The sequence below is a fragment of the Cricetulus griseus genome (assembly GCF_003668045.3).
Source record: "Cricetulus griseus strain 17A/GY chromosome 1 unlocalized genomic scaffold, alternate assembly CriGri-PICRH-1.0 chr1_0, whole genome shotgun sequence".
Taxonomy (NCBI): Eukaryota; Metazoa; Chordata; class Mammalia; order Rodentia; family Cricetidae; genus Cricetulus; species Cricetulus griseus.
The window spans coordinates 28199333-28271421 of NW_023276806.1; the positions used below are offsets into that span (position 1 = coordinate 28199333).

The window sequence follows — 72089 nt, forward strand, 5'->3', positions numbered from 1 at the left end:
AAAGGGTAGTGGCAGCTGGCTCTGTTGCCAGCAGATGGTATTGCTGAGGATTCACCTCAAGGGTCGGTCTCACTTCTCTCCCCCCCCCCCCTTAAATTGGTGTTTCTCCGGCTTTCCTGGTTAGTATTTTTGTGTAGACACCAAACAAAACAGACTCCTTGGTGAGTGAGCCCTAGTCAGGATTTCAGCCAACTCCATACTTGAGACAACCAGAATGAAAGTGTTGCCTGTTAGTCATCGCTAAATGTTTATAGTTTTCTTAAATGTGGAACTCTTTAGAGTGCACAAATGTGTATGTAAGTGCGTAAGAATCATTGTGTGGTCAGGCGTTGGTGGTGCACGCCTTTAAACCCAGCACTAGGGAGGCAGAGGCAGGCAGATCTCTGTGAGTTCGAGGCCAGCCTGGTCTACAAGAGCTAGTTCCAGGGCAACCTCCAAAGCCACAGAGAAACCCGTCTCAAAAAAAGAAAAAGAATAGTTGTGTGGTGATGAAGTTTGATTTACAGTGAAAAGTGATTTCTCTTGAATTTTAGGCACTCAGAATGGTCCAGCGTTTGACATACCGACGTAGGCTTTCCTACAATACAGCCTCCAACAAAACTAGGCTGTAAGTATTTTTTCCTTTTTTTAATTTAAAATACCCATTTTCACCTTCTCTGTGGTACTGAGCTGCTCACACCCTCCCTTCCTAGGTCTCGAACCCCTGGCAACAGGATTGTTTACCTTTATACCAAGAAGGTTGGGAAAGCACCTAAATCCGCATGCGGTGTGTGCCCAGGCAGACTTCGAGGGGTGAGTAACTTTTGGGAGTATCAGTGCCTCGGTGGGGAAGTGACTGAAGGCTGCTGATTGCTGGGGTGACTGGGAATTGTTACATGTCCAGGGTCCACATCTTCCAAGGGTGTAGGTCATTTTCTGAAGTGACAAAATGCTTCTCACACGAGGGAGGCAGTACCCTATCCCGTCTGTAACATGGTTTCCCCTTTGCAATTGCTACTAGGAAGTGTCTGCTTTTACTTAAGCATCTCTGGGTAACTGCTGCCTTTTCCTTGCACAGGTTCGTGCTGTCAGACCGAAAGTTCTTATGAGACTGTCTAAGACAAAGAAGCATGTCAGCAGGGCCTACGGTGGCTCCATGTGTGCCAAGTGTGTCCGTGACAGGTGAGTGTGGTGCCTGAGACACTCGTGTTTCTCTGGGGCTGCCTGCCAGCTGATGGATGGGCGTTGTACAAAACTCTGATGCTCATGTCGAATTTGGGGGGGCATCTTTAAAATAGCTTTGGTTTTGAGAGAAAAGACAGGAAGTGGTGAGTTAGTGTTTGCTAGTGTCGGCACCTGGGGAGGAGATGTAGGGACAGGTGAATTTTAAAGCAAAGCTGAGAATCATTTAGTAAACTACAGACAGACGACGGAACAGCAGAGTAAAGGAAGCCATTCCTGTAACAAGATGAGGGTTTACATGGAAAGAGGAGATATGCTTTCCTTGCTATGTGGTGTGAGCTTGCCAGGGAGGGGGGCTAAATCTTTGGGATATTGGAATCGTGAGTGAGGGTGATGGGAGAGAGTGGTAATGCTGAGCAAGGGCTGTCAGTGCCGTGCACTGGGTGAAAGTTCAGATGCCCAGAAAGGGGCAGTGCCCAAAGTGTCCACAGAAAGAATGAATGAGAGGGTCCAGGGACGGGTGGAGTTTGGACTGGTTTGTTTGGGTAGTAGTTACAGAATGCTCTAGCCAAGTGTTCAGATCAGATTTTTGACAACAATCTGCCTGACCTGTTTTTGGAAGTAGTTCATTAGGGAGTGAGGCCTGTATATTAATATAAATGGCAGGGCAAATATTCTGTGAAACAGGTGAATTGAACTTTGTAATATAAAATTTAAAAGAGAAATTTCATGTAGTTGAAAAAACTGGGTGGAATTTGAGGCCAAACCTGAATGATAGAAACAGAAAGGGTTTTCCAAACTCTGGTACGGTAAGGACGAGAAGTGAAGTGGGGGGTGAGGTACTAAGGTCATGAACTTTGAGATACAGGAATTTGATGTTGGGCATATTTGCTTTATTTCCTACACAGTCTAGATTTGGGCCCATCTGTTAAGATGGTGCCCTTGGCTCCATTCTTTACCCCTGAGTTCTAGTTTCCAGCAGCTGGCTGGTTTTTAGGGGAAACATGTCCTGGATTCTGCTGCAGGAAATGTATTAGCCAGAAGCTCTCATAACTGATAGTCCAGTTGTCTTTGGGTATTGTCTTTTTTAGGTTTCCATTGCTGTGACAACACCATGACCAAAGGCAACTTGGGGAGGGAAGGGTTTATTTCATTTTGCACTGTAGGTAGCCGCAGTCCCATCATAGAGGAAAGTCAGGACAGGGACTGAAGCAGAGGCCATGGAGGAGTGCTGCTTACTGGCTGTGTCCGGCTTCTCAGCCTGCCACCTTATATTATAGCACCTAGGACCACAGACCCAGTTGGCACTGCCTCATTCATTTTCTTGATTGAGGTTCCCTCTTCCTGTAGGAGTAGCTTGTGTATGAGTTGACAAAACTAGCCAGCACAGCCCACTTTATTTTATAGTTACAAAGCAGGCAAGACTACTAGGAATTAGAATTGCCATCTGTAAAAATTCATCAGTGTAATCTCACAAGCTGTGGATATTTGTGCAATTTTCATGACTCTTGCTCTGCTCCATCTTGTAGTGTTTATTTCCTGTGTTAATGATAATTGATATTTGTTTTTCTTCCTAGGATCAAGCGGGCTTTCCTTATTGAGGAGCAGAAAATTGTTGTGAAAGTGTTGAAGGCACAAGCACAGAGCCAGAAAGCAAAATAAATCTGCAGCTTTTTAAATAAAGGTCAAAGCTTGGTGTGTGGTTCTGTTATCTGTGATTTGTTTAGTGGTTAAGAACTAATTTATAGGGGCTGGAGAGATGGCTCAGAGGTTAAGAGCACTGGCTGCTCTTCCAGAGGTCCTGAGTTCAATTCCCAGCAACCACATGGTGGCTCACAACCATCCATAATGAGATCTGGTGCCCTCTTCTGGCATGCATACGTAGAGGCAGAATGTTGTATACATAATAAATAAAATCTTAAAAAAAAAAGAACTAATTTATAATTGGTTGCTTTCTCTGAAGAACAATAACTGACCATCACAGTTTCTGGACTCTTGGGTAGTTCCTCTGATTAGGAGTGGCTTGAGAATGGTCCCACTAGACCATTTCAAAGTATTTCCTTTACACCACCAAACCAGAAACCTCTAGCTTCAGCCTTTGTGGAATGAAATTTTTTAAAACAGTATTTAAATTTTCTCTCTCTTTTTTGGGGGGGGTTCTGATATGGGGACTTTGAACACCTTCTTGTATAAAAAACCCTGGGTGATTCTCAGATTCCTGTTAGATTGATATTTCGGGTTGGGACATTAAAATACAACTTTATTTTTAGGTTGATGGTGGTTTGAACAAGTTTATGAGGTTCTTTAGTGCTGAGAGAACTAGCACAGGTCCAAGAACTATACAAATCCCATTTTTTTATATTTTTTTGGTTTTTCGAGACAGGGTTTCTCTGTGTAGCTTTAGAGCCTATCCTGGAACTCGCTCTGTAGACCAGGCTGGCCTCAAACTCACAGAGATCCACCTGCCTCTGCTTCCCAAGTGCTGGGATTAAAGGCGTGCGCCACCAATGCCTGGCTACAAATCCCCATTTTTATTTCCTAATATATTTCTTTTATGTTGCCTCTTGCCGGTCCCTCATTAGCTGGTCATGTGGCATGTCTACAGAGGAGGTTTTTCATGGTAACTTCGGTAAAAGGCAGAAGTCTGCCGCTGGAGAGATAGCTCATCACTTATGACCAATTGCTGTTCTTGAAGAGTTACTTAGTTCCTAGTACCCCTTTGGGAAGTCATAACTGCATTTGGGGTTCCGTGGCATTGCTTGCATGTGCTGCAGCTAGTGCTAGTTGGTGGCAAACGCCTTTAATCCCAGCACCTGTGAGACAGAGGCAGGCGAATCTATGAGTTCGAGACCAGCCTGATCTACAAAATCTAGTTACAGAACAGCCTCCAAAGTCACAGAGACCCTGTTTCAAAAAGCTAAATAAAATAGAAATACGAATCTTCCCTCAAATTGATAACTTCTAAGTGATACTTTCCGTTAAAGGCAGGGCTGGAGAGATGATAGCTCAGCAGTTATGAGCACTTGCTCTTGCAGAGGACCTAGGCTCTATTCTGGTTACTTACATTTGCAGGTAAACATTCCTCCACAAAAATTTATAGCTCAGACTGAGTTGAACTTGAGGCTCTTGCTTGAACAGAACCCCTTCATAATGTCCCAGGTACTAAGATTCTAGGTATGAGCCCCTTTGCTTGACTAGGTAAAGTTAATTGGCAGTTTGCTGAAAGGTAATGGGCTCCGAGTAAGTGACTAACCTGACATCTGAACATTGAGTTTAAGTTGAAAACACCTGTCTGTGTCTCCCTGACAGGTACCACTGTTGGCCCTGAAGCCTTCATTCTCACCATCTCAGATGGGAACATAGATAACTGTTGCTGGAGTATTTGAAGACTGTGTCTTATTTAAAATGTAGTGGGCTGGGCATTCATTCTCTTTGTCCCAGCACTCAGGAGGGAGTTTGAGGACAGCCTCCATTACATAGCAACTGTCTCAAACTGAGGATTGGGGAAGGCTGGATCTGGGTGCCTTGATTGATAGCAAAGGGTTCATTACTATCAATGTTGCTGACAACTGAGATTCATCAGATGCCCCATGACCACTTATGGGAGTTGAGTTGCTAGGACAGCACAGTTACTTTGTGTCAATATTAGAGCATTTTCATGGTTTGAGAAGTGGCTCGGAAAATACACTGCAGGTATGGCCTGAGTTACAAGCTTCAGCACCTATAAAAGCCAGACAAGATGGTGTTTGTTCTGTAGTCCCAGTTGTGGATATGGGAGGGAGGGCAGGTGTAACAAGTGAAGATGCCAGAGGCTTGTGGCTGGCCATTGTAGCCAATAGGCTCCACGTTTAGTGAGTGACCCTGTCTCCTATGGTGGGCAACAGCAGGGTGATACTCAGTACTGGAAGTGCACGCGAGATCATTTAAATGGGAATCTAATTGATAGACTTGCCTTGTCCTATGGTATTGGCATTAGAATCTTACCACAGCACTTTGTAATGTGTTAAATGCTAGTTGTTTTTTAAAAACTGAGGCCCAAAGTTCATAAACACAAACACAGGTTTGTAAAGTTTAGTGGGAGCAGGGGTATGTACACGGTGTTTAGGTGCCGTCCGAGGCCAGGAGCATTACAGTTACCCGATGGTGCTGGCAAACAGCAGTATCAGCTCAGCCTCATGGATCCTGTCAAGTTCTAGCCAAGTAAATGTGTTAACAGCTTTGGGAAAGCTACTGTATTAAAACACTTTACAAGCCATTCACTTAACCTTTCCTAAGTTACAAGGACATATACTTGTCTTCAAAATGTCTTTGTAGACAATTTGCAGTGTGGAAAACCACTTTTGAAATGTATGTTAGTGTCTTGGTATGGCCATAATTTAAATAGTCCTTTTTTGAAAATTGATGCTACTTGCAGTTTTCTTTTAAAGCCTGAAAATTCATACGTATTTAGCTTTCCCACTTGAAATACCATACTTAGAATACTGTGGTGTAAATGTAGTACCAACTATCTAAGTCACCCAAGTGGATTCTGTAACTGTTCTCTGAGCTGGGTGGGGGTGGGGAGGTGGGGTGGGAAATGAAGTTTTTATTGAATCCAGTTCTGTGTGACAAAGTAGTCTTGACAGGTCCCTAAAAGGACATGTGAATGTAGTCAGTGGTTTTCTTTTTAAAGTCTAGTATTTCTCCTTACATGGAATTGCTTATAAATTCCATCAGAAGGTTGAGGGGGTCTTTTACCCTTAAAAGCAAAAAAAAAAAAAAAAAATCTCCATATGGTTAAGCAAATCAAGTTTGTTTTCAGCAGCTAAATATTAATAACATACCATTTTTAGCCTAATGAAAATGGCTACCTGCAAGTGTAACTTCGCTCTCCAACTGAGTCCCAGTCTGTGGGTTAAGAGGGTACTTTGTTCCAAATGTTAGCTTTTCTCTAGGGTACATTTCTTAGTCATTACTTTGTAATTATTGGCATCACCGCTAGCTCTTCTTGGCCTGTGAGAACAGTCATGTGCAGCACTAAAATGGCAGTGTGAGCATGCAGACCTAGACAACGGCACACTCCACAGCCCTTTGCCCTGGAGAGCTGGGCGGTGAGCATGGCACACCTCACCATCCTGGGGTCTGCTACTACTGTTTGCACAGGATTAAAGGTGTGCACGACCAGCCCTGGCTAATTTTGAAAAATCCCAAATAAACCATTTGTTGAGTCCAATTCTGTGTGTGTAGATGGAGACAATAAACGTCTCAGAGTTCCCTTCAAACAATGAAAATTCAGTGTGGTGTTTGTGTTGTAGGGAGTAGAAAAGTTCACGTCGTCTTCCTGAGGTTTTTTTTCTTACTTGGTTTGGGCCGCTGGAACAAGTTACCACATACTGGGAAATCTAAACAACAAACATTGTATTTCTCAAAGTTGATGCTAAGAAGTCCAGGGTGGTAGCAGATTCAGCATCTAGCAACGCTTCCTTCCTGGTTGGATAGTGGCCATCTTTTTGCCTTGGCTGCTTCTAAAGTCACAGTCTCATCTCATCGCAAGGACAAGATCTTTATGACCCAGTTTCTCTCCAAATCCCCAGATGCTGTGACCATCCCCTTGGAAGTCTATTAACATACACATACTGAAGACACATATACTGCAGCTTATAAAGCTTCCTGAGTTAAGATTTACAATACTGAATCAAAAAAATGCTCTGGTCTTCCCAAATCCCAGCTGCCAATCAATCATAGCAGGTTTTCATGTGTTATTCTGGTGAAGATGAAGGATTGTACAAATAGTCCCTGCTTTGTTACTGGCCTTAGTGCTCTTCATCCATCCATCCATCCATCCATCCATCCATCCATCCGACACTTAAAAACTGCTAAGAAGTACTATCGGGTAAATACTAGACCATGTTAAATGTAGCATGTTTCTCTCTCTCTCTCTCTCTCTCTCTCTCTCTCTCTCTCTCACACACACACACACACACACACACACACAGACACACACACAGAGGAATGAAGGAATGAAGGAAAAGTCATAATATGTAACTAAGAAAGGAGTTTAACAGATGGTTAAACTAGGCTCTTCTAAGGGAATGATACGTAGGTTCAAGGTAAGGATAGGTGGCAACTAGCTGACTAGTGAGCAGAACATCCCAGACAAAGGAACTGACCTAGGCAGATACCCGGAGTCAAGAAACAGCTTGCGTAAGGATAGTTAATTCAGTGCAATGCTATTCTCTCTGTGTTTACAGCCCCCAGGCCTGAAACGTGTGAGCATTTCCAGTTACTAAGAAGGAACATGCCTGCCACTATACAGATTTTAATAAAGGGTCACATCTGTAATGCTTTCTCCATCTCGAAGGAGATCAATGAAAGAAAAGCTTTCTATACTGCTTATTTGAGTGAGGAGAAAAACTCTCCTTTGTGTTAGGGAATATTTAAATTACAAAAAGCCCCAGGTAATTTACACAGTGCTATTAAGGAGGGAGAGGATCCAATGTATTGACTGAATTCCCCGGATACTCATCCCACTTCTGTATCCCTTGGCTTATGCAAACAGCCTGAGGGCTCTGCTCTCTTTACTCTCTTTAGGCTTGGAAATAAGCTTACAGCATGACAAGCCCAAAGAACAAATGGTCTTGAAAATTCAGATATTTACCGCACTTGAGTCTTAGTCATGCAAAGACTGTAGGGCATACGGTGTCTGTCATACCTTTCACTGTAGAGTGAAAGTAGCTATAGACAATGAATGGGCATAGCTGTATTCCAATAAATCTTTATTAGCAAAAAATGCACCAGATTTGGCCCACAAGTCATAGTTTGTGGACCCCATACTCTCTATGATCCTACTTCTAGCTATAGCTACTATCTGACTGTAATTGCATGATTGATTTCAGCATATTGTAGCCTTGTTAGATCTCATCAGTCTGTGGACGGTAAGGAAAAGGAAAGGACTTCTTGCTTTCAGCCTACTTAACATTTGGTAGTCTGTTAGAGTATCACGTCACTAAAACAGGTGTACAGTGCAATGACCAGGACTTCCTTTGCTTGCATATTCCTCACATTTAAAAAAAATATTTAGACCCTGAAAGATGTTATATTGTCATCTAAAACTTCTCATTAAGATTTTAAACTGTGAGCTAGAGAGATGGCTCAGTGGTTATAAGCAAGGGCTACTCTTCCAGAGGACTCAGGTTCAATTGCCTGAACCTACATGGCAGCTCACAACTGTAGGTAATTCCAGTTACAGGGGATCCAATGTCCTCACACAGATATGTATGCAGGCAATGCACATTGTGGTGGTTTGAAAGAAAAAGGCCCTCTAAGGGAGTGGCACTATTAGGAGGAATGGCCTTGTTGGAGGAAGTGTGTCGCTGTGGGGGTGGACTCTGAGATCTCTTTTGCTTAAGCTTCCCTCACTGTCAGTCGACTTCCTCTTGCCTACAAGATGTAGTGCCCTTAACTCCAGCACCACGTCTGCCTGCATGAAACCATGTTTTCCATCATGATGATAATGGACTCAACCTCTGTGGTGACGTATTATTTATGATTTATTAGAGCTTGCCTGAGGATTCAGAAAGCAAAGTCAGCCACAAACTATAGAGGTCAGGTGGTGGCGGCACACACTTTTAATCCCATGACTCAGGATTAAGAGGTAGACAGATCTCTGTTAGTTCAAGGCCACCATGGCCTACACAAGAGTGAAGAGTAACAGATGCCTTTCATCCCAGCAGCCAGAAGCTAGGAGGTGGTGGTACACACCTTTAGTTCTGGTCCAAGGCCTCCCAGATCTACACAAGATTGATCCAGTCCTAAAGAGAAACAGCTCACACAAAGATGATCTCAGCACTTGGGATCACATGTCTTTAATCCCAGCACTAGAGGGTATAAAAGATAGGAGCAGGGTCTTCAGTATCCAATATTAGGCATTTATTCTCCAGCCACACTGAGGATAGGAAGACTTTGAAGTCTCAGGATTCTCCAGCCACACTGAGGAGAGGCAGCAGTCTGAGGTTTGGTGGAGCCGAGATTACCTTTCAGTCTGAGATAGATAAGGAGCTGGTGGCCTGCTGTTTTTCTGATCTACAGTTTGAAGCTTCAATCCTAATATCAGTCTCTGTGTCTTTTATTTTTTGTGCAACAGACCTGTGAAACTGCAAGTGAGCCACGTAAGTGTTTTCTTTATGAGTTGCCATGGCCGTCATGTCTCTTCACAGCAATGAAAATCCTAAGACACACATAAAAATAAAAATCTTTTTAAAAAAGAATTTTGAATCATTGTGCAGAGTGCCATTTCCATCAGAGTGAATGTTTAAATAATTTTAAAGTAAACTGTTCCACTGACCTTTTAATGGATTGAATAAAGCTACATAGTGTCTATTGTCTTTTATTCGTTTCTGGACAGGGTTTCACTGTGTAGTCCTGGCTGTTCTAGAACTCACTCTATCAGGCTGGCCTCAAACTCACAGATATCTGCCTGCCTCTGTCTCCTGAGTCCTGGGATTAAAGGTGTGCACCACCACTGGCTGTCCATAGTGGCTATTTTTAAAAAATAGAAATGGACAGTTGTATATTCCCTTTTTCCAGACTACCACCATGGCATCCCCCACACAGGATGTTAGCTGTCATGACTGCATGTTGCAATGCCCTTCCTTGTCAGTAGTTTTCCCAGATGTGAGAGGAAGAGCCAGAGTCTTGCCGGCCTGGTCCATGCACAGAGGAGGGAATCAACACCTCTTGAACTGGGTTCTCTTTGCTTCAGTCTCAAGGAACTTCCCAGAATGACCCATTTTCTTTGCAGTTTGAGATGGTAACAATGGTGGGGATATTAGGTGAAAATGATGGTAATCTCTCTACCCCATTCTACAGCTCCTGAGAGTTCAGAGGATCTGCAGTGTGGGCCAGGATAGCCTGCTGTGGTGCCTAGTGCTTCTCTTCTGTGTCGGACAGGGAAAGACCAGCTCCACCAGTGGCCTTTTCTTTCTTCACCATCATTCCAGACATTGTAAATGGTGTGGGTGTGAAGGCTCTAGGATTAACCGCATAGACAAAAATCTCCTTAGCAGATATTTCATTCCATTGAGGATTGACAAGGAACGAAAAAAGTGGAGTAAATAAAATACATAATACAGCCAGCAAATGCTATGAAGGAAAATGAAGCAGCTGAAGGACCTAGAACAAAAGGTTCAAGTTAAGAGATGCAGCCCCAGCGGGCCTATCTGGGAAGGACTTGTCCAACCTGCTGGGGGTGAGGAAGGAGCCATAGCGCTAGTAGAGAACTGTTGGGAACAGGATGGTGCACATGGCTGACGTAGAGGGAGAAAACGGCAAAAATGAGGTTACAGGCTTTGTAGGGTGTGGATTGTATCGGTCCTTAGGGTTCCCTATTAGGACTTATATGGCCAACTGCCGTGGGCAAGGGAGCCTCTCCTCTGGTTTCCATGTTTTCTTCCGGAAATACTTCATTCTAGAGTCAAAGTCCAGGCTACCCCAGGTTGCTGTGCATTCACTGTCTATAGATGACCCCAAGAACTCCTGCCCTGGGCTCCCCAAACCCATCCACGGTGTATCCCTGGAGTGTCACTCAACAGAGACTTGGGTTGTTGATATGCTCACCTAAAGCAGGCCTGTGGGAGGCAGGAAGGAGTGTGAATGTGTGCTAAACTATCCACACGTCTGCAAATGAGGTCCTTCAAGGTAGAACAGTCGGGAGTCTGGGAAAATTAGGTAAGGGGTAGACATGGAACAAGCTATATCTGTAATGCCATGTTTGCACAGTGAAATCTAGAGTTCTAGGAGTCTAATCCGACCCACCTTTAACACCCATGTCCAAATGGTAGGCTAGAACATATCTTTCTGAACCACTCATTGGCATGATCTACACACTTTATACATAAAGGGTAGTCCTGTATTTCCTTGCTCCGAGTTCTTCTGATGTCAAGGCAGTTTTGGCTTTCTGGCTCTGGAGTGGATAGGAAACCTCAGAGTTTCATTGCCTGAAAGCAGCTGTGCTGATCCTAGATGCAAAATTATTCATGTGCTGCCCTCAAACTGTGTGTCTCCAGTCAATTCACCACGGAACATCAGATGGGGTTGTGGTTTCCTTTCTTCTGTAAAATGGAAGAAAAGTGGAACAGTTGTAAAAGATGGGATGGGAAGAAGAATTAACATGCCATCTTCTTGAGGGAAATCAGTTTTCAGAAACACTTTGTGGAATTTGAAAATCTAGAAATCGCTTTCTTTAAAACTGATAATCCTCCGAGGCCCCTTAGGCTCTCTTTAGGTAACCTGCTACAAGACTCCTCATCCGAAGAGCTCAGCTAGAACGGAGACTGTGCTGACTCGAAGCTCAAAGGCCTGGAACACAGTGTTGGTTCAGCCACTATTTCTGTGTCCTTGGGTAAGCGCTTGAACAGGGAGTTTGGAGTAGTGATTTCTGCAGTCTCTCATTTGTGCATCCATTGATAAATTGTACTGACTTGGTGGTGAATTGGGCACCTGCTGTGTGTTCCAAGCACTGCAAGGGGCTCAAGCATTGACATGACAGCACCAGCGCCCCCCCCAGTTCAGATCTGTCTCTTGGCAGATGAGCTTAGCTAATGGTTCCAGCAAGTATAGCACCTGTGACACACTAGGGAAATTTGCTGGACACTTATAGAATGGACGGGCCAGTCCTGCTAACTAAATTGTCCCAAGTCCATGACTTTCCAACATCCAACTAGCTTTTTATGTATGTTGTTTATTATCCAGGCCCTGGTAAACTCCATGTAAATAAAGACACACAAAGCATTTTCAGAATGGTTTTAATAAATACCTAAATTTCTAAGAATGTGACCACTATGTAAAACTAGGGGAGATTACATTTTTCTTCTAAACATTAATCTGGAGAAATCTAACATGTGGGTAAAAGGTAATAGTCCATAAAACTTTGATCTCTTGCCAGGTAATCTGAGATTCCCAGAAGTAAAAAAATAAAAAAATAAATAAAAATGTAAGCGTGTGGGTTTAACTTGCTGATTTACATTTTAAAAAATTCTTTGGTGCTAGATATTGTTTTGCACAAAATCTGATTAATGATAAATTCATCTGTAGCATAATACAAAAGTCTATCATGTTTTGCCAAGAGCATCATGACTCCTGAGTTCTTTGCTTTTTTACAAGTTTGTGAACCTCCACTGTTGGCAATTGGAAAACATCAAAGGATTTTAAGCCCATTAAGATTTAGAAAGCTCCTTTGATGACTTGAAGTACTCACGTTCATTCATTCAGCAAACATTAACTGTGTACTGTGCATGCTAGGCACTGTGTTGACTCTGCTTCCGAGGAGAGTTCAGAAGCACCGAAGGCTCCGTCTCTCGTAGGCTCCTAGGACCCCATGGATCTCGGCTTCCACGTACTCTGGTATGGGGCATGGTGCAGTGCCGTGGATAGAGCGCAGGCTCCCTTTGCTTGCCCATGTGGCCTTGAGAAGTCACTTCAAGTATATGTTTTATGAAAATCCTAAATGAAAATAAATTTTGCAAGGTTGTCATAAGAATAGACATACCTGCCACTTGGAAATTAATATATGTTACCTCTGGTTCCCTTTACATCTCTCTTTAAAAACCTAAAATCAGAACACACCTGCCACCAAACCTGTGTGAGTGTGAGCCAAGGTGCCTCCTTAAGGACTATTTATATTTCTAGTTGTATAATTCGTACTGGTGGGGTAGAGCCCGAGTGTCTGCTACAGAGAAGCAGGGCAGATGAGGCTGGTAAAGCAATCTGTTCAAAGCCAGGCGCCGCCTATTCATAGAGACATGGACAACGGGAAGGATGAGCAGGCATGTAAGAACATGCCTGTTTCAGTATAAACATCCGGGGGCTGGAGAGATGGCCCAGCGGTTACAAGCCTCACACAGTGGTTAACAAGGGTCTGTAACCGCCGTTTCAGAGGACCCAATGCCTGTTTCCGACCTCCATGGTATATGTATACACAGAGGCACAACACTCACACAAAAACAAATAAAATCTTTAAAAGTAGACTTCAGGGCTCCAAGTTCAGGAGGACAACCACCTGAACTTCCCTTTTCCATTTCATAATTCTGAGCCTGACCATGTAGTCCAGTTTCACACTTGGGAGACTGACTTTAGGAAATTTCTGGGGAGACTGTTCCTTAAGGGATGGTTGAACACTCAGCCCCAAACAAGATATCATCCAATCTAAGGCTCAGGGAAAAGGAGATGGAGGGGGTGTAGTGAGGGAGGGAGGGAGGGGGAGGGAGGGAGGGAGGAAGGAAGAAAGAAGAAATCAGAAGAATAGACTCAGAAGATAGGGCAGGCCTGTGAAAAGCTGTCTGTGTGGCATAATACAGCCATTGCAATTATGATCCCATAGCAGGTGAGTAGCCTTCCCTAGGCCTGCACAAGCCAGGGTGGCCACTAATCCTGGGAGGATTATGAGCCCTACCCCTCCCTGCTGAACTATTGGCTATTGGTGGATTCTGCAGGAGGGACCATCATAGCCTTCAGCTATGTATTCATAGGTGAGCCCACCAGGCACCTGTGGACAGTTCTAAACCCATGGTCCATAGAAGGCCCTGGTTAAACTCCATAGTCACAACACAAAACAAATGACAAGAATGTGAAGAGGGGACTTGCAGGGGACAGGGCTGACTGGTGGGAGGGAGACTGGGAAGCTTGAAGGTGAGAGTATCCAGAATTATAACCTACACATATGAAATTGTCAAAGAACAAATTTAATAACCATCATAATAAAAAGTAATCAGACTCCAAGCTGGGTGTGGTGATTCACCCCTTTAATCCCAGCACTCAGGAGGTAGAGATAGGCAGCTCTCCAAGATAGAGGCCAGCCTGGTCTACAGAGCGAGTTCTAGGACAGCCAGGGCAACACAGAGAAACTCTGTCTTGAAAAACCAAAAAACCCAAGTTAAAAAAAAATAATCAGACTCCTGAGTTCAAGTAAAGACCCTCTCAATCAGAATCTTAAAAATTGGGTCCAAACCTACATTTAAACACATTCTCACCAACCTGGACCTTGGACTGCCCTTTGACAAAGATGGAGTGTGTGGAATTGCTTGATGGAGAAGACTTTCATCACCTTTACATGATTCTGAATAAATTCCATAGCTCCTCTCTATCTCGGTCATCTGACCTCTATATGGAGAAGATAATGAGGATTTTGGTGAAATGGCTTCCGCTGTCTATGCCTGAGTTTGTGTGCTCAGGAGTTATCTCTGAATGATTAAAGCAAAGTGACCATGTTGGAAATCAGCAAAAAGTCAACTGATAGCATCCAAAATGTTTTATGAGGAATTGTGGAAACACACACACACACACACACACACACACACACACACACACACACACACAGAGGTTGAATTGCCAAGCTGTATTTGATTAGTTCTGGGCAGAAGCGCATTACAGCATCTGAAAGCCACAACTGGAGACATCTACTCTGATGGGCCTAATGTTCTGCGTATTTCCTTTCAACTGAACTTGAGGGAAAGTACTTTGATATAATGTACATATGGAAATATTTTACGGCATTCTTAAAAAGTTAGATATTTCATTTAATATATATAAAACATACTTTTCTTTTCAATGTGCATAAATACAGCCAAATCAATGCCTTAAAGGGTCCTTCATTATTTCAGCCAGAATATTTTTGTTTTGTTTCTCTCTGTGTTGTTAAGTAGATTTCAGTGTGTTGGGAAGGGCTGGTTGACAGCCCTGGAGACAGGGTCTTAGCTTGAGGCCTCTGGCCATTGGCAGCATCAGCAGCTGCTCTGATATACCCCAAATCCTTACCTCTGGGAAGGTCATTTCTGGAGGTGAGAAGGCACTTTGGTCTCTGAAAGATGTTGATGAGACTGGAAGGGGCATGGGCGCCCATTTACAAGAACATTTTAGTTCTGCGGCCATTGCTATCTTTCACAAGTGCAGTGAAATTGCAATCTGGGTTTTAGTTCACATTCTTTGAAAAGATTAAAGTCTGTTCATTGAGATGCTATTCCTAACCTTGGGGTAAAGTATGCCTTGGAAAGATAGTGTTCAATTCAAAAGAATCCATTACTGGTGGTTGTGTTGAAAAAGAAGGATAGGGAGAGGGAACAGATGCTAGAAGAGGGCCTTCACCATTCAGGTTTAAAAAAAAATACGCTCATTATTGTGTTTCTGTGCACGTCTGTGTGTGTGTACATGTCTGTGAGCTTATGCATGCCGCAGGACACACATGGGTGTCAGAAGACAACTTGTGGGTTCCTTCATATTAATTAAAAGATTAGTACAATTAGTCTTTGTCAAAATATTCAGTTGGCCAAAATTTGCCAAACCCACTTTTAAAATTTCATGAGAATATATGATTTTCATGGCAACTAGATATATGAAGAAACCCCAGTTTGATATTTTATTCATCTGAAAATCATGCTTTAAGGAGATTTTTCTTTCATCTTTCCAGGAGTAAACCATTTGCATTTTAAAGATAGGCTTGAATGCCCCAGGAAGCAGCCTTTTCTATTTATGTTATATTTAATTGCACTTATTTGATCATAGCATCGAGGCTAGTTTTAAAAAAAATAAGTTTGCCTTTTTACTATGCTTGTGAATGTAGTTGACAAATCTCAAGGTATCAAAAATACATTTTGGCCAGAGTTGAACTGCGCATGACCGAGTCCTAGGAAAGAGAAAGCCTGCCCCGCGGTGGCCACAGAGAGGAATTAGAAGTGGGAAGTTCAACTGCTTACTTGAATTGCTTTGCAGGAAAGATTTTAGTTCAAATGATTGATTTTTCTACCAAAAAAATGTCTACATGTTTGTGTTTATGCATGCATGTATTTAAATCTAGACTCTGAATGCTGTATAGCAATATAGTCTTCTCTTGACAGTCCCCTCCTCACTCCCTCCCTCCCTTCAGCCTAGTACCACTTGGAAACGTGGAAACTCAGCCATGTACTTTGGTGGTTCTCTTTCTCTTCCGGGCACCTCAGAACTCAAATGTCCATGAGGCACAAGGGAAGGCATCAGACGATTTCGGCCGTGTCAGCAGCAGCATTTTGAATGTCTTCATAGGTTAGAAACTGTGCATCTGAAGAATAAAGTTACCATCTACTCCAGAAAATGATTGGACGCCTTAGATGAGGCGACATGGCACAGTTCCCGTGCACAGTGGAGGTAAATACCGGTTGCCGACTACCTCTGATTTTCCTGCTCTTTCTTTTCCTAAACTGGGTGTGTGTGGTGGTACACGTCTGGAATCTCAGCTACTTGGGAGAAGAAGGCAGACAGATCAAAAGTTCAAGGCCAGTCCTGGCAACTGACACTATCTTGGGAGAGATGGCTCAGTGGGTAAGAGCCCTGCTCTTCCAGAGGACCTGGGCTCAATTCTTAGCACTCCCATGGCGGCTCACAGCTGTCTCCAACTCCCATTCCAGGGGACACACAATAAAGACAGGCAAAAGACACATACACATAAAACAATACTAAAAAGATGTAAAGATGGCCCAGTGGGTAAAGGCACATGGCATACACGCACATGCTTGCTCACACACATAAATGTAAAATTAAAGATAATAGTGATAAGAATTTCTAAAGGGCCGGGGTGTAATCTCAGAGATAGAGCCTTCTCCAGCATGTGCATGACCATCCCTGGCCGTGTTCAATTCTCAGTGCTGAAACAGAAAAAGAAAAAAAAAACCTTCTTCCAAGATAAATTTCCTCTATTGGGCTGTGCCCCACACTTTAGTCATTGCCCTGGCAATGCTCAGTCATTTATTTATTTATTTAAATTATTTATTTATGTATTTATTTATTTATTATGTATACAGTGTTCTGTCTGCATGCATCCCTGCGTGCCAGAAGAGGGCACCAGATCTCATTACAGGTGGTTGTGAGCCACCATGTTGTTGCTGGGAATTGAACTCAGGACCTCTGAAAGAACAGCTAGTGTTCTTAGCCACTGAGCTCCCCTTCCATCCCTCTGGCATCTTTAGTCTTTTATTTTTTTTCTGTGATCTTCTTCCTTCATTTTATAGAAACATGTCCAGATGTCCCATCTTTAACCATTTCTCTCTGCTACCACTTCACCTCTTTTTATTCATATAAACACACACACACACACACACACACACACACACACCTCCAAATGTGATGAGTGAAAAAAAATCCGTTACCCATTTCCAAATCCATTCACTTCATTTTTCCGTATCTGTCTTTGAGGCAGGGTCTCATTTGTAGCTCAGGCTGGCTTTGAACTTCTGATGGCCCTGTCTTAACCTTGCAAGTGCTGGGATTACAGATATGTTGCCATCCACATCTATCTCACTATCACCCCCCCCCCCCCCGTGCCCCCCCTCCCCCGCTTTTGTTGAGACAGTTTCTCTGTGTAGATCAGGCTGTCCCAGAACTCTGTAGACCAGACTGACGTTGAACTCAGGCGTCTGCCCATCTCTGCCTCTTGAATGCCAAGATTAAAGGTGTGCGCCACCACACCCGGCTTGCTATCGTTATTCTTAAAGTTCCTGCCCACCTTTTCCCATTTTGCAATTGGCTTCTGTCAGTCATTGTGCTACTGAAATTAATAAACTAATTTACTGAGTATTTGTGAGCACAGGGTGTATATAAAGGATCCACACCTGTTTTCTAACCATTATCATACCGTGTACTTGACATGTTCAATGGCTAATGGTCACCAAGGGCCATTTGTCAAATGCAGTGGCTTCTTTCTGTTTTACCTTATCTGACATGTGGAAATGTCCCTCCGCCACTTCTACACCTTTGATCTTGTGTATTTTCTTTGTAGTATCCACCTCCTCATCACGTGGGTGAGTCCCTCGGCATCCATCTGCAGCTCCCTTCCTTCTCTTTTAACTTTCTCTGTGAACTTCCTGTAATTACACTCTACGTTAGGTGGGTATGCGTGGCATTTTTTTCTGGGAAAAGAGTTTATAGATTTTTGTCTTTCTTTTTATACCACTTTCACAAGGAGGTCTAAGGCCCTTCAAAAAACCAAAACAAATACAGCAAATGACCAGCCAATGTGGTGGCACACACCTTTAATCCTGGCACTCAAGAGGCAGAGACAGGTAGATCCCTGAGTTCAAGGCCAGTCTGGTCTGCAGAGTTCGAGGACAACCAGGGCTAGAGAAACTCTGCCTCAGGGCTGGAGAGATGGCTCAGAAGGGCTGGAGAGATGGCTCAGAGGTTAAGAGCACTGAATGCTCTTCCAGAGGTCCTGAGTTCAATTCCCAGCAACCACATGGTGGCTCACAACCATCTGTTATGAGATCTGGTGCAGATATACATAGAAGCAGAATGTATTTATTATTTACATAATAAATAAATAAAATCTTAAAAAAGAAACTCTGCCTCAAAAATGCCAAGCAATCAAGCAACCAAACAAAGAAGAGACTATAAAATAATTTTCAAAACACAATAAACAAAAACAAAAACCCTATCCCTACTAACTCCATACCACACTCAGACACATCAACTATGTGTGCAATTTTTCCTGTGTTAGTACAACAGCTACTATGGCTGGCCACAAACTCACGCTTCTCCTACTTCAGCCCCTGAGTGCCAAGGCTATAGGTTATACACTGCACCTGGCTGCAGAACAGTTAGCTGAGGGCGATTATCAATGTGCTGGTTATCTTGAAGCCACCATCACACAGGGAGAGAGCTTCTCTCCATTCCTTACCACACAAATGTGTGGGGAATGCATGGAAGAATAAATGGTGAACAGCATACCCCTGAGCCCCCAATAACCCCAGCTCTGTAGGGCTGGGGAGGGAAGTGTGTGAGATCAGGCCAGTGTCTTCGGAGCATGCTCACAATGTCCACAAAGCAAGTACCAAAATAAGAAAAGAAGATGTAAGATAGAAAATTGTCCCGTGCGATCGTCTTGCCGGCAAGAACGACACAGGACACTCGGATCCTTCTGCAGTAAAGCTTTTATGCGTCTTGAGAGAGAGAGAGCATAAGCTTACAAAAGCGGAGACCCCGAGCCAAGAATCCCGTCCCCTAATAAAGGCTCATAAACTCTGAGCGATGCGTGTACAGCTGGGATAGGTGGATGATTCGTCACCCTATATGACGCCATGGAATAGGCGGGGCTGGGCAGTGGAAAAACACTGAGCACATGCATACCAACGTTGTTTACTTGATCCGGCAGCGGATGTCAGCGCCATCTTGTAATGGCGAATGTGAGTGCGGCTCCTCACAGAAAATAAAGAAAGAGCAATGTCTTCAAAGCAGTCAATGTTGCTGTCTAGTTACTTACGTCCCTGTGGCTAGAAGCAAAGATAGTATCTCGATGGACATTATGAAATTTGTTCCGTTTCCTTAGAAACAGAAATCTGGGGTGATCCAGAGGCAGGAGATGATGTCTCTGGACTAGGTAGGGCTGGCAGAGATGCAGAGCAAGGAACAAGCCAAAGGCACATCAAGGAAACACAGTCATTAGATGACACATTGAAGGGTCTGAAGCTATAGAAGAGGCTCATTGACTTGTTCATTCAACACAGACCTACTGTGTGCCAGCCTGTGAAAAGTCCTGAGAATTCAGGAATAAAGCAGACATTATCCTTGAACTTAAGACACTGAGTTTTTTTTTTTTTGTTGTTGTTGTTCGATTGTTTGTTTTGGCTTTGGTTTTTCGAGACAGAGTTTCTCTGTAGCTTTGGAGCCTGTTCTGGAACTTGATCTTGATCTGTTGACCAGGCTGGCCTCAAACTCACAGAGATCTGCCTGCCTCTGACTCCTGAGTGCTGGAACTAAAGTTGTGTGCCACCACCACCTGGCCAGGGACTGAGATTTTGATCATAATAAATAACCACCCTCACTTGGATATAAGCAAACCTACACTGTACTATACTACAACCCACCTAGTCCTCATAGAACACATCTCTGGTAGATGTGTTAGTGTTAAGACTGGAAAGAAACTGCTGTGAAGCTATTTAAATTTTTCCCCCCGAGACAGGGTTTCTCTGTGTAGCTTTGGAGCCTATCCTGGCACTTGCTCTGTAGACCAGGCTGGCCTTGAACTCACAGAGATCCGCCTGCCTCTGCCTCCCAAGTGCTGGGGTTAAAGGCATGCGCCACCAACGCCCGGCTTTGAAATTTTTTAATCATAAAATTAACACATATGAATTACATACCATCTAGGCAATACTTGTAATTTTGGAAAAAGCATAATCTATAATTTCATCATACACACATTTATTTTTATGTTCCTTTGGACCAGTGGTTCTCAACCTTCCTAATTCTGTGACCCTTTAATGTAATTCTTCATGTTGTGGTGACCACAACCATAAAATTATTTTTACTACTTTATAACTGTAATTTGGCTACTGTTATGAATCCTAATGTATAGATTTGATATGCAGGGTATCTGATATGTGACCCTGGGAGAGGGCTGAGACCCGGAGGTTGGTTGAGAACCATTGCTTTATTCTTTTTGTTTTAAATCAGTGCACAGCACAGTGCCTGGAAATTTCACACAACTAATGAGTCAATTCTCTATATTCCCTCTCCCACTTTCATTTCACACCCATTGTGAATGTCCATCCACTCCAGGGAAAATGACCTTCGCTGGCAGCCCATGTAGAGGTCCTGTGGCATTTCACTGTCTTCATGCTTCACAATAGGTTCAATCTATCCATTTTCTTTCTTTCTTTTTTTTTAAAATTGCACCGCTAGGCTTTTCCTCTTAAAAATATGCTTTTAGATTTATTTCATTTTGTGTGTTTGTGTGCTTTACCTGCATTTATGTCTGTGCACTACATGCAAGCCTGGTGCCCAAGGAAGCCTCCATGTGGGTGCTGGGATTGAACCTGGGTTCTTTGCGAGAACAATGTGTGCTCTTAGACCACTCTTAGCCTACTCTCCAGCCAATTTTCTCCTTCTCCTTCTTCTCCTTCTCCTTCTTCTCCTCCTCCTCCATTTTGTCTTTTGAGACAGGGCTTCTCTGTGTGTATTCCTGGCTGTCCTGGAACTCACTCTGTAGACCAGACTGGCCTCAAAGTCTCAGAGATCCACCTGCCTCTGCCTCCCGAGTGCTGGGATTAAAGGCCTGTGCCACTACCACCTGGCCAATCCTTTCATTTTCAATCAAGTATTGTTAAAGTCTTAGAAGTAAAGACCAAGTGGAAGTTTATTTCCTAGTTTAGAAATAATGTTTTTTAAAACTAATGATGTGTTACGATAAATCTTTCCGCCAAAAGACGCCAAGCTCCACCACCACCTGTACTCTTTACGCAAGCCGCCCGCCTGAGTTAGGGCCCAAATGAATACACAGAAAGACTTGTATTAGGTTCAAAGCTGCTTGGCCAATGACTAGGATTCCTCATCTGTTCGCTCAGTCTTAATTATCATAAATCTATATATTTTATAAGACTTATCTTATTGGATGCCTTATTGGCGTCCCTCCTTGCTGGTGGCTCATATCCTGCTGCTGGAGGAGGCAAAGGGGAAAAGGGACCCTTCCTGTTTCTCCTTCACTTAAATATGAGTCTCCTTGCTATGTCACTTCCTGCCTGGATCACCACTTCTCTACATTTCCCAGAATCCTCTTTGACTCCTAGTCCCGTCTAACTTGCTGTCTCATTGGTCAAACAGTATTTTATTTAACAATCAATAAGATAAACATACACTGAAGTACTTCCCCCATCAATGATGCTTCTTGTGGCCCAGAGTAACTAAGAACTTGCAGTGGGCTGGCGTTTTAACTCAGCCTAACATAGGCAAGCACTAGGTTCAACCCAGCACCTAATAAGAAAGTTGAAGAGGAGCAAAAATAATCCTGCAGTATAAAGAATCTGGGCAATGTGGCTCCAGCTTCGTGAGTTCCCCAAATACAAGTAGGCTACAGCTCGACTTGGCATCCATATATTTGATTTTGAACAATACTTAATTTTCACAGCAATATCATGCTTTCCCTAGAAATGCAATCCTCATTTATAAAATTTAATCTGAGACCCCAGAGGAAAAAAACTCCTTTCATCCATTTTTGGGTGATAATCATCCCTTTTCCTTCTTTGCTATCTAATAAGTAGTGAAAGGCTAAATATTACTAGTAAATTTTATTTGACATGCTGTAGAGGAGTAGGAGGCAGAAAGAGGGAAAAAAAGATCTACTGCATAAAATATTCCCATTAGGGATTGGAGAGATGGCTCAGAGGTTAGAAGCACTGGCTGCTCTTCCAAAGGATCCAGCTTCAATTTCCCAGCACCCACATGGTGGCTCACAATTGTTTATAATTCAGGTTTCAGAGGATCCAACACCCTCACACAGACCTACATGTAGGCAAAACACCAAGGCACATTATTGGTGCATTGGAAGAATAAGCCAGGTGGCGCATGCCTTTAATCCCAGCACCTGGGAGGCTGAGGCTGGTGATCTCTATGAGTTTGAGGCCAGCCTGGTCTACAGAACAAGTCTCAGGAAAGCCAGAGCTACACAGAGAAACCATGTCTAAAAAAACAAAATCAATAAAGGTGAAGATGAAATAAAAAATAAAAAAAGGAAGAATAGTTATAACTGTTGCCGTGCTCATTTCCCTGGCTGGTTAAAGATCACAGTTAGTATTTATCACTACATCTGCCAGTCCTCATTTCATATTCTTGTTGCTCATAGCAAAACTAATAGTAGCTGGTTTAAGTTCCCGGACTCCTGCTATGGCCCAAATCTTAAAATCCGAATGGTCCGAGATAGTAACATTCCTGCCTTTATTGGCTTGCCAGGTTCTTTAGTTTTGTTTTGTTTTGTTTTTCCCATAGGCTATGGGAATCAGCGTCAGGGCGCTGTTTTTTCCTCCTGGCTATTCTGTAATAGCGATCCATTTTCCCTTGATCGGTCAGGATTACTGCCTCTAGCCTGTAAAGTACTCTCTTGTTTACATGTGATTCCTTGGCCAGAGGACACCTGAAGTAGCCTTCAGTTTTAGTATTTGTGCTACCTGCTAAGCAGATAATTAAAGTGAGAAACCAGAATGACATCCAGATTTTTGGCCCGAGTGATTTTTACCATTTACTAATACACGGGCGACTGAGAGGAGACGAAGAGGAGAGAACTACAAATTGTTTAGAACAATATTTTGTTCTGCCACAGTTAACGGTAGACATGGGCTGAATTTAAAAAAATAAAAAAAGGATAATATACTATTTTGGCAATTACTGACAACTGTCACTATTGTTAGCATCGCTGTAAAGCATGAAGAAAAAGCTCAGCGCGTAGATTTTTTTCAAGCCCCGGGGGAAGCTCCAATACTAAAAAGCAGCGAGTTTCTCAACTTTCCCACTCCCGGGTCCAGCTCTGGGAACCCGGAGCTTCCAGCAGCCAATCAGCTTCCAAGTGTGTCGTCAGCGAGTGGGCGGGGCAGAGGGATGAGGCTCTCTCCACTTCTCTCGCTTAGCCACGTAGGATGCTTTGCAGGTTCTGGAAGATGCGTGGCACTCAATCTATGTTTCAGCAAGAAAAACGAGCGTCTGACACCTACTCAAACCTAATAACATTCTTTATATCATTATCTCCGAAACTATTCCTTATCAGCCCAATATAATCGTTTCATTTCCTAGTGGCTGGATTGTCTACTTCTGACCTTTACGGACCTGCGTCCCTCGGCTCACGCATGCGCCAGAGCTGGGGGAGGCGGGCCTATTTCCGGGCAGCGCGGGAGGCCGGAGGCCGGAGGCCGGAGCGCCGTCCCTGCTGCCGCCGACATGGAGACTCTGTACCGAGTCCCATTCTTAGTGCTCGAATGCCCCAACCTGAAGCTGAAGAAGCCGCCCTGGGTGCACATGCCGTCGGCCATGACGGTGTACGCCCTGGTGGTGGTGTCTTACTTCCTCATTACCGGAGGTAACTCGGCGGTGATGGGTCGGGTGGGCGAGCGCGCTGCTCGCTTGCGAGGCCCGTGGCCGCCGAGCGCGGCTCCGGGAGGGCAGTGCCGAGCCCTGCAGAGCAGCGGTCCCGGTCTCTCTGCCTGCCCCCTCCTCCGCGGCTCCCATCCCGAGAGACGAGTTGAACGTATTTGCCAAGTCCAGCTTTTCTTTTTATTACTCGCTGCACGTTGTTTGATCGGGGTTCTGGGAGCATCATATCCGATTCACTGTGTTTCCCAGGTTGGGCTGGAGAGTGGGACTTTGAAACGTCTCTTTGTGGTCCCTGGAACCTTGGAAGAGATCTGACAGCCATTGAGTTTGTTAGCCCCCAAGGCCTTGGGGTTGCTTTGTTTCTAAAGTCACAAGAATGAGAAAGGAATTTATCGAAAGCACGGTTTTTGAGGTTGGAGCTGAGGCTTGCAAAAAGGTAGTGTGTTGTAGTGGGCAGAACTTGGGGGCTCAAGGAAGCACCGCTTTTCAGTTACCTGTCACACATCCTCTTTAAGTGGAAAATGCAAAGGGGTGTGGCCTTGCCTGCCGCTGAGTTGGCAGTCTGTCTGCGAGTCTTCAGAGAGCCCTTGCAGCGCCATTTCCAGGATTTACTCAGGATTGTGCTTTTGGAGTTTAGGATGTAGTGTACTTAACTGAGAACAGTAAAAAGATCTTAAGTTAGCAAGAGTGGTTCAAGTCTTTGGCGTGGTGGTGACCATATGGTTGCTATTTCATACTACTTGGCTTTGAAGAGGTAAAAGACAGTCTTTAACTGTAGAGTTTACACCCTGCCTAGCTTACATTAACAGAAATGCTAAATGCCACCTTAATGTGTGTCCTTAGCGTTAAGCTTTGCTTAGCACTTTAAGCAGTGAATACTGAGCAAATAAACAAAATGCATTTGGCTTTAAAAAAAAATTAGTCTTCATTCTTGCTGGTCTGTTTCCTAACTCTCATTTCTTTTGGAGACAAGAGTTTTTTCTAGAAGCTTTTCATTGGGCCTCATTTTGGTGTTTGTAAATGGGGTTGGGACTCTGCTCCAACCACTGGGTCAAAGTGGTCACAGCCGAATCTTGTGCATTTATTTTTGACCCCTGGAAAGGACAGTCTTCTAAAAACTCTGTGAGTATACCTTTGTACATAAACAGCGTTGCTGAGAATGGCAAGTGTTAACTGAGTTTCTGTTCACTCAGCACTGGGATAGCAACAAACAAAATATAATTCCTCTGCCCTCCTTGAATGTAGTTGAGACATGTTAAATACCACACAGTTGCTTCCTGCTACATACAGTGTCATTGAAGATGAGAGTTGGAAGCACCATTTTCATTCTGTGTGTTTCCTGAAGAAATGGCCTGTAAGCCCGAGTTTGAATGGTTAAACAGGGTATCCTAGGAAAGAAAAAAAAATATGGACAAAATGTGGGGCCAGGAGGCCAGTGAGGTGCCTTTTGTTTTACTTACATTGGGGCTTCTTGAACTTTTCCTCCTTTGTGGTGCATTTTGGCCTGAGAAAATTTTTGCACAACCCTGGTTGTGTGAAATAAGTGTATAAAGTATAGATATCAAACTTTTACTGATAGTGACACATAAACTGACTTTGCAACAGTAGTTTGGTAGACACACAATTGCACCGTTTCCTAAAACTGAAAGCAAATCCATACAGTAGAAAATGGATGATGTACTTGTTTTCACATAGAGAATCGAATCTTAGTTGATATTTGATACTGGCGGATATAGAACAGTCGGCAGTGTCCTTCAGAGTGTAATATTTTAGGTTTATAATTGCCAATGCTGAGAACATGTAGTGTGAAATAGGAAGCATGTTGAGGGCCATCTCAGAAAGTTTTGTAATCTCTGTCCTAATTTGAAGCTAAAATTCAGTTAACAATGTTTAAAGAAATTCATGCAGCAATTTTGAAAACCAATACACAGTACAGTCCAACAACACTAATTTGATACTTAGCATCATGCTTTTAGGAGAGCAAACTGTGTGTGTATAGTAATACAGAGTAAAAGCAGCCATAATTCATAGGGTACAGTAGTCTGGAAACTGAGCTCGGATGTTTCAGGCAGTGGTTTTTGTCATTGCACAGTGTGAGATGTGCTCAATGTAAAGTGTATGTGCTGTGTTCAGAACCAAGGCTGTAGAGCATACATGCAGTTTAGAGTTCATTTTCTGCTTGCATGTTCACACACCTTTTACTAGTGGCATTTTTCCCCCCCAAAACCCACAGTTGTGTCAGTCCCATGTTACAATCCACAATTTAAGAAGCTGTGGCTTAGTTTATAATGCTAGGTGGGGTAGCAGTGGTTTTAATTAGTCTTTTATCTGCCCAGTTTTGTTTGCCTTTTAGAAAAAGGAGGTTGTAAACTGGATCAGGTGATTCTGGGAAGACAGTGACTGAACAATTGTGGGACTAGGAGGCCACAGCCTGGCGGTCACGCGCAACCTCAGCACTGAGGTTGGCAGAAGCTGGAATAGATGTCTGGTGCTTAGTTCTTCCCAGGACTGTGTTTAAGAAAGGCAGAGACAGAATGTTAGGAGGCTCTACAGGAATGAAGGGTTGATGTAGGGAAGGAGAGCTTGAAAAGACAGGGTGGAGAAGAGATATCCGCAGAGGTGAAGTTCTGAGAAGGCCAGTTGGGATGGGGTCACTGAGGAGGAGGGGCTCCCCTCTCATGTAGCTGAGTGAATGCAGATACCTGGCTTTGTAGGTTTGCCAGGGAGAAGGTAAGGGCATTCTTTGATTCTTTTGATGGGAGGTAGACAGACCTGCTATTGCATTAGGAAAGCTGGACTTGAGGCATGTAAGAACAGCGTACGGTAAGAGAGTATCCCCTTGGTCATGATTGTATTATGAGATGCTGGGTTTGACATCAGTGATCACTGACTAAGTCTGTTATCCCAGCACTGAGGAGGCTGAGGCTGGAAGAGCAGCACATTTGAAGCAGCCTGGGTTACACAGTGAGTCCCATGACACCTGCTCCAGAGTCAGAACTCTGAACCAGCCAAAAAGAAAGCAAGATTTCCTGAGGCCTCTCTTAATTTACAGACATAAAATCACAGATATGTGACTTTATTTTTGTGCTAAAGTAGACCACTAGTATTAATGGAGTCATTCTAGAGTATTAGCCTGTGTTACTAAGTTCCCTTTGTGAAATTGGCGCTTCTTTAAGAGATAATATTTGTTTAGGTGTCATTCTAAGATGGCTTATACAAAGATTAGAATGTTAGCTGGATCTGATTGGATTGTAATAACACAATCAAAGCAGCCCTGTTTATATGTAAAGAAGTCCTATTTAAATGTAATTAGAGGCAGTGAAAACAGGAGTCCTTTTTTTCAGACTGAAAAATCTAATCTGTACTGTTGTCTTTCCTTTAGGAATAATCTATGATGTTATTGTTGAACCTCCAAGCGTTGGCTCAATGACTGATGAGCATGGGCATCAGAGACCAGTAGCTTTCTTGGCTTACAGGTAAAAGATAGCACTTCCAAAAGCTTGATGATGGGAAAGAAGGTTGCTGGCATGCCTAATTATTCAACGTGAGAAAAATGAGCATGGTGGCCCAGGCTTGTAACTCCCAACAGGAGGGTCTCTAGTTTTAGGGAGTCTAGACTACATCCTGAGCCTAGGGTCAGTAGTAAGACTGGCTGTCAGAAAACACAGGTAAATAAAAATGTACAGTAAAAATGATGTGGGGCTTATTTACATTTAGAAACACCTTTTAAAATGTGGGTTTCTTTTTTTTTTTTGTTTTTTCGAGGCAGGGTTTCTCTGTGTAGCTTTGGAGCCTATCCTGGCACTCGCTCTGGAGACCAGGCTGGCCTCAAACTCACAGAGATCCACCACCTCTGCCTCCTGAGTGCTGGGATTAAAGGCATGAGCCACCAACGCCTGCTAAAATGTGGGCTTCTTATGACAAAATGAGGTAAGAATGTAACAGAGTAGAACTATATTATTAATCTATTAGAAAGCCAAGTGTATCTTACTGATTGGCAAATCACCAACCTAAAGGCTGGTTTATAATCAAAATGACAGACTTACCTGGGGTCAGCAAACTACAGTCAATTTTTGGTAACATTTTACTAAATAGTAATTATTGGAATTAGCAAATCCATTTATATATTACCACATAACACCACACACCCACTGATTGCACCACTGGGGTGCCTAATTTATTATCTGTTCTTAAGCTAAGCTGAGGACAGGCCTAAGGTATTTGCTATTTAGGGACTGGAGATCAAATCTGGGGTCTCATGTATAGGGAGGGAATGACCCTTTATGACAGTTATGTGGGCACTTTAGAAAAGACATTTACAGACCCTGAATGTTACCATTAAATAAGAAATATAATTTTGAGACCTTATGAGTTCCATTTCATCAGTGCAATAACATTCTAGATGAATCTGGTATGAAATTATGTTTTTTAAAACAATATCTTTTCAATGAAATCAATTAGTTAATAAAAGTATCATGTACCTTCTCTATAATACCCATTGATAGCCATCTTCTTGACAGAAATTTGCCTTCTCTAAGACTTCAGCATAGCATACATCTGAAAATGTATGCTATGCTGTTGAGGTGGCTCAGGTAAAGGCACTTGATGCCAGTCTTAAACGTGAGTTCAGTTCCCGACCCACATGGTGGAAGGAGAGAACTGACTTCAACAAGTTGTCCTTTGACCTCCTCATGTATGCTATGGCATGCTCACCCCTAAACATATACATGCATACATGACAATAAATTAATTAAATTTGAAGAAAGAAAAGAAAAATCAGATATAAGCATATGCACAAATTTGCATGTAAGGGTTGACAGATTGCTGGAGATGTTGGGGTCATAGGGCTTTAGTTAAGAATTCATGCTTTAAAAATACTTCGAGATGAGAGATTTATTAATTATTATGACTTCAAGAAAACACAGCTACTTCAAATTTCTTTGCATTTGATATAATATTTATTTGTTTATAGGCAGGGTTGCACTGTGTAGTCCTGGCTGGCCTTGAATTCACAGAGATCCACTAGCCTCTGCCTCCTAAGAGCTGTAACTAAAAATGAGGTAGAGTTAGGAAGTTGTGTGTATCTTTAAACCCCATTAATCCAGAGGTAGGTACCTCTCTTGAGTTCAAGGCCAGCCTGGTGTATATAGTGAGCCCTTAGAAGCCAGAGCTACATAGTGAGACCCTGTCTTGAGAAACTAAAGAAAAAAAAAGTGTGATAGAAATTTAACTAGCAGGCTGGAGAAATGGCTCAGCCATTAAAGACTAGGCTCACAACCAAAAATAGAAATTTAACTAGCATAACTTTGAAAAGTTAAAGTTCATATACACATAAGATGTTCAGTTTTTAAAATAAGAAAAATGTGTATTGATTTTTCTATACAATTTTGTTAGTCTGGATAGTCCAAGGTTTTTTTTTGGTTTTTCGAGACAAGGTTTCTCTGAGTAGCTTTGGAGCCTATCCTGGCACTCACTCTGGAGACCAGGCTGGCCTGGAACTCACAGAGATCCACCTGCCTCTGCCTCCCGATGGCTGGGATTAAAGGTGTGCGCCATCAATGCCTGGCTAGCCGATATTTTTTTAAAGCCCTGTAACTTATTTTATGTATATGGTGTTTTGTCTGCATGTACACCTGTTTGCCAGAAGAGGGCATCAGATCTCATTATAGATGGCTGTGAGTCACCGTGTGGTCTGGGAATTGAATTTTGGACCTCTGGAAGAACTGCCAGTGCTTTTAACTGTTGAGCCATCTTTCCAACCCTGATAGTTGATATTTTAAAACTCTTTTTAAAGTAAGCTACATGATGACCACATTTAATTTTTTCCTTTTTTGTTTTTTGTGGTGCTTGGGTAAAGTCTTATGTGTGCTTGTGCTAGGCAAGTTCTACCACTGTGCTAAATTCCCAGCCCAGACAGGTTTTTGTCTGTTTTGTCCATTGTTGTATACCCTGAGCCAAGAATAATATTTGATGGTGTGATATACCTCTCAGTAAATACCTGTTGAATGGATGAGCAGATGAATATCCAAAGGCATAATAAATAATTGTAAGGGTAAGAATAAAACGTTAGCACAAACTATTGTAGTATAAAATAGAAACAGGAATTTTAATCTAAAGGGAAAAACTAATCTTCTAGTAACATTTGCTTTCCTGTGGTGTTCTTTTTCAGAGTAAATGGACAGTATATTATGGAAGGACTTGCATCTAGCTTCCTGTTTACAATGGGAGGTTTAGGTTTCATAATCCTGGACCGATCCAATGCACCAAATATTCCCAAACTCAATAGGTTTCTTCTTCTCTTCATTGGCTTTGTCTGTGTCCTGCTGAGTTTCTTCATGGCTAGAGTATTCATGAGAATGAAATTGCCGTAAGTAAAATACTTCACATAATAAGCAATTTAACTTTTGTTATGAATTGGTATAATAATTACTCAGATAATATAAATTTGTAGATTTAATTTAACACATTTTTTTAAAGATTTTTATTTTTCTTATTATATATATATTTGAATTACAAACAAGATTGAATTACATGACAATCCCAGTTCCCTTCTCCCTCCCTTCCTCCCCTACCACCCCCCAACTAAAATCCTACCTGTCATATGTCCTTTCTTCTAATCTACACCTGACTCAACCTTTCTGCTTCCTCATGACCTCTGCATCCTGCCTTTTCTTCCCTTCTCATTCATGTAGCTCCCTCCCTCCTCTTCCCTTGTCCTCAATTTGCTCAGGGGATGGTGACCCTTTCCCCTTCTCCAGGGGACAAAGTTTGTCTCTTTTAGGGTTCTCCTTTTAACACTCATTTAAAGGTGAAAAATGTCTAAGAACTAAAGAAATTTGTGACTTGCCTCAAGTTGTAACTATAGTTGTAACAAAATTGAGACCAGAAGGTCTTCTTGGCTATCCGTATGCATGTGCATGAGAAAGTCTAATTCTGTTGCCTCAGCCGTACCGACTGTAGCTAGTTTTCTAGAATGTGCCTTTGGTTACTATGTCAGATTCCAGTAGCGTTAGTAACAGTAAAGAGGATTTTCAAGCCATGGCTGCTGCTGCTCTTTCATTATTGGTATAAATATTAAACAGTTGCTTATTTCTAACCTGAGAAGCTAATTTTTTTGACAGCCAGCATGATAGCACAGTGGAAAATGCCATACCATGAAACCTTTGTTTCACATACAGAATTATTTAAAAATACTGTATGAAGCTGACATTTGGATTCATGGAGAGAGACATAAAATATAAATGATCGGTTTGGTTTGGGCTTAAAGTTTTGTAGTGCTAGCCAGCAAATCCAGGGGCACTGTGCACGTCAGGCAGTGGCTTAGGGTCACTGTGCTGTGATGAAGCATCATGACCAAAAACAACTTGGGGAGGAGAGGGTTTATTTCACACACATACTATACAGTCCATTGAGGGAAACCAAGGCAGGAACTCAAACTGGGCAGGAACCTGGAGGCAGGAGCTGCTACAGAGGCCATGGAGGGTGCTGCTTACTGGCTTGTCCCTCATGGCTTGCTCAGCCTGCTTTTTTATAGAATCCAGGACCACCAGCCCAAGGATGGCACCACCCACAGTGAGCAGGGCCCTCCCCTGTGGATCACTAATTAAGAAAATGCCCTATTGACTTGCTTATACCCTATCTTATGGAGGCGGCTTCTCAACTGAGGCTCCCTCCTTTCAGATGACTCTAGCTTGTGTCATGGTGACATAAAACTAGCCACATCAGTCAGGTCCTCTACCGCTGAGCTACAATCCCAAGTCCTATAAATGAATTTTATGTTTAGCTTTAGATTCTATCCCTAAGATATCTCATTATATATGTAAATGTTAAAGAGTCTGAAATTTCAGTTGGGGAGATAGCTCAACAAGTAAAGTGCTTGCTACGGAAGCCTGAAGGCCTGAGTTCATCTTCTGAATCACCATGTAAAGAGCTGGGATGAAGATACGTGTCTGTAACTCACTGCTAGGGAGGCAGAGACAGGCTGCCATCTGGAGCTCACTGGCCAGCCAGCCTTCCACACACACACACACACACACACACACACACACCACACACACACACACACACACACACACGAGGCAGAGACAGGCTGCCATCTGGAGCTCACTGGCCAGCCAGCCTTCCACACACACACACACACACACACACACACACACACTCTGTACATACACATACACCATACACACACCAAACAAAAGAAAAAAGAAATACCACACACTTCTGGTCCCAGGTGTTTTAGATATGGATTTCAGCCTGCATGAAGAAAACCCATTAAGGCGTAGACAGGAAAGAAATATAGTCCCTTAAGGTAAGAAAAAAGATTGCAGTTTTTAATGTAATATCAATTAAAGTTTTTTTTTTCCCTCCTATAGAAAATAGATTTTTTTTCCCACATGATATCTCCTGATAATATCCTCTCCTTCTGCTTACCTCCCGTCCTCTCCGGATCCCCTCACTTTCTGCCTCTCATTAGAAAAGAACAGGCTTCTAAGAGATAATATTAAAATTAAGATAAAATAAGATAAAACAAAAAGTATTGCACTGAAGTTGTAGAGGACTAACCAACAGAAGGAAGAGTCGCAAGCAAAGGCTCAACAACCAGAGACCACTCATTCACACACTCAGGAGTTCCACAAAACTCTAAACTGGAAGATTATTGTAACTCAGAAAATTTTAAATGTTTTTAGAAGAAAGGTAAATTGGTTCTGCAGAACTATATAATTCTTTTTAAAATTTATTTATTTTTATTTTATGTGCATTGGTGTTTTGCCTGCATGTATGTCTGTGTGAGGCTGTCAGACCTTGGAGTTACGGACAGCTGTGAGCTGCCATGTGAGTGCTGGGAATTGAACCCGGATCCTCTGGAAGAGCAGTCAGTTCTTTAACCACCGAGCCATCTCTCCAGCCTCAGAACTATATAATTCTAATTGGGGTTGTTAATATGAAATTTAGAAAAATTTGATGAAGAAGCAGTAGTTTGGGTTTAATTTGAAGTTGATAGAGTATATTCTGATTTTACCTTTAGCAAGCCAAACACAAAGATCAGTTCAGTAATTTAATTTGTTCTTTAAAGAACTATAGTAAGCATCTGTATTAGTTCCTGCTCTACTGCTGTAATAAAACATCATGACCGAGGTAGCTTACGGCTCCACAGGCTTAAGAGTCCATGGCGGTGGAGGGTGGTGGCTGGAGCAGGAAGCCCAGGTTCAGATCTTGAACTACAAGCACAAAAGCAGAAAGAGCAACTGCAAGTGGAACTCTCGAAGCCTGCCCTCAGTGACATATCTCTTCCAACAAGGCCACATGTCCAAATAGTGCCATCTTCTGGGGACCAAAGTGTTCAAATGCCCAAGACTATGGGGGACATTTGTCATCTAAACCCTCACAGAATCATGTGTCAGCCATACTAATTTTTTGGTGTTTGAATTTCACAAGTTCATTTGTCCTGTGGCTTAATCTGTCCACTGCCTAGAACGTGTCAGTGAGGCTGCTTATCCTGGAGCTATATTCCCAACTTAATCCTGGCAGGTCTTACCCAAGAGTCTTTGTCAGCTAAGTATTTGGCTGTGTAGTTCTGCAGGCGTCTGTCTGTGACTTATTTGTCGGAGGGAACACTTCTGACCACTGCCACCTTGTATGACCCCTTGAGCACTCCAGCATCTTTTTGTTCTTTTCTTTGCCTGTTAGAAATAATTCCCCATAGCCTGGTACAGTCTGATAGTACGGGAGAGACTGCCGTTTCCCATAAGACTGAGACATTTTTTCTTTCTAAGCCATGTTGTCTTGGTGTACACTTGAAATTCTAGCACTTGAGAGGTTGAGGTGGACCACTAGGAGTTCAAGGCCAGCCTCAACTATGTAGATTTTGTGGACTGCCTGGGCTACCTGGTACCCTGTTTCAAAAAACAAAACAAAACAAAAAACCCTCAAAATCTTTTCTAAAGTGCTTAAATTTTATTGTCACCTTAAACATTTACACCCAGCAAATACATATTTTTTTTCCTTTCTGAGATATTCTCAGTGTGTTAACGAAAGTTGGCTATAAACTCATGAGCTTGAGTGACCTTCCTGCCTCAGGCTTCTGAGCAACCTAGAGTGCTGGCACTGCTACCAAGTCCAGTTTGTACTGTTAATAGCAGGACAGTGTGAGCATGGAGTATAATTTTGCCTTTGTGCCTTAGGTGATTTTCTGTTTGTATTTTGTATATATACGTAGTACTACTTCTTAGTTTTTCCTTTATGGCTTCAGTGTGAATGTCACTTCTCTTTGTTATCAGTGTGTTCCTATTTTAGTATCAACTTGTTTTTCCTCTTTTAGTTTAGCTGGTTATTCTGTAATTTGAGGGATTAGATAACACCTCTTAGTAAAAGTTTTATTTTACTGAGACATAGCAATTGCACATACTTACTGAGTACCGTGACGCACACATTGGACATATATGCTGAGGATATTGGGAATATCCAGTTGTGCCTCTGTACTTATTAGCCATATTTGCCACCCCTTCCTCACCGACACCATTTGGATTGCCCTTTAGATAAGTCCTGGCTTAAAGTAAGCATGATGGGGGCTGGAGAGATGTCTCAGAGGTTAAGAGCACCAACTGCTCTTCCAGAGGTCATGAGTTCAATTCCCAGCAACCACATGGTGGCTCACAACCATCCGTTTATGAGATATGGTGCCCTCTGGTGTGCAGATATACATGGAAGCAGAATGTTGTATACATAATAAATAAATAAAATCTTAAAAAAAAAAAGAAACCATGATGGGTCTGCGTATTGGTATTTGAGGGTCTGTTTCATTTGCTTTTACAATTGGAGCTATACTCCAAAAGAGTAGTGCTGTAAAGTCTGGCATGGAGGTCATTTCAGCAAGTAGAATCTTGAGTCCAGTGCTCAGTTTTTACAAATGAGTCAGAGGAGACACCGGTGACATAAGACAATCACATAGTCACTGAGGACAGTGTGTAGCAGAGGAAGTGGCTGGGGAATTAGCATCCAGTTGTGGGCTTGCCACTTGCTCCCTCAGACTTTGGGGTCAGTTCAGTGACCTTGTTTGAGATCCCAGATCTACTCAGTACAGTTAGTAGTGTGCTCTAGAGACTGCAAGATTAAGGGGGAAAGTGTTTATTCGCCACCAAGTGTAACATGCTTTGTGTTGGGAACAACCTAAAAGCTCCATTTCAACTTGGGGTTTGGCCTCAGGGTCAAAACGGTATAACTAAACCATTGCTCCTTGTAAAAGAGAAGCAGACTGTTTCCGGGACCCTGGAGAAGATGCTGGAGTAGGCATGGAGGCACTGCACTGTTAGTTCTGCTTCCACTTCTGTTCTTCTCTGGCCTAGTGGTGTGGGCTGGTTAACTGCCCCGTCCAGTCTCACACTCGTAGCTATAACATGAGAATAGGGCTGGCAGGATGGCTCAGTGGGTGAAGGCTCCCTTGCTAAGTGATGAACTAAGCTCCATCCTTGAAACTCACTAGGAGAAGGAAATAGCTAATTCCGTTGAGTTTCCTCTGACCTCCACATGTGTGCCGGGGGAATGCATGCACACAGGCACACACACAACACACAAATGAAATACTTTGTAAAATGTAGAATGAGAAACCATTTATTTTGGATCAAAACATCTAGGCAGACACTTTCCACTAAGTTACATCCCATGTCTAACATCCTTTTAGGATGTTGCAAAGAAATATAATCGTGGCACACTCTTGAGAAACTCCTGTTAATGCTAACCTAGCACAGTGCCTGCCTTATATAGAAGGGACTTAGTGACTGCTAAAATAATGGCTCCCTAGAGAAAACAAATACTTCATGGTGGCTTCTGTCTGTAGTTTTTTTAAATAGATGTATTTGCGTGTGTGTGTGTGTGGGGGGGGTGAGGCATGTGCCATGGCACATGTATAGGTCAGAGGATAGTTTGTGGAATTGGTTCTCCCCTTCTACCATGTTGGTCCCTGGGATTGAACTCAGGTCCTCAGACTGGGCAGCAAGCACTCTTACCTACTGGACTATTTTGCTGGCCCCAATTATTGTTTTTGAATTCTTGGTTCACTTCGATTGTATTTATCTGTAGAATTCTCATTATCCTGATTATAATAACTAAGGATTACCGAGTTATCTCGTCTATAAGAAAGGGCAAGATGATTCTAGGAGTGGCCATAGTAAATGCATTCTAAGATATTTACTTTGATTCTCTACCAGAATGTATATGATAGTAATTCATTTGTTTTTATATTTTATATTTCTTTTTTTCTTTTTAAAGATTTTATTTATTTATTATGTATACAGCATTCTGCTTCCATGTATCTCTGCACACCAGAAGAAGGCACCAGATCTCATAATGGATGGTTGTGAGCCACCATGTGGTTGCTGGAATTGAACTCAGGACCTCTGGAAGAGCAGCCACTGCTCTTAACCTCTGAGCCATCTCTCCAGCCCCATATTTTATATTTCTTAATGTTCCTTGTTTTTTAAAATTAAAAATGTATTATTATTTTTTGCCCACACATGTGTCTTTACCACATGCATGTCTGGTGTCTGTGGAGGCCAGAGGAGGATGTTGAATTCCCTGAAACTGGATTCCATGGTGGTTGTGAGCCACCAAGTAGGTGCTGGGATTTGAACCCAGGTCTTCTAGTAGAGCAGTCTTAACTACTGACCCATTTCTCCAGAACAACTACCCCCCATCCAATGTTTCTTAAGGTTTATAGCACACAAGCATAGGTGACACACTGCCTTCAGGAAGAAATACCACAATATTAAACTGTCGTTAGGTGGGGCTTTGACATGTATATTCACATCACACAGCAGATGACAGGAACCTGTCTCTATAGAGCTGTCCTAGTGTAAGCAAGCACCGAGTACTTTGCTGTGTGGTCCTGATGTGAACCCTTGCTGAAATCATCTGGAGCCTTTTCTGTGCTGTGAAAATTACTTCCCTGTTTTGTTTTTGTTTGAAAGCATCATACTTTGTGACAGTGAATTTCTGGGGGGGTCTTCTGAGTCAGTGTGGATACACACTCAGTGCTTTTTTTATGTTATTCAGTCTGAGCACGCTTGGGGAAGGCAGCTTGAATGAGACGAAAGTTCTCAGTAGATTGACTGGGCAGATTCTGCAGGGGGAAAGAGTGAGGCTTGGGTAGGTTACATTGGCTGCAATGGGTCAGCATGGGTCTACAAGCTGGAAAGGAGAGAAACCAAACCCTTAAGTGTTGGTGTGTGCCACTGTAGTAAGCCTCCAGGAGATCTAATTCCTACTTGACAGGCGAGAAAACTCAACATGCTCATGCTAGCAGCCTCTAACCAGGAATATCTTGTGCTGCACAAAACCTTTCTGAGAGACTCCTCAGGCCTCCCGCAGAAACTCCACTTTATAGCTGAGGAAACTGAGTGAGGTTGGGCCAGGCTAACCCAGTGAGTGGCAGGGGTGTGTGGCAGAGGGGCTAGGCTCTGGAGGCCTCAGTGAGTACAGAGCGTTTTCAGTCATTTGCTGGGTGGGTAGTAGAATATATAGCACTTACCAGCTTTGTTCTGGCCCCGCACGTCCCTTCTCGTTATTAGACTCAGGCTCTCATTGCAGGAGGGAAGGGTTGGAACCTGAGGACCACGTTTGTTCCTCAGGGGCTTCAGGCTGGCTCCCAGCTCCAGGGAAAGGAACTCTCATATGAGCAGCTTGAAGTTTGCTGTCATCCATGGGTACAGCTGGAGTCTGTGACTGCCTTCTGCACACTTTCCACAGGGGCAGACACCTCTGCAGTTTGGGGGCTCAGAGGCTCAGCTCTAGGCATGCTATTCCTGACTCTCCCAGTGCCGCCTCTAGTAGTGATGGGGGGCTTTGCAGTCCAAGCCAGTTTCCATAAAGAGGTTGGGTTTTTTTTTTTGTCGTAATTTTGAGAGTTTAAAGATTGAGTCTGGTTGTGAGCTTTAGCTTTTATGTAGTCTTTTCATTTTCCTGCCTTTTGTGTGTCTAATTTTTGTAGTCTTTTTTTTTTTTTTCCCCTGTTTGGGGCCTGCCCCTACCCCCCAGCTTCCAAATAAATACATGGAGACTTATTCTTTTTTTTTTTTTTTCTCGGTTTTTCAAGACAAGGTTTCTCTGTGGCTTTGGAGGCTGTCCTGGAACGAGCTCTTGTAGACCAGGCTGGTCTCGAACTCACAGAGATCCGCCTGCTTCTGCCTCCCGAGTGCTGGGATTAAAGGCGTGCACCACCAATGCCCGGCGGAGACTTATTCTTACTTACAAATGTCTAGCCTTAGCTTGGCTTATTCTATATACCTTTCTTTCCTTCTTACTCAGTGGCTGGTTGTGTGGCTGGGTGTCTGGCCCCTCGTGTCTGCCTCTCCTTTTCTCGCTCTGTGCTCGATGTTCTCTTGAGCCTAGATTTCTCCTATTTGTTCTCTGTGTCTGGCAGCCCCACCTGTTTCTCTCTCCTGTCTTTCTATTGGCTGTTCAGCTCTATTAGACCAACCAGGTGTTTTAGGCAGGCAAAGTAACATAGCTTCACAGAGTTAAACAAATGCAACATAAAAGAATACAACACATCTTTGCATCATTAAACAAATATTTCACAGCATAAACAAATGTAGCACAACTTAAATTAATACTCTACAGCAAGTTATGTGTTAGTTTGCATATTGCTTGTGATGTTTTCCTTTGAGGGGGAAGAGTTATGGGGAGCCCACTTATTTATTGTGAACCAAAGGTGACTGTGAGAAATAGCAGGGACATTTTGGGATTGTCATTTAATTCATAGGAAGTGGGCACTTCTGAAATGCTTCCTGTTCACATCCTGTGTTTATGAATTACTTCTGCAGGGGCTACCTGATGGGCTAGTGCCTTTTGAGGAAATCAGTGAATCCTGGATTGGCTCCTGTTAGAGAAGCTTTAGAGGCTGAGCCACTCCCCTGTGCGGTGAGGAGAAGAGTGAAGAGCAGAGTAAACGCCACGTTGAGCGACACCCTAGCAAGCATATGACAGCTAGGACTGGAATTCATGCTATCAGAGACACGTTCATTACAGTATTTTTTCTGATGACCTCTTCTGATGTACCAACTATGTTAAGTGGCATTTTCTTCTTAGTTTTTTATTTCCCAAAGAAAATATACTCCATTTCTAAAACTTTGGTATTGAATAAAGTGATTATTTTTTACAACCCCCTTATCATTTTTGGACATGATATTTCTGATTTTCAGAAATTAATGCAAATCGAGAAGTATATCGTGAGACACTTGGACAACCGGTCAGTTCCTCCAGTGGTGCTTTGCCTTTAAATGGTGTGTGTGGTACTCTGCCATTTCAGACACATATGGGAGACTGTTTCCTAGACAATATGTATGAAAGGAGCAGAAATAAATGATTTTTCTAATTAACATTTTATAGTGTGTGGCTTTTGTTGTTTTGTTTTGATATAGGATCTCACTGTGTAGCCTGGAACTTGCTATGTAGAAGAGTGTGCCTCTGCTTCCTGAGTGCTGAGATCAAAGGTGTGTGCCACCAGAACCAGCTCAGTTGAATTAACTTTTTGATCTATAAATCAGTGAGTCCCATTTTCTGTTCCTTAGTCATGCCTTAGATCTAGGTATCAGCTCCAAAGGGTACCCTTGTCCCTACCTGATGCGAAGGCCCACTGACTCCAAAATTGAGTAGGCCCATGTCAACCTGGACTATAAGAGTTTTGATAAAAGCCATCATTCCTCAGGAAGCTGTGAAACTTGTACCCATCAGGGAAAAGGAGGAAGAGACATAAGGATCCATTAGCATATTCCTGTGCCTGCACGTCAAAGCCAGGCCAGCCTCCAGGCTCCCTTGTTACACATTTCAAAGCACCTACCCTAATCTGCCCCCCTCACCCCTCCCCTGCTATTCTCACCCTCTCTCCGTTCCCCATATCCCCATGCTCTCTTCTCTATTTCTTGTTGTCTCCACTGTCCCTCCTACCGTCCCATTTCCCCAGCCTGCAGGCAGGTCCAGTCTCTCTCTCTCTGTCTGGACTCCTTCGGATGCCTTTGGGTGTTTTCTCTTATTCACAACAAAAACCTTAACCATACCATGAAGGGGTCATGTTGGCAATTTCTTTTCTGTGCCCCCTCGCTGGCATCATGAGGGTGCTTCCTGAGGAAACAGGCTCACATTCCTATGGTTACCAAGCACAGCTGCATGCTCTCATCAGAGCTGTGACCAGCTCACATTGGTTTTCAAGAACAACATGTTTGAACACCCCTAGACCATGGCTGTATAGTTTTTCTGGCCAGGTCTTTCAGTTCTCTGACAGGCCATGGCCTCTTCTCTCAGCTCAATTCATTCTAATCATAAAATCCATAAGTTTACAAGTAAGACTCCTCCCACAGTTGAGTCTCCTATGCTATCTAGCTAGTTCCAAGGGTGACCATTAGCCACTCATTGGTAAAGATGCAAACATTTATTCAGAGAGCTTTGCGCACAGGATGAGTAAGATGAACAAAGGCTCTGCCCTCCAGAGCTGCCAGTCATAGATGAAAATGTATGTAAGCTGTCAGGTGCTCAGGTGCAACAGCAAAGTGAACCATGTGTACCAGTGATGTGCACAGAGGAAAGGGGTGCCTGTGCTTTAAGCTCTGAGAAGGAAAAATGACCCATCGATCTCCATCAGAGTTCAAGGCCTGGTTCAGTAGGAATGGACCATCTTTAGTTGGGTGGACAAAAGCAACAGTAATAATACAGCAAGCAAGGTCCCCTTCTATGGATGGAGCAGTAACAGTTCCTATTGTGTACCACTAGGTGGTGCTACACTGATGGTATATTTATTTCAAAACTAGCATTTTGGGTAATCTTTTTTTTTTTTTTAACATGTACCTTAAAAAAAAAGATTTACTTATTTTATGTGCATTGGCATTTTACTTGCATATATGTCTGTGTGGGTGTCAGATCCATCTCTTCTGCCCTGGGTAATCATTTCTTTAGCCAGTACGGTAAAATACTAAGTGAAATATTAATATTTAAATCAATATTTTGAAGCATATAATCAATTATATAAAATATTTTGTTGGTAAAAAGTATGATTTTTATGTGAAGGAAAAAGAAAAAGTGATCCATACTAGGCATAAAATAATTTTAGGGGGAATGAATCATGGTGTGTGAGAAATTGCTAAGGAAGACTGTAGAATGAGTTTCCTTACCAGACTGGACACTTACCACGCTGCTCTCCCAGGAGAGGGAACTGAAAAGTATCAAATGGTTTTGTGGGGAATAACTCGTCTGAAAGGAAAAGGAGGGGAGTGGAGCTAGACAGGAAAAGCTGGTAGACGATGCCAAGCTGTCGTGGGCTGGCAGGCCATAGCTCCAGAGCAAAGCTCGCCTGCCAGGGCAGTATGGCAGGTGGAAATGTCTAGACACTGGTCGTTGGAGGTCGCCTCAAGAGTAGCATGTGACTAGGAAGTTTGGGTAAAGTTGGTAAAGCTAACCACTGGGCTTGCCATCTTGCCACACTACATTGAATCCTTTCTTCAAGGGAAAGTTGTGTGACACATGAATGGTTTGTCTTAGTTCTCTTCTGTTGATTTGTAAAGGAAAACTGGTTTACAGTTCAAGGGTACACTTGGTGGGGAAGTCAGACCAGCAGAAGCTGGAAACACTAGATCACATCCCAGTAACAAAGAGTGGTGAGGCTCTGCTGTGCCTCCTCAGCCAGCTTTCCCCTTTCTATGTTGTCCAGGACCCACCCCACAGAGTCCTGTCAGATGAGACGGCTCTTCCGACCTCAGTAACCTAACCAAGATAATCTCGTCTAATCACACCCAGGTGATTTGAGATCTCAGCAAATTAACAATTGAGGTGAACTTTTTCCGATTTATAAACAAGATGTCCTTTATGTAGGATTATAAATGGGAGCCAGGTGTGGCCTATGCTTATCCTCTCTGCACTCTGGACATGGAGGCAGAGTATTGAAGCAAGTTCAAGGTCAGCCTGGGCTCCACAGCAAGACCCTGTCTCAAAACAACAGAAAACTTAGAGAGAGAGAGAGAGAGAGAGAGAGAGAGAGAGAGAGAGAGAGAGAGAGAGAGAGAGACTGAAAACGAGAAGATTGTGTTGAATCACCATTAATGTTTATTTGCTTTATAAAATGTGAAGTAATGTAGGTGTTTAACTGTTCATGACTGAAGGGCATAGTTGCAAGAATTTTGTTTGAATTGGAATGGAGGGCCTCTAGACAGCACAGTAGTTGTTTCTGGTGTATGCTGTAATCTTTCCAGTGCAGATCAGCCTGAACAAAGAAATAAGGCTTGTGCATTGTTTGAGTCAAAAAAGCAAGTGCCAGACAATGGATGACACAGGGTGAACAGGAAATGTTCAACTCCTGCCCAGGTAGAATTGCAGTCCAGATCTTGCACAGGCTGGGATGCCTTGCTACGGGAGCAAACCCTGCTCTGCAGAGCTCCATAGTGTCTTCCTTAAAGTTCCAAATGCTAAAACACTTGCTAAAAGCTACTTTTTTTAATGTACTCAGACTCTTCATTAATACTATGAGTTACTAGTCCATGGACCTGTATTTCAGCTCTTCCAATGGCCAGCATGCCACCTTCAGCAAAATACTTAGATTCTCCAAGCCTCATTTCTCTTAGGAAACTGAAAGTAGCATCATTGAGTGCTCTAAGAACTAAGTGAAGTAGTGCACGCCTCCTGGTTACGTTAGATGCTCTTTGAATACCGGTTCTGAGCTTCCTTGAGTTAGGCTTCTCCTCATTGCTACCCTTGTATTTAATATATGTTTGAGGTTCTCCTCTGGGGGTGGGAGTGGTGGAAATGTGCACATGCAGGCATGTGCGATAAATATGATTGACTACAGAACGTCTGCTCTTATTTTTATGTCCACTTAACAGTGTTTTTGAGATTTATGCAGGGTGGAAAGAGTTTCTAAGCAGGCTGACACCACTTGACTGAAGGCCAAGGAGCTGCCTGGTGGAATGGATGACAGCCCCTCTTCACAGTCTGTCTTTGGAGCCCCTGTCGAGAATGAACCTACACACATGCCAGGGAGTGCTTGCGTTGGCCACTGGTCCACCTCAGAACATTGTCTCTTCATAGCAGAGGGTGAGTGCCAGTCTAAACAGCATTCAGGGTATGAGCATGTGAGGGCATTGGAGGAGCTGTAATTCACTGTTTTATTTTAACCAGGATGATCATTGTTTTCAAACATGACTGTAACAATAGCTCTTACCCACATGCTTTGTACAAAGCAATCATCCTGATTGCCCTAGCCAGAGAAGTGTGCTCCCCCTGTAACTGTTTTGATCAGAGGATGGCAGGAGTGTCACCATGCCAGTCCTGGGTTTAGCAGGCCTGGCAGCTTCTGCTTCCTGCCTCTTAGAAGGTTACTTCTTGGGATGTGCCCTCTTAGAAGCCAGCTTCAACATCATAAGAATCCCCAACCACATGAGAAGTCAAATGAAGCTGCTCCTGTCAACACCCGCTGAACTTGGAACTGACCACTCCATCAGCTGCTGGGCCCGGGTGCCCACACCCAGTTGTCCTCCGGCTGTAGCTGTGTGAGAATACCCCAGGGAGGACCGCTTAGTGGAGCCCAGCTGGCTTGCAGGACTTGGGAGCTAGGTTTAGGGATGGCTTTTATGTAGTGAGAGATAAGAGATGGAATCATTGCTTTGTCTGGAAAGTGGCAGGATCTTGTGATAGAGATGAAAACCAAATGGTCACGTTTTTCAGAAGACCATAGGGTCATGGAAAGACCTTGAGGGAACTCAAGGCCTGAAGACAGGGAGGAAAATGACCCTGGCGGCTGGAAGTAGGGACCCTAGTGTAAGGGTGGATGTTTTGCTAGCTCTGTCTACCTTTGCTAAATGTGGAAAACAGCTCAGAATGAACTCACTGGTCCAGTAGAGGAGATCTGGCAGAAAGCATGAAGGTCGACTTTCTTCTAGATGAATCTGAGCCAAGAGATGAGTTAAAGAAGGGCTTGCTTTCTTGGCATAAAGGCACACCTTTTATCCCCATTTGATAGTCCTTTTCATCTTTTCTACTCTTCTGATGCATGTTTCTCCAGATGCTGCGGCTTGGTCCCCTTTGACCAGCAGATGGGGCTCTTGACATCCGAATAGGACTTGAGTTCTATGGGCGCATCAGTGGTTTCTTAGTGAGAAGAGGCGGTTACTGATAGCTTACCGTTCACATTAGACTTTGGCCCCAGCATGATCCTTCAGCTGGTTTGTATCCATGTGTTTATATTCTCAGGCCCACGCCAATGATTGATTTCATATGTGGGAAGGACGTCAGTGACACATTGACCACACAGGAGAAACATCTCCGTGGTGGATGAAAAAACAGTGGTTACTTGTCCCAGTGTTAATCGTCAATCTGATTTAGTGGCTCTTGCATTCCAGGATATCCGGTGAGATGAAGCTCATTCTTCTGATCTGTAGAATTTAGGGACTGGAGATGAATATTATTACTATTATGATCATAAACAGGACACAGGGGCCATGGAAATCCAATCCATTTTAAAATCACATGTAAATTTATTACACTTGTGGATGTTATCTTAAATGACCACTCCACAGGTACCTTATATAATGCTTCCAGAGAGGGATCTAACAATCCTCAAACTTCGTTTTCTCTGCTTTTCTCCACATCCCCTGTGGCTCTCCAGTATTGATTATTGTTCTTCATCTGTGGCCACATTCAATTGTAAGGTGGGAGCTGTATTTCTGTGTGGGATTTCTAATAAATGCTGCAAGAGCCTCACTGAAGCTTCCATCACCACTTCACAGCGTTTCAAAAACCAAATGAAAACTAAGTCAAACACTGAGGGGTTCCTCAAAGCTGGGCCAGGACCTACGCCCAGTCCTTGTTTCTAAACTTGGACACATTGTGTTTCCCGTGGTGTCTGTCTCTCTTCCCCGGGTGTCCAGAGGCTGAAAGTAGCCTCTGCAGGTTGTGTCAACACAGTCATCATGTCTGGCCCCAGGGGCTTCATGTCTAGTTGAGCACTGTACCTGGTCAGTGTTTTGAGAAGAAGGCAAAGACTGGATATCTTTACAGGCAGGCTCACCTTTTCTTTCTTCCCCCGCTGTTGGGTCCTCTGTTGAAAATGTCACATACCTAGGGGTAAAACTTTAATAAGCAAATTTCTTCAAGAAAGCTGATTGTTTCCTCATTCAAATTGGTGCAGGACCTCTTCCTTGGAGCATGTTAAACCGTGTTTCTGAGGCACTGAGAGCAAAGCTGCCAGTCTTCCTTTGCATGGTGGAGCTTTTAACACATCAAATGCTGGATTCTTCTCTTTCAAAGGCTTCATGGCAGGAAAGCGTTACCCCTCTGTCTTAGTCAGGGTTACTATTGCTGTGATGAAACACCATGACCAAAGAAACTTGGGGAGGAAAGGGTTTATTTGGTTTAGGGTTCCACATCACAGTTCATCATCAAAGGGGAGCCAGGACAGGAACTCAAACAGGGAGGGAACCTGGAGGCAGGAGCTGATGCAGAGGCCACGGGTGTGTGTGTATGTGTGTGTGTGTGTGTGTGTGTGGTGTGTGTGTGTGTGTGTGTGTGTGTTTGTGTGTGTGTTGTGTGTGTGTGTGTGGTGTGTGTGTGTGTGGTGCTTATACGCTTTCTCTCACTGCTGCTTATAGGCTTCTCCTCCAGTTTTCTCAGCCCTGCTTTCTTTTCCCTCCCTTCCTCTCCTCCTCCCTCCCCTCCTCCTCCCTCCTTCCCTCCTCCTCCCTCTCTTCTCCTCCTCCCTTCTCCTCTCTCTCTTCTTCCTTCCCTTTCTTTTGCTCCCCCCCCCCCGAGACAGGGCTTCTCTCTGTAGCCTTATTCAGTAGACCAGGCTGGTCTTGAACTCACAGACATCCACCTGCTTCTGCCTTCCCAGTGCTGGAATTGAAGGCGTGCACCACCACCCTGCTCAGCCTGCTTCCTTATAGAAGCCAGGACCACCAGCCCCAGGGATAGCACCATCCATAATGGCTGTGGTTCTCACCCTTCCTAATGCTGCCACCCTTTAATACAGTTCCCCATGCTGTGGTGACCCCCAGCCATAAAATTATTTTGTTGCTACTTCATAACTGTAATTTTGCTGTGGTTATGAATCATTACACAAGTACCTATGTTTTCTGATGGTCTTAGGTGACCTTTGTGAAAAGGTTGTTCAACTCTCCAAAGGGGGCTCAAGCCACAAGCTGAGAACCACTACGTAATAGACTGGACCCTCCCCTCATCAATCACTAATTAAGAAAATGCCATATAGGCTTGCCTACAGCCCAACCTTATGGAGGAATTTTCTCCATTTAGACTTCTACCTCTCAGATGACTTTTAACTTATGTCAAGCTGGCGAAGGACTAGGCAGTACAGTTACACAGAAGCATCGATAACAGAAGAGCTAAACTTTACGGAGAGCATATTGTGCATTAGCCATTGCTCCAGGTGTCACCTCACAGCAGTCTCCCAGAATTGTTCTGCAGTGGTACTCTTAGCCACTTCACAGATGAGGAGCAGGCTTTGTGACACTAGGTCTACACTACAGCCACAGTCTGAAGCCAGAGCTGTTGTTCTTAACCACAATGGTGCAATGGTGGTGGCCTTCACTTGCCCTCAAAGGACTGGGAATATTTTGGTACTGATTCTTATTTTTATCTCTCTCTCTCTCTCTCTCTCTCTCTCTCTCTTTCCTTTTTGAGATTGAACCTCTATATGTATCCCTGGCTGGCCTGGGACTTGCTGTATAGACCAAACTGGCCTCAAACTCAGAGAGAGATCCACTTGGCTGTGCTCAAAAGTGCTGAGATTAAAGGCATGCACCACCATGCCAGCTTCAGAATGGAAAGTTTAGTGTCTGATTCTGATTTTTATTTTTTCCTTTTAGATTTGTTTATTGATTGTATATACACTGTTCTGCCTGCATGTCTGCCTGCATGCCAGAGGAGGGCGCTAGATCTCATTACAGATGGTTGTGAGCCACCATGTGGTTGCTGGGAATTGAACTCAAGAACTCTGGAATAGCAGCCAGTACTCCTAACCTCTGAGCCATCTCTCCAGCCTTTTATTTAAATTTTTGCTACATTTCTCATAGCTCACTTCCAGCTATGCATGCATTCACAGTTACACACTGTACCACTTACTGTATTTTATCATTTTGGCCTTATTCATCTTTGCTTCTAAAACTACACACAGTGCTTATCGTATGGTGCAATATGGCCCATATCTTAATGCTTAGGCATTTCAGTAGAATAGCTAGTGCTGAAAGCTCCAAAATTAACTTAGTATATGCCCATCGATCTCCTCAGTACAACTAATGTTTAACAATAACCTTTATTCCATTGAAATTTAGAGAAATGTTTTCATACAGTTTTTCTCTGAAAGCACGTCTGTTTCATTCTACCTACGTCGAGTACAGAAGATTACATTTGCATACTTGGCCTCCTTTGCATAATGTAGCATCTACACTGTCTTTAATATGTTGAGGTACAAATAAAACAATATGCTTGTGAAGGTGGTTCCTGTCTTCAACCATGAACTTTAAAATGAGAACCTTTTTATTAGATAATGCGAGTCCTGCAGATAGTCACCATTTAGGTGACAGGTCAAGACTGCAATGAGATGTTTGGGAACACCCAGCTCCAATGCAGGTGGCTTAGGTGTAAGCTCGGGGGATGTGTTTACATTTACTGCAGATGGTTCACAGGTGACCAGAGTATAGACAGGCCAGGTCTGCTTGGACTGTGAGGAAAAAATCTCTCAAGCCAAGGTTCCCACACTTCCAGGGTAGGGAGCCAGCAGGCACACTTGGAAGGTGATTTCCAGAAAGGAGGAGTGCCTCAAACTCTTAGACAGTGATACCATCACCCAATTCCCAGTATTTGAGCTCAACTCACCAATGGTATTTCTTTTGATGGGTCAAAATATTGCACCTCTGGTTAAAGTCCTTCAGAAAAATCCATAGGATAAAATCCCAAGTCCTTGGGGTGGTCCCACGGGAGCCTATGTGGCCCTTCTTGTTCGTCTGCCTCCTTTAGGGACCTCACCTCCTAGTCCACTGGTTTATGTCATCCAGCCAACACTGCCCCCTCTCTGGTTATGACACTCACACTCACAGGCTGGAGGCCTTGCTCTCTCTTTACCTGGATGGCTCATTCCCTTTCCTTTTTCAAATATTTATTCAAAAAGTAGTTTCTCAATGAAGCCTTCCTTTATCTTCTATTGATAATCAAGACTCTTCTATTTCTCTCCACAGTACTTACCATGCTTTCATAGGCTGCAAAATTGACTTCTTTATTTCGTTTATCTAGATTAGAACTTGAACCACATGGAATCAAAAGTGTAGCCTAGTGTGGGAGACACAGTACATTCTCAATAAATATTCAGTGCATGGCCACATAAGACTCCTCAAGAACTGGCTAATCTGTTGAGTAGCCCAGGCTAGTTTGCATCATTTCTACTTTGAAGTTTGATGACTTCCTTACTCACAGTTAGACCTGACCCATTTAATGCTGGCAGTTGAACCTGGGACCCCACAGGCTAGGAAGGTGCTGTACCAGTTTACTCATAAATTCTTGAACTGACTCTTGAGAACCCGCATCCTTGGTTTGATCTGCACACCTCATTACTCGGATTGCCTCTAGTTGCTTTCACGAGTTTTCACTGTCTCCTTTACATAGATGAGTGCAGTCGGTAGAAAGGCCGTGGCTATGCAAGCGCTATTATAAAAGCCCCATGATAAGCTATAGGACATACATTGCTAGGAAAGGCTGCTTTCTTCATCCAAAATGCTGTGTCATGTAAGATTTTATTTAACAGTAAACATGTTTCCAACTAACTGGCCATCATCTATGTCACTTACGTCCATGAACATTGAGTGAATTGATAGAGTGATTTCTGTCACTGTTTGTGTTTTGTTCTATTTTGTAACCTGGGTAATTTCTGAAACAGTGTCCGTCTCTGGAACTGCACCCTGTTTGCAAGTTAATAAGTTGGTCTGTTACTATTTCACGGATATTGGCAGAAAACTTGAGACTTCTGGGTCAAAGACAAAGGACTTTGTTACAGTGGAGTGAGCTGCATGGGTTTGTTGGAAACAACACCCTCCTAAGCCCACAGGATGAGATAGATGCTGTACACATAGGTGGCTGCTTCTCAGCGGCAGAACTGAATTATAGTGCATGGAAGGGTGTGAAGGGAGGCAAACCTGCCCTTGCCCTTTGTCTGCAAGGGGATGGTATCTCGTTCTTCAGTGTGGTGGGCTACAAACACAATCCTAGAAATGGCCTGGGGGAAGAGCAGCCATGACTTCACATGCCCAGCAAGAAAGTGCAGGGATACTCAGAGGTCACCGCTGTTGTCTTTCCCTATTATATTCAAATAATTAGCCTGGCGCTAGTTCACTCTTTGAAACCAGCCCAGACAGGCTCAAGGGACCATTGTAGAACTTTCTAGTGTGGGAATTTACACAAATCACTTAAATTCCCATCTATGGTGTCTTTTATAATGGCAACACCTATCCCATTGATTGGTGTAGAATAATGAGTCTAGAGGGGCTGAGGTTAGCCAGAGTTTCCTTCCCCGCCCCCTCCGGCTACTTTATCTTTATTTTTTTGCATTAATTATGAATTCCAATTTTATTAATTTTTTCTCCATTTTTTATTTGAATTAGAAACAAGATTGTTTTACATGTCAATCCCAGTTCCTTCTCCCTTCCCTCCTCTCCTGCCCCCCCCCCCCAACTAACACCCTACCTATCCCATACCATTTCTGCTCCCCAGGGAGGGTGAGGCCTTCCATAGGGGTCTTAAGAGTTAAGGGTGAAGAGCCGAAACTCCAGATCAACCCTTCCCCCAGCCTTAGTTCCTAGAGACTATGTTGTATGCAACAGGCCTAGGGCCAAAACTGAACACAAAGGAACTCCAACCCCCTCCTAGCCTCCCAGATACTTGGATCCCGGGGACTGTCTGACCTCAAAAGAAACTCCCCTGTGGTCTCCAGGAAATTCTATTCTGAAAAATATTAATACAATAGGCCACCTGCAAGCCATAGAAACCACAGAATGTTCCCTCCCAGCACCAACCTATGAGAAAAATGGGTACGCAGGTATTACACACCAAAACAATGACTTTGAAAAATTTCTTGATTGTTCCCCAAATGTCAGCCAATCAGAAACCAACCTGTACCTACTGATGTAATCCTGGAACTTTTGTCTTTAAAACCTAGCAGTAGACTTGTCAGCTTGCTAGACGGGGTCCCTCCCTCGGTAGGATAGAACCATCAGGATAGAGCAATCAATAAACTTCGTGCATTTGCAGCAGTGGGTCTGTCTCCCTGGTCTCTTTGGGGATCCTCGTGACCTGGGCACACAACAGGGGCACTAAGTTTATCTCTCCCAAAGAATTCTACTAATTGTGAAGTACTCTTCCAGATGCAGGTGATGGGTTAGTAAAAAAATATAAATCTTTGTTTTTGTGGAGATTATATTTGAGGAGGAGAGAAGATGTATCTCACATTATGACAAACAATAAGCCAGTGAGGATGTGGCGATCAGAGTCGCATACAGGTCAAGCTTTTGACAAACACTGTGCTGTTTGGGTTTGTCTAAGCCCTAGGACCATCCATGGCTTAGTTTAGAAGGAGCTACTTCACTGAGAGGCTTGGCATGAGTGATTATGTATTTCTTTCTTTTCTTTCTTCCTTTTTTTTTTTTTTTTGTGTGTGTGTTTTGAGACAGGGTTTCTCTGTGTAGCTTTGGAGCCTGTCCCAAAACTTTCTCTGTAGACCAAGTTGACCTTGAACTCACACAGATCTGCCTGCCTCTGCCTCCTGAGTGCCGGGATTAAAGGTGTGTGCCACCACCGCCCAGATGTGATTATGTATTTCGTAGGAAATGAAGGAACATTCATGTCAAGTTGTGATTTGATGTCACACCTAGGAGGAGCACTTTTAAATCCTTCTAAGGATTCCTCAAGTCGAGGACATAAGAAGAGTTACTGAAAAGATGGGGCACTTTGCTGACTTCACACCTGCCCAGAACTCATGTTCTCTAGATGACATTTCTCAAGGATGCTGTTTCTCATGGAGAGACTCAAAGAGACCAAAGAGTTTGAAAGTGTGTACTAGATGAACCATCTGGGCTTCCATTGACATGCTTTCCTTCCTAGAGAAGCAATCACAGCAGAGTCTTAGCATCTGGGTCTCCATGTTGTGAATTCTGTAGGTCAGCTGGTCTCATCTGAAGTCATCCACAAGGGCTGTCTAAGCCCAAGACAGCTCTGTGGGCACCTTTTATCAAGACTATCAGAAGCAGAATACATTCAGTTGTGAAGAATGATGCAACCGTAGATGTGTTTAGTGGCAGTTGGCAGCAGAAAAAGAGTCAGAGATAGTGTTCATAAAAGCTATAGACTCAGAGAGATGGGGGACAATGGAGGTGACAGCAGAGATGACTAGATGACCAGCCTACCATGCCCATGCTGAGCAGCTTCACAGGGCTGATGAGCTGGCTGCTAAGAACACTGCCTCCCTTCTTCTTGGTAACCAAGGCAACTTGGTCAAGGAGGCTGAAAGAGCCAAAAGCCCAGGCTGGATGATGCTGTTCTACACCTGACTGGACAAGTTGTCCATTGTTAGGTTAGGTCAAGGACAGAGCAGAGCAGAGCTGGTGTTGTTCTTTTTGTGTTCTTTGCTCTAGGCCAGGACAAACACTTGAACCTGGTTCGGGGGGACTAGCCTGGAGAATCGTAGTAACCCCCAGTGCTGTGAGGCAGCGGATTTGAGCATTCCAGCAGACTTAGGTCTAGGATTTGATTCACAGCCCTGGAAGCTGCTCTGGAGCCACTTTAAACAGAAAGCTTAAGGCTGCCTCTGAGATTGCTTTAGACATGAGAAAGTGTCCAGCTCAGGTTCCTGGCGCTGGCTTCTCCTGGCTGCATAGACCCTTTGTAATTGAACTCACAAGGGAGGAGAAGGGAACAGGACCAAGCTGTGTTGCCCAGTTCTAGTCTGGAGGAAAGTAAGACTGGCTTGTGTTATTTAGGGAATAAATTGTAGAAACTGCTGTATTCGCTTGATATGTCTTCTAATTAGGTCCCGTTGAAAGACAGGGTGACCTAGTCAGCATGCACACTTGGGAAGGGCAGCCACCTTTGCCAGCCTTTGGCTTCCTCAGCAGCATAAGAGGGTCAAGTGTGGCCTCTGAAGATCCAGTGGCAACAATCCTAGCCAGGGACTACCACAGGGGAGAGTTCTTCAGGATGGATCAAATGTCACAAATATGAAACATTATATAAAGTTTATAAAAATAATCAGGTTCTCACCAGAGTCTTGGAACATTGTTCATGTTCAAGCAATCTATAGGTGGCTCTTGTTTTGAGTTGTGTTGGTGACCAGGGGCCCTGGAAGTAGGAGCAGCTATGCAGAAGCTTTGGGAATTCTGGATTGCAATTTCAGAAAGCAGTTTGCCATTTTATAAACTAGTGTCTTCTTGCCAATCTCCTTAATCGTTACTCAGTGTTTTTATTACTGCTTGTCCATCATTGGGCTTGCAATATTATGTTGAATCAATCTGCAAGTCTATCTATCCTTCTTGACTCTGATGTCTTCAAGAACAAAGTCTGAGCCGTGTCATATGTGTGCACCCATTATTCTATGCATGGGACCATGTAGTTTTCTAAATGTTTGTTGAGTGTTGAATGATATGTAATTTAAATGTTTATGCTTACACTGACTCTAAGAGACAAACTATGGAAGCAGAGACTCAGAGTACAGCCGGTTTCTTAAGAATTTGATAGACTCTAAATAGAAACCATCAGCTGTTGATCAACTAGATTTGGGTCCAAAACAAAGAGACAAAATCCAATCAAACTGGTATCTGATGTTTTTGAATATCAAGAAAGGAACAAAATCCTATTTGGCTCTGTTAATTAGTTGACAATGAGATTGGCACCCAATTGGTGGGGAGCCAGGCTTCCCTAAGTATATTCCCAACTTCTGCAGGAAAAGATGTCAGCACATGATGCTGAGAAGCTAGACAGAGGGACATGTAGACAGGACTTCAGCAACCCAGCAAACCCGTGGGCCATGGAGGTGGCCTAACCCATAGCAAAGACAGACTTCAATACCAACATGGAGATTTCTATTCTTTCAGTAATATAACAATTAAAACAGGTCTACCTATTTATTTCATGTATTCATTTACTTATTTAGCAGACATGTATTGAATGCTTTTTTTTTGTTTTTCAAGACAAGGTTTCTCTGTAGCTTTTGGAGCCTGTTCTGGAACTCACCCTGTAGATCGGGCTGGCCTTGAACTCACAGAGACCCACCTGCCTCTGCCTCCTGAGTGCTGGGATTAGAGGCATGTGCCACCACCGCCTGGCTGCTTATTCTTTTCTAGACACAGACACGGGAAAAAGAACACAGCTCAGTCTGGTTAAAATATATATATATATTGAGCTGGAGAGATAGCTCAGTTGATGAAGTGCTTACATCACAAGCTTGAGGACATGGGGCTCAAACTCCAGAACCTAGGTAAAAATGCCAGGTGAGCTCCAGGACAATGGGAGTTTCTGTTTCAAAGGAAGCAGATGACATCCTTATGGATGATATCTGGGATTTCCCCTGGTCCTCCACATACATGCACACACGTGTGCGTGCGTGCGTGCGTGCGTGCGTGCGTGCGTGCGTGCGTGTGTGTGTGTGTGTGTGTGTGTGTGTACAGACAAACAATAAAAGAATGACTCTTGAGTAGGTATGGAAGATTTGACCTGGAGAAAGGGCAGGTTTTCGGTAGGTAGTAGGACGCCCATGACAGCCTTACTGAGAAGGGAACTCCCGTGTAAGGGAATGAAGAAACAAGGGAGCTTGGCTTGGAGGTATTTGGGAGTAAAGTAGGAGGGGGAACAAAGGTGAAGTTTCTGGAATCAGTGTGGTCTGGTGAGTACAAGCCAAGGAGCAGTGAGGAGGCCAGCATGGCTGGAGTTGTGTGAGCAAGGTGCTGAGTAGCAGGAGAGAGAATCCAGGATCTGTCACAGTGACCTGGCAGGATATAGCAATGACTGGTTTTTGCTTCAAACGTGAGGGGAGGCCTTGGAGTGTTTGAGCAGAACAACTCGACTTGTGCTCTAATAGCATCGGCTTGACTGCTGTGGGGAGAACATCCTGCAAGAATGGTAGCAGGAGGCTAGCTGCAATAACAGAAGTGAAAGCTGATCGGAGCTTGGACAAGGCAAGGACTAGTGAGGCAAACCAGAAGTGATCTGTATTAGAAAAAAAAAATCAATAAAGGAGACTGAGATTAAATAGCTAGAAAATTCAGAGGAAACCCAGGCAGCTGTGATGTTCTGGAAGCCAAGTGAAGAAAGGATTTAGGGAGGAGAGAGTGAGCCACCCGATCACCTCTGCTGCTGGTGACCTTAAGGAGGGCAGTTCCTGAAGAGCGGTGGAGTCTTGGGTGTGGATGTAGTAATACACGGAATGGAATGTGAACACACGGAATGGGATGGGAGGAGAAACTGGATCCGTTGGCTCTACAAATGCTGTCAAGGACTTTGGCATAAAGATGGAGAGAAATGAGTGTCAGTTTGAGGGAAAGTAAGATTTAAAGAATTAGTTCTAGGTAGACAAACATCTATGAGGAGATAATTGGATGATACAGGTGACAATAAGAAGAACGCTGGTCCAGTGTCTTAAGGCAGGTGACAGGAAAGCACAAATAGCTCATTTGTCAACAGAGGGAGGAATAGTGGTCGCGTTCATGGTGGTGGGAGATCAGTTCCCTTTGACTGCATTTCTTCAACCAAGCAGGAAGCAAGCATGTCTGCTCAGAAGGATGGAGGAAGAGCTGAGGTTACAGACGAGGGAGACACCAGCAAGCCTTGTCCTAGTAAAAGCAAGACCCTCTCACTGGTTATGAGGGTTAGGAACAGAAGAAGAGGAGATGCAGGAAGAGATGGGGTAACAGTTGCTGAGGGTCTTAGGTGGCACCCAAATACCAGAATGAGGGAAGAGGGGTGGCTAAGTGTTCTGCTATCAAATCTTTGACATCTTCTGGAAACTAAAGACAGTTTTAGAAATAAATGTAGAATCCTCGCTGTGGTAAGTAAAATAACCATTTAAATGTAAATAAATATAAATAGCTGTGTTTACCAAATCTATCTTACATGTATCTTTCAGAATTCCATTCGTTAAAATCCAACAAAATGCTCCCCCAAGTGGTGAAGGTGAAAGAAACCAATGTCAAAAATTTTTATCTGAAAAATCAAAATCAAGAATTGTTATCTAACGGACTGAGGGAAGGGTCTGCTATTTTATGAGCACTGGAAGTCCCCGGTAATCATGCAATAACAGTACTCATACACTCTCAGCACTCCAGGAACTTCTGGGAAATTGCCTCATTAACCTTTATATTACCCTTGTGGGGTCAGCAAGAATTTGATGAGATTTCCATTCTCTACAGTAGGCAAATGGAGACAGGCAGATTTGAGGAACATTGTAGACATAGCTCAAATATAAATAAATCTTGTGTCAAATCCTGTGAGAGCCATCAGCTTGGAGTATAAGAATGAATTCAAGTCTATTCATCACCCCAGGATGAACCGGCCGTTTCTAACCTTGTATCATAGATTTCAAGACCAGAAGGTCATGTTAGAAGAAATGGTGGGAACAAAGAGAAAAGAAAACAAGATCTAGCGATCACTTTCTGTCGGAGCTTTGAAAAATGTTGGCGTGTCAGCGTGGCATGTCAGTGTTGGAGAAGCCAGGACTCGGTCCTATAGTGAGGGCAAGAATCAGGAGAACACACTGCAGACGATGAACTGAAGTTAGAATTCTTTGGTGGCTAAAATGAAACAAGGGGGTGGAAATCAGGCAGGGCCAGATGTGAGGTACACAAGGGAAGTAAGAGATTCGGATATGCTGACTCCGGAAAAGCTTGAGCTCGCTGGAAATCACGTGGTCTTGAATTGGAGCTAGTTTGTGTTGGGCGGAGAGGGCTTGAAGAAAAATGATAACCTCCTAAAAACCCCACTCATGGTTTGACACACAAATGATCACCCATTAAAAGGCAGCAGCTAACATTTGCTGAGAACATACTGTTTCCCACGAACTCTTCTTAGCTCTTTACATGGGGTCATGCAGCCCTTACTGCCTATGAGGTAAGACCTATCACTCTTTGGTGTCAATTAATGAATGAAGGCATGGTAATGGAGGTAAAATGGCCTACTCAAAGCCAGGCTAATAATGCACACCAGCCATTTACACAGAACTAAGAAGACACAGAGCAGACGCACACTCTCTGTTGAACCAATAAATAAATGAACCAGTAAATAAACAGCCTGGCATGGTACAATGCAGAAGTGAGCCCTAGACAATGCTCAAAGTGCTTGTTAGGGTTTGACTTTGAAGCGCTCAGCCCCGGGCTCATGTGTTTGAGCCTGTGTTCCCCAGCTGGTGGCACTGTATTGGGCAGTTATGGAATCTTTGTGATATGTCTGAAAGAAGTGTGTGTGTGGGGGGTCGGGGTGGGGGTGGGGCTGGGCCTTGATGCTGATATCTGCTTCTGGTTTTGGCTGGTGCTGTCTACTTTCTGTTGGATTTTACCCAGCTGGCCCTCTCTATTACAGCCCTTGAGTGAGGAAAGGAGGTTTTGACTCTCTGTTTTTGGCATATATGTGTATTTGTTTGTTTGTACTTTAGGTGCTCGGAGAGAATCCCAGGTTTCATGCCTGCTAAGGCAAGCACTATAATACTGAGACACACCTCTAGCCCATGAATAAGTACTCTAGTTTAAAAATCTGGAAGGGGCTAGAGAGACAGCCCATCATTGAGAGTGATTGATGCTTTATTCTGAGGAGTTTGGATCCTGGCATCCAGGTTACTTGTTTGAAAATGCCCATAATTGCAGCTCCAAAGGATTCAACACCTTCTTCTGGCCTCTAAGGTCACTTGCACACATATGTGTGCATACACTCACACATACACATAAATAATGAAAATTAACTCTTTTTAAAATATATTTTTTATTTTTATACCATTTTAATTTAAATTAGAAACAAGCCTGCTTCACATGTCAATCCTAGCTCCCTCTCCCTCCCCTCCTCCCAATTTGGGGATCCCCCATGGAAAATTATTTTAAAGAGAAAATGTAGACAGAGTGGAAATCCAAAGATTCTGTGGTTGAAATCTTGTCAAGATATCAGCCATACCATGGACTCTGTGATGTCTTGAGGTCTACTGAGAGCATGATAAATATGGTTGATAACAATATGCTATACTTTAAAAATTGTGAGATAGTATACTTTAAATGTTCTCAAAACAAAAATGATGAATATGTGTGATATAACATGTTAATTGGTTTAATTTAGCCATGCCATTGTGAACATACTGTATTATGTATCATAATTGTGCATGACTTTATTTATGAGCTAAATAAATGAATAGGAAATAAAAGATATCGCCATACAAATGACTATCCTTAATTTAGGTAGAGATAGATCTTTGCTATTTTTTGCTTATCTGTGAGACTAATAGCAATGACTTATTTACCTCCTCCTATTATGGTCTAGTATGATTCTGCTAAATACTTGATTATCATTATTATTATTGTATCATTTAATGACCCCAATGACCCTGATAGACAAGAGATCTGAGGCCAAGGAGTTCCTTTGACTAATACAAAAAACAAGCAGAGAAGGAGGACTCCGATGATTTCTCCACAAACTGGAGCCTTTTGCACTGTTACTGGAGTCAGTAACTATTCACTTTGTTCTGGTGAGAAAGCTGGAAACACTCCAGCCCTGCTCTCCCTGGGGAAGATTTCACAGCAAATGCTGTTCTGACAGCAATGAAAGCCTCACTCACCCATTGCACTAATTATAACATTTATTTCCTGGAAAGTCTATAGCAAATTGAGTCCCATGGACTCTGGGGCAAGACACAGCTGAGTTCTGGAGGGCAGGAGGGAGCAGCACTCTGGCCTCCTCAATACTTCTCTGCTGATCTTCAGGCAAACCAGGGATCATCCACTCTCAGGCCCCTCCTCCACACTCACTCTCAATGCTGGGATAAAAATGGGCATTAGCATACATCCCAACACCTCGCTGAACGCTGAATTTTAATAGCCAGAATGGATTCTGTTTGTGTATCAACTCCCTTTTCTCGTCATCACAACAGCACCTCCTGCCTTATAAAGGTAGGTTTCACTCATGAGTTACTTTGTCCCAGAAAATTCCTTTCAGATTTCCCCAGGGTAGGCTCAGGGGACAGAGACATTGACCTTCCCGGTTTTGCTGGATGCCCAGCACCTAACTCTGTGTCTAACACACAGTAGAAACTGAATATCTGTTGAAAGAAAGAATAGGTCAGATGTCATCAAACACGAAAACCAGCAAAAGACCTTAGAGCATGGGCTCGGGTGCACTTGGGGACTTGGGAATATAAATTTTTAGCCTCTGTCATGGATCTTCAAAAATGGACTGTTCAAGTCAGGGGTTGGTGGGGGATGGGCTGGCTAGTTTTATACCAACTTGACACAAGCCAGAGTCACCTGATAGGAGGGAGCCTCAGGTGAGGCTATTGGTGAAAGTGCAACTAAGTTGTTGAAGAAGATTCCCGAATTTTTGAGATGACAGTGTCATGGGACAACCAAGAACAGCAGTAGGTGTGGTGTGGAGACGGCCTGAACCTAGACGACAATCTGTGTATAGCAGAGAGAAGAGCCAAAGAAGTGACCCCAGCCGTTTGGAGGAGCCCAGGAGATCTTGGTGAGTGGATCCCAGACATTAGATTCTGAATTACTTCATTTTGAGTTTGGTTTTGGTTAGTATCCAGGCATCTGTACACTGGCCTGGCCTTGGGGTTCTGACAGGACACACCCTCAGCTGCAGCCACTAAGAGCACCGCCTGTGCACATTCACTATGTTCCCTTTGAAAAGGGGCCTGCCCATCTCCCATCCCGTCCCCACCCCCTGCCTATCTCTCTGCCTGTCTCTCTCTGCTTCTCTCTCCTCTTCTGCCTCTGTCCCCAGAGGCCAGTCTGCCCTCTCCACTCCCCACTTTTCCCATTCACTTTCCACCAGTGAAAAACCCTTCACCCAAGCTCTGTCCCGTGTCATCTTTCTCTTGCACGCCACTTTTAAAAATTGCAACAGTTTTAATTTGATTTGTGACTGTACCCTGGTTCTTCCTCTTTATTTTATTTTATTGTTTTTGGTTTTTTGAGACAGGGTTTCTCTGTGGCTTTGGAGACTATCCTGGCACTCGCTCTTGTAGACCAGGCTGGCCTCGAACTCACAGAGATCCACCTGCCTCTGCCTCCCGAGTGCTGGGATTAAAGGTGCACACCACCAATGCCTGGCTTGGTTCTTCCTCTTTAAGTAAGAAAGCACTGTCCCGCGCAATCGCCTCGCCAGCAAGAACGACACAGGACATTCGGATCCTTCTGCAGTAAAGCTTTTAATGCGTCTTGAGAGGAGAGCATAAGCTTACCAGAGCAGAGACCCCGAGCCAAGAATCCCGTCCCCTAACAAAGGCTGACAGCCGCCGCCTGGGACGTGTCACCCTATGATTGGCTGCAGCTCATCAGGCCATATGACGCCACGGAATAGGCAGAGATCAAGGAATGGAAAATTACCCAGCGCCTGTGCAATAATCTTGTTTACATTCAGTGCCTGCAGGCGCCATCATTGTAATGGAGAATGCAGGGACGGTTCCCTACAAAGCACCTCGCTTATTTTTTGTTTTATAGGAACCTGTAACAATAGGGTCTCTGCTGCAGCCACCGGAGCCCTGCCGCCACATGGGCGCCTTCCTCTAGGCCTCCCAAGTTCCACCTGCCGCCATGTTAGGGTCCCAAGTAACACAGAGAGACTTATATTAGGTACAAATGCTGTTTGGCCAATGACTAGGATTTCTCATCTGCTAGCTCAGTCTTAATTATCATAAATCTATATGTTTTATAAGACTTATCTTATAGAGGACTCCTTCCACTGGTGTCCTCTCTTGCCAGCGGATTACATGGCAACTCCAAAGCAGAGACCAGGAGGAAGAGAGAAGGGAATGACTTCCTTCTTGCCCTTGCTTATATATGAGTCTCCCTGCTATGTCACTTCCTGCCTGGATCACCACTTCTTTACTACATTTCCCAGAATCCTCCTTGACTCCTAGTACTGCCTAACTTGCTGCCTCATTGGCCAAACAGTACTTTATTTATCATCCAATAAGACAAACACATGATGATGGGGGAAGTACTTCTGTGTACAGAAGCAGAGATACTGTATGAGAGATACTGTATTTTAAAAGATTTTGGATTTTACTTATTTATTTGGATTTTATTTATTTATTATTTGTATTTTTATGTATATGGATGTTTTGTCCACGTTTACATCTGCATACCAGAAGAGGGCATTGGATCCCATGGAACTTAAGGTACAGATGGCTGTGAGCCACCATGTGGGTGCTGGGAATTGAACTCAGGACTTCTGGAAGAGCAGCCAGTGCTTTTAACCACTGAGCTATTCCTTCAGCCAAAGACTTTGGATTTTAAAAGAAAATGGATATTTTAAAGAGACTGATTCTTTTTTCTGAGACAGGTTTCTCTGTATAGCCTTGGCTATTCTAGAACTAGCTCTGTAGACCAGCCTTGCCTCAAACTCATAGAGCTCTGCCTGCCTCTGCCTCCTGAATGCTGGGATTAAAGTGTGCACCAGTACCACCTGACAGGAAACTGAATTTTTAATTAATTAGTTAATTAATTTTATTTATTTAATTTTTAATTTTTGGATTTATAGACTGTGGAACCTTTTAAACTTAGAATGTTTAGAATGTAATACTGATAGTAATGTGTGATTTTGATGATGAATAAAAAATGAAAGGCTGTGGTTTAACAGCAATGTGTTTGTATGTCAAGTTGACAAGGGATCAGTTTGTACTGGTTGGTTTTATGTGAACCTGACACAAGCTAGAATCATTGAAGAGAAGGAGCCCCAGTTGAGAAAATGCCTCCTTAAGATCCGGCTGTAAGCAAGCCTGTAGGGCATTTTCTTAATTAGTGATCTAAGGAGGAGGGCCCAGTCCATTGCGGGTTCTATAAGAAAGCAGGCTTATCTGTCATGGACCACCCCAGCCGGGTATGGGAATCCCTGGGATGAGGGTCCTCGAAGAATAGGTGGGTAAGGATTTGGTGGTGACAAACAGAAACAAACACAGAGGCAGTTTGAATCTGAGTGTATTTTGCAGTTCTCAAACAAGGTTTTTTTTTAAATTTTTTTTTTAATAGAGATATTTTCTCAGTGGATGTTTTTGTTAAACAAACCCAAACATATGACATTAGTGTTACTTGGCACAGTGACATTGAAATCCAAAACACAGAATCATCCAGGGTTAATCAAAACACAAAATTGTCCTTGATTAATCAAAACATAGGACCATCCTTGATTAACATAGGATCATCCAAGGCTAACCATATATTTCTTAAATCAAGTTAATATATTTTTGTGGTCAGTTATTGTTTAACATCCATTACCTAGTTCTTGTGAGTTTTTGAAGTATTGAGCTATTTTAACTATTTTAACTCTTTCTTATTAAAAGCTTTCATTACCAGACACTTAAGCCACTTTCGATGACACATGTACAGCCATATGAGATTTTATTGTTGGGAAAGTTTTTACTATTTGTACTTATGTGAATGACGTGAATGATTTGGAAAGCTCTGGTTTTTCCTGACATGAGGTCATGGCTAGTGACCCCATTTCAGGGGATGGTTTCTTATCTATTTCTTCTGTTTAAAATGTCAGCATAGGCTTTTAGGAACATTTCATTAATGTGAAAAGAAGGAGTAGAAGAACAAACAGAAATTGCCATGAGAATCACAGCCCAATATTTTTCTCTGGCTGAGACTTCCACAACCGTTTCCAGGAGACCTCCTTCTTTTGAAGTTATCACCTCAGTCTGTGGAACTTGTCACACAGAGTCTACTGGATTTGGTGTGGCACATGGAAGTAAGCCAGTAAGTGGTACCCTCCATGGCCTCTGCATCAGCCCCGAGGTTCCTGCCCTGTTTGAGTTCCTGTCTTTTCTTCAGTGATGAACACTAATGTGGATGCCTAAGCCACAGGAACCGATGTCTCCCCAACTTGCTCTTGGTCATAGTGTCTCATCACAGTAGTAGTATCCATAACTAGGATGGGGGATTTTTCATATCAATGGAACTCGAAGGATATGTGATCCCAAGTTTTGTAGCTCACTGCCTTGTCAAAGGAGAACTCAGAGACAGGAATTGATAAAGAGAAAAGGGTTTATTTTTAGGTTTTTCGAGAACAGGGGAGACAAACTCCCGTTTTCTCTGTAGCACTATCGCAACAGAAAATTCAGTGTCAAGCCTGGGAAGCGTGCTCGTGCAGAACTAGCTGAGAGGTACTTAGCTATGGGATGGGAAGGGGACCATGTGCTGGTGCCAATGCCTCGGCTGTCAATCACAGTATGAAAGCTCTGTTTCAGAGCCAAAAGAACTCCAGACGTTTCTAGTAGGAGGGAGATCTTGGAAATGAGACTCTGGGGTTTGGAATAAATATACCTCAGTACATCCTCCCATGGGTTGATGGTTTTTTGTTGAGCAACTACTGAAATACTTCTGAGTCGATGCCAAGCAATGACCCCTCCCCAGCCCTCTGTATAACATTATTTATGTTTCCAGGCTATCTTTAGGTTCATTGCTTCTTTCATTTATTCATTTATTTGTTTGTTCATCTACTCCACAACACCCATTAAACATTTATAATGGGCCAGTTGCTCTATGTAGGCTTTTGGCTGTCTGAGGGAACGTTCCCTGCAATTATAGCTCTGGCTTTCTGGTCAGCTGTTTTCACTCAGTATGACAAGCAATTTATGGTGATGGCAGAGAACTAGGGAGGAAGGAGAAGCAGGAAGAGGTGAGACTTGGCCCCTTGACAATATTATGCTATAACTCTGCCCTTGGCAGTGTGCAAACTTGGAGGGACTGTCCAGATTCTATTACTGGCCATAAGTGCGGTTGGATAAAGTATGGTGTACTATACTGGGGATTAGAACTTACAAATTTTCATATATTTTTTTGGTGGGGGAGGGTGGTAGGGAGGTGGGGGGAAGCAGTATTATAGAGTTACCATTTGTATCTCCTCAATTCTCACACACTAAAAACTTATTCACCAGTGCCTGAACCATTGGGAAGTGATAGAAAATTCCAGTGGGCCATTGAGGAAGGTGCATGACTTTGGAGTCTCCTTTGGGAACAAGGTCCCTTCATTGCTCATCCCTTTTGCTTCCCAGCCACCATGAGATGAGCAACTCCTTGGCCATCTGCTGTCCACCACGATTCTGTGAATCCCTACAAGGCTCAGGGCAACAGGGCCAAGGAACAGAAGGAATCTCTGTCCTCTGCACCCCCCCCCCCCCCGCCCCAACCACACAAAGCAGGGGCTCTTCTCTTCAGTCTGATTCCTCTGATGTCACAGTGACCTGATGGTGGCCAACATAAGGATATCCTAATTTCTAGCACTTTGCTTATATGGGAAGACTCATTTCATCTTCAGAACTCATTTGCTCTTGCCAACCTACTTATGACCTTGTCTTTGTGTATGGACCCTCTTGTTGGATTGTGCCATTATTAACCACAATTGTGACACTAGCTGATCATAGGCTTAACCCTCAGCAGTTTTGTGTGTGTGTATGGTAGTTATCTAGTTATCTTCATTATTAGCTTGGTTGGATTGGCATCCCCTAGGAGACACACCTCTGGGTGTGTCTGTAAGAGTTTCTAGAGGGGATTAACCTGGGAAGGAAGGCCTACCCTGGACATTCATTTTCTGTCTTTCTGTCTCTGTGTACTTAACAACACTTGAGCATCAGTGGTTTTTGTTTTTTGTTTTTTTGTTTTTTGTTTTTTTTATTTTTTTTGTTTTTGTTTTTTCCCTCAAGGGTGGGGGCAGGGAAGAAAGCATGGGGCTGCTCTAGCCATTTCAAAGGTTGTCTTTGCCTTTGGTTTTCGTTTGCTTTCCTTTCTGTTGAGACAGGGTCTTCAGTGTAGCTCTGGCTGGCCTTCTACTCCATGTGCATTCCAGGCTGGCCTTTAACTCACAGCAATCCTCCTGCCTAAGCCTCCCGAGTGCTGGGATTACAGGCGTGCACCACCACACCAGTTATCCATTGTTTTTAAAAAGGATGAGTTCTAGTGCCCATGCTGTAAAGCAGGCTGTAGCACGCACCTGCGCATGGGCCTGGAGAGACCCGTGATTGAGCAGTATTCGCTAAGGATGGAGGTCAGGGGAGGCTTACACAGGGCAGGGCGCATGCGCCCACGCTGGATGACCCTCTGCTAGAGTACTGGCCAACAAATACTGAGTTATCATTAGGAACAGAGGTGTGCCATCTATCTATAATGTAGTTTAAGGAAGTGACAGCCACTCCAGGAGGCACCCAAAGCCTCATAGCACTTTCTCCTAACTCGGGCTGCCTGCTTCATCCCTTTGCCTTTCCTCTGTTAAACGGGCCCCTTGGGCACAGCTCATGTTGCTGTGTTTTCAGAGCTCCCAAGCACTATAGTTCCTATTGTACAGAGAGATTCAGACTATTCAAACTACTGTTTCCGCATTTTCAACGAAAGACCTTAACGGTCTTAGGTCAGGCATCTCCTGTGGTCATGCAGTGACTCTCTAAGGCCTAACCAGCTCCTACTTTTGTGTGTCGTTTTATGTCCTTCAGATGGTGGGTCAGTCGGGCTGTAAAATGCTCCTGGGATAGCCTGTGCCATACGCCATGTGCCTTTCTTCCTTCAGCTCTCACTTTTGGTTTCTTTTTATCTTATGTGTGCATTTGTGTCTGTGTACCTGGTTCATGCCTGGTACCCACAGAGGCCAGAAGAGTGTGTCAGATCTCCTGGGACTAGACTTACAGACAGTAGAGAGCTGCTAGGTGGGTGCTGGGCACCATGTCTGGGTCCTCTGCAAGAACAAGTGCTCTTAACTGCTGAGCAGTCTCTCCAGCTCCAGCATCTTACTGTTATGATAATAAATGAGTGCTCATCAATTGGGGGAATCATTCTTTGTTCATTCTGGTAGGTACCCTTCAGCCATAGATAAATTACATCGACTCGATGGCCTGCTAGTTTTGTGACGGTCATTCACAACAGAACTATAAGGCAATGCACACCCACCTGCGTATGCATGAATGCATGTCTGTTCACATTTTCAATCCATACTGTGGCCTTGCACAAATTTAGATACATAGTAAATATTTCCACAGTTTACTAATTATGGTACAGAAGTATCCCAATGTAAAAGGGGATAAAATACTTCTTATAATGTGACTATAACAAAGCAATAGACCTGAAGTACTTAGAAAAATGCTCAGGATAGTTCATAAATACTCAAGACAGCTTCACTTTCCTGTTTTCATACTAAGGAGCCTGTCTTGGCTCCCAATGTTAGCATCTACAATGACTTTTTTTAATGGCCTTATTATAAAGGAATCTCTATTGAGGATGAATTCTTTCTTTCAAAACTTTTCTCTTCATTTCTTACCATCTGGCAGAGCATATCAGAGCCACAGGCCACAGGTTCACTTTCTTTAGACTCAAGGCCTGGGGAAGGGAGAGAGCCCTTTGTCAGTGTGTGATTCTGGCAGCAGGCTGGTTAAGAGATAAAAAAACTTCACTTTGCCCTACACCTAAGGTGATGAAAGCAACAGATGGCAGGACGTAACCTCTCTGATGGTCAATATTGCTTGTGTACAGGACAGAGTGTGGGTACACAACCAAGTTCTAGATGTTGTCTCTCTTCTCTGGCTCTGACTATAGGAGCCAGGGAAAGAGATCAGCATTTTCTCATTGTCTGTCATAGGCAAACACTGAATTGTGCTGTTTGCCGTGCTGTGTGGGAGACAAAACTGGGTCTATTACGCAGATATTAGCTCCGGGGACATGTGGGAAAGTTGAAGCTTGGCTCAGGGAGAGATGACTCACCTAACAAGTACATACAAACATTAGATAAGGGGCTAGTGAGATATCTCAGCGGACAATTTGCTTACCATGCAAACCTGATGACCACAGTTCAGATCACAGACCCCACCTAATAGCCAACCAGGCATGGTGGCACCCTCTACTCCCAGCACTCATGAGGCAGAAATGGGGTACCTGGGACAGCTACACTGGCCAGTGGGTGAGCTCTGGGTTCGACTGAGAGACCCTGCCCCAACGTATTCAGTGGAGAGTGATTGACGGAGCCTCACTGTGAATTTGGGGCCTCCAAATGCCTACACACACACACACACACACACACACACACACACACACAAACACACACACACACACACACACACACACACACACACACACACACACGTACATACTCATGCACACATACACATGCAAAAGAATTCTAGAGATCATATAAGACATTAATATACATCCTAATAAGTAATTCCTAGCAGACAGCTACCTAACTACAATCAGACAAATAAATTAAGCAAAGGTTCTTTATATCATTTGTAGTCCTCCAAATCATGATATCGTCTCCTTAGAGGTGGCCACTCCTCTATCTTATAACAACCAACTCCTTGCTGCATTAAACTCCTCATAGGAGCTAAGGAAGCTCTGAGTGAATGTATATTGTTGACATGGGCACAGCCGTGTCAAGGACCGAAGCTTCAGACCCATGGAAATAACAAAGTCTTTCCCCTGGTCCAAGAATGACCAGTGCCTGCAAAAAATGCTGCCTGTCGCTTATTCCTCACAGATGACTGCAACCCAAACCCACATAAACACCAGGCAGGCATGGTGGCAGCCTGTGTTCCCAGGACTCAGGAGACAGAGATGGAGTCCCCTACTGAGACCTCCTACCAAGATTAGCTAACTCCTTCTCCTTGTGTTGTGTATAATAAACACACGGAGGTTCTGGCTTGTGTAGTAGGTACCACTCCGTCAGAGTGAACACAGACCAGATTTTCTGTGTCTGTGTGTCTGTCCTGTCTTCATTCCTTTTCCACACAGGTCAGGTTCCCAAGCCATGTGGTGAACCCCTAAATACAAATAGGTTAGTTTGTTACTCGATGTAAATAGAATCATACTGAATCCAGACACGTGTGCATAGGCACACATATTCACTGTTTCTCTGAAAGCAGATTTATACATTCAAAGTAAAATCCTGGTGATGGGTATTTTGACAAGGTAATTGTGAAATGTTTGCAGAAATGCATAGGGCAGAGAGTTGGTGAGATGATGTAGAAAATCAAGTAAAATAACCTGTCCTGCTTTCTATAAAACTTACTAGCCTCACTAAGACAGTGTGGTGTTGCCTTGGGGCTATGCAGATAGCCCAGTGGGATAGAATAGAGTCCAAAGCAGACATGCTAATAATCATATTTGATATGACACTGCAGGGCTCCAGAGAGAAGAGGCTTTGTTGTAAATGCTGTTTGGACAATTCACAGTGAAAAACCCCTAATATGCAAAAAGTCAGTTTTAGATGTAATACCTATCTAAATGTGAAATGCCGTACAGCTTTTAGGAAATACCCTGGAAAGGCTGGGGGTGTTGCTCAGTGGAAATGCACTTGCCTAGCACGAACAAGGCTTTGTGTTTGATCTCAGCCACCAGAATACACATGCGCACTTGTGGGTATGTACTCATGCGTCTAGGTGTTGTGTCCTTGCAGGCCTAGGGTCCCAGAATACACATGCGAGTATGCACGTGCAAACACACATGTCAGCGATCAGTGATCTTGGCTCTCTGATGGAAAAACCACATTACCCTGGAAACTCAGCATGTTTATTATATGCAGTTGAATAGGGAGATGCCGTTATTGGATTCAGCTGAACAAGGAGTTGGGGTTATGGCATATAGGTAACAAGGAGGCAGGCTTAGCTAATCTCAGCAGTAGCAGTCTTTGTAGGGGAGCAGTCTTCAGGCCATAAACATCTGCGGGAAGAAAGCTTTAGTGGATGTTTTCTGCACACTATCAACACTTCCACATGGACCAGGGCAAGGCCTTGCCATTTCCCATGGCTCTAAGGCACTGGGGGTCCTTGACGTGGCTATGCCCATGTCAAACAATACGCATTCACTCAGGACTTCAGTGGCTCCCTATATTTAGGTATGTGTGTATAGGTGACCTTCTATACCTACAGGTTCCACAAGCAACCGTAGATGGAACATAATTCAGAAAAGGTTGTATCTGCTCTGTTTAAACTTTGTTCCTGACAGGTTTTCTAAACCATGCAGTGTAACAACTAGTTACATATAAGTGTAAATTTACGCTTTCATAGAGCGAGCCCAATTTGACCACTCTCTTTCAACCTCTGTATGCAGGAGAAATTGCAGAAGTCCTCCAGTGGGGAGGCATGGGACCTGAGAAAAGTAGACCCACTTTCCCTTCCTGGCTATGTATGCGCTTTACCTTCCAGTCAAATGGCGGGAGATGGCGCTCTTGTTTTGATGATAAACTTCACCCTAGATGACAGAAACAGGCAAGAGAGTGGATAGATAACCCTTTCACCAGTTAAACTCTTTTAGTTCCATCCATGTTCCATTTTCATGCCCTAGTGTGCCTTAGGTGGTTGTGGTGCACTGGTCAAGGTCACAGCTGTCTGGAGTTGCTCACACACCTTAGCTTTGTCCAGAGAATGAACAAAGCATTGGAGCTGCACCCCTCTATCTAGATGGCTCTAACTTCTGGACTCTGGGGTCTTCAAGCTTCTCCCACTACTGCCAGAGGACTCTCTTCAGCAGGACAAACTGCTACTGGTCAAGCATTGCAGAGTCCCAATGTTATCCCAAGATCCCCTGGGAGACAGACTCTGTCTTGACACGAATGGATGAACACCCGTTTTACAAGTCCCATGTGATGGTAATTGTTAAGCATGGAAAAGCCATGCTTCAGGGCACTTCCTATTTTGACAACTGTTTCTTCCCATTTTCTCAAGCTCTGCTGTCAGATGCTGTGTGAAGACCCTCATGTGAGGGGGCTCATGAAGAGAGCTGCAGGTGGCTGGTTAGGCTGCAAATAGGCTGTCAGTTCTCAAGATTCCCAAGGCAGTGGGCTTCCGCCTTCCCCTACTGTCTCTTTATGGGTTAGCTTCTTATATGTTTCTCACTCTGCTTCCTCCTGCTGTCCTCTCAATGTGAAGGACAGTAGAGGAGGGGAGCGAGCTTTCTCAGAATGTGAGGATGCAAGCATTGCTGTGGCTGCAGAAAGATGTGAAATGTTCTGAGGGCCTCGCCTTCCACACCCCAATGCAAATACGTAGAATATTTAATATGCAAATGACATCACGATAATCTTAGCCTACTAATACTTACTCAGCACCTATTTCAGAATAGTATCTAAAAGAGTTTTCACAAATGAATTTTGACTCTTTACATTCTAGGTTTCTCAGACTTTCCCTTTTTGGTTTCTAACTTGTCTGTATTCATGCTCATATCTGGGAAGACTTTTCAGACGGAGAATAGTTTAGTGTCACTTGCCTGTCACACCCTGGCCCAATATCCAATCTCTAGGACTGCAAACACACAAATGTAGCATGAATAATAAAAACCCAGAGACAGATATTGGGGTTCAAGCTGAAGATCAGAGAAGCAAAGCAGCTGGACACCAGAGAGTTCTCACTTCTATCTCAGACTGAAAGGGTAGTCCTGTCTCCATGAATCCTCAGCATGGCTGGAGACTGAATACTGAATTCCAGCTCTGAGACCCTGCTCCTGTCTTATACCTCTCTAGTGCTGGGATTAAAGGCCAGAGCTCTGTTTCTCTTTTAGACAGATTCACTCTCATGTAGCCCTGGGTGGCCTTGAACCCACAGAGATCCAAATGCCTGTCTCCTGAGTCCTGGGATTAAAGGTATGTGCCACTACCATCTGGCCTCTATGGCTGTGTCTAGCTTTGCATTCTGATCTCCAGGCAAGCTTTATTAGATCATAAACAACATATCACCACACACAAATACATTATTTATTTGTAGGTTCCTTTCTTTTTCTACCTCCTCTTTCTCTTGTCTCCCCCCATACATTTAATCTTTTACATTAGGGAATTTAAGCAAGTATAAGATGTAGCCCGCAGACCCTATTTTATTTGTCTCCAGGAGACTTCCAAGTTCTCCCAGCCTCATTAAGAAATAATACATCAATTATGAGCAGTTTAAAAGCTAATCAGGTTCTAATTATGAGTTTTTAATGGATTTTTGCTAGCTATATTTTATATTTATTTGTTTACTTATTTTACAGTTTGCTCTTTTTAAAAGATTTATTTATTTTTATTTTATGGGTATCGGTATTTGCTTTTAAGTATGTCTGTGCATCACATGCGTCCCTGGTGTGGGTGAGAAGATAGCATCAGATCCTCTGTAAACAGAGTTACAATGGTTGCAAACTGCCATGTGGGTACTGGGAATGAATACTGGGTCCTCTGGAAGAGCAGCCAGTGTTCTTTTTTTTTTTTTTTTTTTTTTTTAATAACGTAATGGATTTAATAGAAGGATTGGTGTTTTGTAGAAATAGGGGTGGCAAATTTGAGGAAGGAAAGTAAACAGAAAATAGATGCTGAATTGAGTCCCATGATATTATGTCATTTTTATTGTTTATCTGGTAAAATTGGCTTTACCTTCTTAATCACTGTTCCTCCTTCCAGTGCAACCCATTCCTTAATCTGTGGTATTTTAAGGCTTTGAATAAATGGTTCCCCCAAGAACTTAGCCTCTTCCAGGTACCTTGTCTCACAAACTCCTGAGCTACACATTGTCATAGTCAGTGCCTAGGCCTGGGCATCATCATTTTGACTATTCTTTTAATATATATATATATTGTTCATTGTGAATGTCTGTATATGGTATCTGTCCCTGGTACCCACAGGGGTCAGAAAACAGTGACAGATCTTCTAGAACTGAAGTAACAGCTTGCTGTGTACCACTACCGGAAACTGTAGTTGGACCCTGGTCCTTTAACCACTGAACCATCTCTCCGGCTCCATAAATCCTATTCTTTTTTTTTTTTTTTAAATTTTATTTTATTTTATTAGTTCTAGTTAGGGAACAAGCTTATTTCAAGTCCCTTCTCCCTCTCCCTCCCCTCACCCCCAAACTTTCTCCCCCACCCCCAGCCCATCCCCCCAACCCCATCCACCCACTACTCCCCAGGCAGGGTAGGGCCCTCAACGGGAGCTCAGCAAAGTCCACCAAGTCTTCCTATGCTGATCCTGGGCCCTTCCCCATGTGTCCAGGGCCAGAGTGTAACCCTTCATATGGGATGGGCTCTCAAAGTCCCTTCTTGCACCAGGGAAAAATACTAATCCACTACCAGAGGCTCCCTGGAGTGCAGAGGCCTCCTTATTGACATCTATGTTCTGGGGTCTGGATCAGTCTTGTACAGGCCTCCTGGACAGCATCTGGGGTCGATGTGCTCTCCCTTGTTCAGGCCAACAGTTCCTGTGGGTTTCTCCATCCTAGTACAGACCCCTTCGTTCTTCATTCCTCCCTCTCTTCAACTAAATTCCCGATTTCGGCTCATTGTATATCTGTGGATGTCTGTCTCTGTTTCCATCAGCCACTGGGTGAGGGCTCTAGGATGGCATAAAGAGAAGTCATCAATCTCATTTTAGGGGGAGGGTTTTTAGGTTATCCTCTCCACCATTGCCTGGATTGTCAGATCGTGTCATCCTTGTAGGTCTCTGGAGATCTCCCTGGTTCCTGATCCCTTCTCGGGCCTACAGTGGCTCCCTCTGATATCGTTTCTCTCATCTTGCTCTCTTTCCTCTATTCTTCCCCCAACTCAATGTTTCTGCCCCTCCATTTCCTCTCCTCTTCTCCTCTTCTCTTGCTCTTATTGTAGCAGCTCCTTCCCCCCCCCACCCTCATGCCCCCAATTAGTTCGGGAGTTCATGCCACTTCCATTCCTGGGGACCATTTAACCCTTAGAGTCCTTCATGTTTCCTAGTTTCTTTGGTGAAGAGCATTATATACTGGTAGTCTTTTGTTCTATGTCTAAAATTCATATATCAGTGAGTACATACCTTGCTTGTCTTTTTGTGACTGGGTTACCTCACTCAGGATGGTTTCCTCTAGTTCCATCCATTTGCCTGCGAATTTCAAGATTCCA

The 72089-nt window shown here is 43.5% G+C and overlaps 2 protein-coding genes across 3 annotated transcripts in view; both read left to right on the forward strand.

The window, feature by feature from the left end:
* Rpl34 (ribosomal protein L34) overlaps window positions 1-2863 on the forward strand; it is a 3640-nt gene extending 777 nt beyond the window's left edge. For both annotated transcript variants that reach the window (XM_027395713.2, XM_027395714.2), the window contains exons 2-5: window positions 534-607; window positions 693-792; window positions 1058-1161; window positions 2739-2863. In XM_027395713.2, coding sequence (XP_027251514.1) covers window positions 543-607; window positions 693-792; window positions 1058-1161; window positions 2739-2823 — 354 coding nt within the window. In that variant the 5' untranslated portion in view covers window positions 534-542 and the 3' untranslated portion in view covers window positions 2824-2863. The remainder of the gene's footprint in view (window positions 1-533; window positions 608-692; window positions 793-1057; window positions 1162-2738) is intronic.
* A 20921-nt stretch (window positions 2864-23784) lies between these two features.
* Ostc (oligosaccharyltransferase complex non-catalytic subunit) lies at window positions 23785-39385 on the forward strand. Its single transcript, XM_027395712.2, has 4 exons — window positions 23785-23995; window positions 27392-27485; window positions 30179-30376; window positions 38826-39385. Exons 1-4 carry the CDS (start codon window positions 23857-23859, stop codon window positions 38842-38844), a joined length of 450 nt encoding a protein of 149 aa, XP_027251513.1. The 5' UTR covers window positions 23785-23856; the 3' UTR covers window positions 38845-39385.
* The last annotated feature ends 32704 nt before the right edge of the window (window positions 39386-72089 follow it).

What these genes read in the sequence shown, in the direction of transcription:
- Ostc (XM_027395712.2), top strand. Translation starts at nt 23,857, where the DNA reads ATGGAGACTCTGTACCGAGTCCCATTCTTAGTGCTCGAATGCCCCAAC. An exon ending in TTACTTCCTCATTACCGGAG is followed by an intron (nt 23,996 to 27,391) that starts GTAACTCGGCGG and finishes TCTTTCCTTTAG; the next exon opens with GAATAATCTATGATGTTATT. An exon ending in GTAGCTTTCTTGGCTTACAG is followed by an intron (nt 27,486 to 30,178) that starts GTAAAAGATAGC and finishes GTTCTTTTTCAG; the next exon opens with AGTAAATGGACAGTATATTA.